This window comes from Clarias gariepinus, chromosome 24, assembly GCF_024256425.1.
Source record: "Clarias gariepinus isolate MV-2021 ecotype Netherlands chromosome 24, CGAR_prim_01v2, whole genome shotgun sequence".
Lineage (NCBI taxonomy): Eukaryota > Metazoa > Chordata > Actinopteri > Siluriformes > Clariidae > Clarias > Clarias gariepinus.
In genome coordinates this window covers 2,961,621-3,033,709 of record NC_071123.1, presented here as the reverse complement: position 1 = coordinate 3,033,709, position 72,089 = coordinate 2,961,621, and the positions used below count along the sequence as shown (strand labels likewise).

General features: G+C 37.2%; 2 protein-coding genes across 4 annotated transcripts in view; both read left to right on the top strand.

Moving 5' to 3' along the window:
* Positions 1 to 13,659: 13,659 nt before the first annotated feature.
* Positions 13,660 to 56,647, top strand: znf618 (zinc finger protein 618). 2 transcript variants are annotated; one of them, XM_053485466.1, is made up of 13 exons: positions 13,660 to 14,018; positions 24,569 to 24,673; positions 35,011 to 35,275; positions 35,360 to 35,437; positions 36,568 to 36,615; positions 36,724 to 36,813; positions 39,315 to 39,386; positions 39,488 to 39,577; positions 41,596 to 41,679; positions 44,400 to 44,444; positions 44,677 to 44,754; positions 47,679 to 47,801; positions 51,755 to 56,647. In XM_053485466.1, the coding sequence occupies exons 3-13, from the start codon at positions 35,044 to 35,046 to the stop codon at positions 53,284 to 53,286; spliced, it is 2,472 nt and encodes an 823-aa protein (XP_053341441.1). In that variant the 5' UTR covers positions 13,660 to 14,018; positions 24,569 to 24,673; positions 35,011 to 35,043; the 3' UTR covers positions 53,287 to 56,647. The 2 variants fall into 2 exon arrangements, with proteins under 2 accessions (XP_053341441.1, XP_053341442.1); XM_053485467.1 differs by lacking the exon at positions 44,677 to 44,754.
* Positions 56,648 to 71,871: 15,224 nt separating this feature from the next.
* The window catches only part of pappaa (pregnancy-associated plasma protein A, pappalysin 1a), a 93,247-nt gene continuing 93,029 nt past the window's right edge, over positions 71,872 to 72,089 (top strand). For both annotated transcript variants that reach the window (XM_053485794.1, XM_053485793.1), the window contains exon 1: positions 71,872 to 72,089. This exon is cut by the window's right edge and continues 264 nt beyond it. In XM_053485794.1, coding sequence (XP_053341769.1) covers positions 71,927 to 72,089 — 163 coding nt within the window. In that variant the 5' untranslated portion in view covers positions 71,872 to 71,926.

Genomic DNA, 72,089 nt, shown 5'->3' with positions numbered 1-72,089 from the left:
AATTAGATTCTGAAATTTACAATCGTTAAAAAACATCAAAGCTCTTATAAAACCAAACATTGTTCACCCACCTGGAATCCAATTTACCTCCAATATAGACCCACAAAATAAAATGCAAACCGCCCAATCTGGCAACACTAACTCCATGCACGCAGACAGGAGGCGGGTTCAAACCCCCGACCCTTGAAACGCAATGTGATGGTGCTTGTAATAATACAATGTGTAACAATATTCAAATTCTAATTTTATTTATCACATACTGTACATGACCTGAAATGAAAAGGATAGAAAGATTTCCCTTCAATAACAGGAAAATTGTATTATAAGAAAACAAATAAACTAAGATTGAAAATTGTAGGGATTTTAGCAATTTCGAATGGAAACTACAAATTTACTAATTTACAGATTTACATTTATGAAGTAGAATTAAAATAGAAATATATAAATTACAGAAAATATAGAAGGGTAAAAAGGTGTGGGACTTAGTGGTTAGCCCTTTGGTCTCGAACCTCCACGGTCCGGGTTCGATTTCTGCCTCAGCTCTGTATCCTCTGGGTACTCCGGTTTCCTCCCACAGGCCAAAGACATGCAGATTAAGGTTCCAAAATTTTGCCATAGTGTGTAAATGGGTTTGTGAGCGTGTGTATGTGTGTGTGCGCCATGTGATACTTGACTTGACTTGATGGGTTAGTACCGTGTCCAGGGTGTACCCGGCCTTATGCCCTATAAGTCCCCTGGGATAGACTCCAGGGTCCGGGTTCAATTCCCACCTCTGGTCTGTGTGCATGGAGTTTGCATGTTCTTCCTCCTGTGCTTGGTGGGTTTCCTCTGAGTACTGCAGTTTCCTCCCACAGTATAATGACATGTAGCTTAATCAATTTGTAAATGCCAGTTATAGTCTAACCTGCATGTCTTTGGACTGTGGGAGGAAACCAGGGTACCAGGAGGAAACCCACCAAGCACGGGGAGAAGATGCAAACCGCACGCCATTACTCCACCATTCGGCCCATAAAAGATTCAGAAACGACAATAAACAGTCTGATTTCACCTTCCAGACTTCTCTGTGGTTTTAATTAGTGAATCATGCATTGATGATGAAGTGCTAAGGAATTTTTTAGGAGTCAAGTTGACCTCAGTTACCTCAGTTTCAGTATGGTTTCCAAAAAGCAATGTATCATCTAGATAGTCTTAAAAGTAACTGTTTTCCCCAGGTGTAATCGTCAGAAACGTTCAATATTGATTAAATATGTTTTTACACTGAAAGGTTTTTTTCTAAGCTTGTTAATTAACTAAGCAAGAACGTGCTTTAAAGCCCTTAACTTCATTTTTTAAGGCTTCGTTTCCAAAACCTAATCAAATTATCGAGGAAATACGCCGATAATGACGCAAGACATGCAGGATGTGAGCGGACCGGCACGTCATGACTGACAATGATCAGGATCAGAAGTAACTAAGGAGAGGAAGAGCATGTATCAGCGTTATAGTAATGACAGTATGATAGTCATAAACCACAGACTGTTTCTTTTGTCTCGTCCTGTTTCTTACAATCGCTAGGAAAATGATCTCAAGTGTTTATATATACAGTATATATAAAATTACGGACCATATATGAGTTAAAAAAGTGTCTGTTATAGGATTATGTGTGTGTGTGTGTGTGTGTGTGTGTGTGTGTGTGTGTGTGCGTGAAATCCTGACCTGTGAAAATCCGCTCTCACCTCACACCCTGATGAAGTCTAATGCGGTTTTAACTCTCTGGCAATTGAAGGTGTTGACTAACTGCTGTTTCTGTAAAAATGGATGATGGGTGTTTTTTAGTTGTTGTTTTTTTTCCCACTCTTCAGCTGCAAAAAACTGTCAGAAATCAGTTTTTGCACCGAGAAGGATGAACCTGGAATGGAACAAGTTTCACGCCGGTGTTGATGCGAGCTCTGCTTAATTTGGAAACTTCACACCTGCTAGTTAATGGATCGTGTTGATTAGACATCAGGGATGTTTAGGATGCAGGTAGATAAATGATCTGTAAAGAAATTCCGCATTAGTGCATTTTGCACAGTTCGTCAAGTTTCCACTTGTGCGATTGAAAAATAAACAAACAAAATTGAACAGGCATGAGTGGAGATGCAAATATTGATCCAGAGAACAGAAGGAGAAAGAAGGTTTCTTTTTATAACCTTGTATTGTTTCATTCTGAAGACTTCACACAGCTGATTATGGACCAATTGTTCAGCACAGAACGTGTTTTTGGGAGAATTAATACTCAACATCATGAATAGAATGAATAAACATCCTTCTGAACCTGGAAGCTAAATTGTAATTCAAAAGAAGAATTGACACTCTCACTCCCCGTCTATACCGCTTCATCCTATATACAGGGTCGCGGAGACCTTGAGTCTATTCCAAGAGACTTAGCGCACAAGGTGGGGGGGCACACACACATCCCAGGTAATTTGGGAACACCAATTAGCCTAATCTGCAGGTCTTTGGACTGTGGGAGGAACCCACCAAGCACGAGGAGACCATGCAAACTCCATGCACACAGAGATGGGAATCGAGTCTGGCCGGGAATCGAACCCGGATCCTGAATACAATGATACTTGTTTAAATCATTTAAATGATGTGGTGAAAGAACCAGATGGGGCAAGAAAAGGTTCCCCAGCAGGAGAAACAAATGTGCACTGCCAAGCTTAGGCATAATTTATAGAGAGGATGGAGGGATGATGTCGCCAGCCACGCCCATGACCCCCCCAACCCTGCCCCGCAGAGTCTGTTGCAGACTTGGTTAATGCAGCTGTAAATGCAGGTGCGAGCAACAGCAAGCGTGTCCACAATAAAAAGAGGAAGAGTAAAAGAGCATCCAACAATTCTGAACAACTTTTGCTACGTCTATTCGTCTTAAAATGAATGTGAAACAGCCACTTTGAAAAAAAATAAATAAATAAAATAAAACAAACAAAAAAAAAACCATAGCGATAGGGGTTTGTGAGATCCCCCCAACCCCCAGCCACCCCCCGTAACTGGATGGACAGGTCCAATTATGGACATCAGTGCATAGACTTTTCATGCATTTAGAAGTTATGAATCCCGAGAAGATTTATGAGCTTTCGGATCTTAAAAATGTAGGTTACAGTTAAAAAAAAATAAAAATAAAAAATAAATAAATAAAACTTGTTTTATTGTCCAGTTTTCTCCCTGAATGGTGGTGTGACCTACTGGGTGCACAACACTGATCTACTAGGGCAGCACAGCCTTCATTTCAGTAAGGGTGTGTTCACATTTGTAGTTCGATTCTCTTGGTTGACATTTTTGAATATCCGACCAAAAGACGCGACAGAACACACACAGACTATACAGTATATGGTGCTGCCTTTGCCAGCTTAAAACTCATGAATGGTTTATCAAATGTAACGTTATACATTAATAACAACACAAGCCATCTGCTGCAATAATAAGTCGTCGTCCATGTGCCTCATGTTTTCATTTTGTGGCTAGCTTTTATCCAGACAGACGCCAGAGGTGACCGTCTCCCCACAAAATAAATAAATAAATAAATAAATAACGCAAGCAGCGATCTTTCATCCCCGCTCCTGCGTCTCTCTGCACGGTACGGCAGCACACGAGCGAGCGATAGTACAGCAAGGGCACGTTCAATAACAAGTGCTCCAAAAATACTCAACATTTCATTAAAATGTTCACAACTGTTGTTTCACAAGTACTCTTGTCAGTGAACGCAGGCCTTCTGGGCTATCACGTGAGCTCCTGCGCTCTCGTGTGTTGTCCTTAGTGAATGTCCTCGAATGCTTATTAGATTTAATTGTTTTCCTTTTTTTAAAACACGCACTAGGTGCACGTCCAAATGTCACAGATACAGAATCTGGCAGTGAAAGCCGCCGTCATCTATACAGGGCTGCTGGGAGTCTACCACCTTTCTCAGGAGACTTAAGGCATGAGGCAATAGGGCATCTTGATAGGGTGGCAATGCATCGCAGGGTGGCAATGCATCGCAGGACACATACACACACTCACACACTCATTTATATACTACGGGCAAACAGGGAACGCCAATTAGCCTGAGCTGCATGGATTGGAAACCCACCAAGCACAGGGGAGAACATGCGAACTCCATGCCAACCGACTCCGAGGTGGGAATCGAACCTGGAACCTGGAGGCCACAGTGCTAACCACTAAGCCACCTTGATGTTGCAGTGAAAGTTATGCTAACGAAAACGGCAGAGTGATCTTCACAATATGGTGCGCAAACACAACGTTGTGTGATCTAAAAATAGCACTGAAGGTTTGACGGTCCAAAAATTTGAATGGAAAAACAAAAACAAAGACGACTGGTTACGTACAGTACGCAGAATTGTAACCACTGAAATACTCATGGAACTTTAGCATGGTGTGATGTTTAGTCTCGTCTTTTGGGGGGGGGGGGGGGGTTTCGCCTTGGTAGCAGAAGGTATGAATGATGAGAAGGTTGGGATGGAAATGAGTCAAGGGCATGGAGGCATGGAGGGAGAAGTAAATATTGAGTCTTTTGAAAGAAAGGATTGAACATGATAAGCCGTCTAAACATACAAATATATGAATGTTTTCCAAGAATTGAGCTGCATGTAGTTTCAGAGAAAATAGAGAGACACGACGTACACCCAGCAGTGCTATTTTCACCTGGCATTGTGCAGCTAATACCCCGCATCCATTTATCGCTCTCTTAATTGTGTTAGGACATACACTTGATGTTCGGTTTCGAAAATAAATCCAATCATCCAGCGGTTATTGCGGTCTGATGATGGTTTGTGAGAGAATATAACTCTTGACCAGCATCAGCTTTTTGATGATTGCTCCTTCATAAAGACTTGTTGCAGTTACACACAGCTGACGATGGCACCAAATTGCAGTCATCTGTAAAGCACAGGAAGTGCTCTCGAAAGAACATAGACTGAAACATTTCTGGGAGGGTGAGGGGAGCATTGATGAAACAAAATGTTCTCATCAGAGAGGACCTTTTTTTTTTACGGTGTCAAACGTACAGGTGCATTTCTTTTGCTCGGGTTTTAAAACAATCCGTAGTCTTTTTAAAAGCTATAATTGATAGGATTTCTCAGCTAAGTTTAAAAATGTCGAATGTCAAAACGACACAGCTTCAGGCGTGTTTAAAGGGGTCATACAGGCCTACATGCACTTTTTTAAGCTGTTTGGACTGAACTGTGTGTTAGGAGAGTGCGTACACAACCACTCTACGATGATAAAGAGCCGCCCAGTGGTTTTCTTTTCATTTATAAAAAATAACATGCCCCTTCTTAAATCAGGCCAATCGCAAATGCCTGTCGATGTGACGCCACGCCACACCACAAGAGGCCGCTCCTATACTAGTTGATTGACACTGGTGTTTTAGCAAAGACCCGCCCCGAGTGAGAAGAAGCTGTCGGCCATTGTTTTTCGCCGCTGGAGCAAAATGGCGCCTAAGCGAGTGTTGTGTACAGTTGTTGGGTGTAATAGCGAACACAGCAGTCGTCATTCACTACCTAGGGTTAGTGACCTAGGGTACCTACCTAGGGTTAGGTATCTGAGCCACTGAGGAGGCAGTGGCTGAATTTAGTTTTTAAAGCTAACGTCCCCGCTGATCTACCTAAATGCGTTCATGTTTGCACTAATCATTTTTCACCAGACTGCTTTATAAATGCGGGTCAATATAAAGCAGGTTTTACTAGGAAGCTGCTCCTAAAAATGGATCTGTACTAACGCTTCGTGTTCCTGCTTCATCTTCACCAGGCTTGGTGAGTGTGATTTATTTTACTATGACTCTTTGCAGATCGCCTTTTCTAATAATCACGATGAATGCGGAGTGTAAGTTAACTTACACTCTCATAGAACATGGTTATGGCTTCTTCTCTGTGTACATCAGTCTCTATATAATCCCTGATCGCCGTTTATAATAAACAATGCATTAAGGTGATTGTCTAGTTGCAAACTGTGTGGTTAGTCGGAAAACTATATTATGCTTACCTTTGTAACGTTAGATGGTTTATAACGATGTCTGTCGAAGATTAAGAAGTCATGTAAACACATCAGTAAACACATCGCGTCCGTATCTCTCTCGGTAAGCTTCTCCGCTTTATGTTGTTGTTGCTTGCAGCAGCGTAACAGCCCGTTAATTCATGCCCATGCAGTGATGAGAAAGACGAATCGAGTCGATGCATATCCATTCTTTTAATTTCTGCGTTGTCAGGCGATATTACAAACTTCCTCGTAGGTTCCGTACTTAAATCAAACCAAAAACGACTGAAGAAAACAGGCTCAGGCTCCATATTTCAGCGTTTTCCAGTTTGGACTGCATTACCCACTGCGTTGTGGGCAATGCTTTGTGGGTAATGCAGTCCAAAGCATTGCCCGCACTGGACTACACTTCCGTGGCTATACCCCACGTGTGTTGTGAAGACACGCCCCACAGAACTGGGGGGGGGGTTAGGGTTAGGGTTGGGGGGGGGGGGGCAGGTGGCGGTATCAGCAGAGGACATGAGCATTTAAATTAGCATGTACTGAAACAGGTTGCTGAGAACAGAGCTAGTTTTTACCAGGTAAAAGTAGTGTTTTTTTTACACAATAATTTTGAATTTTTAATTAACGTATAATACAAACTTTTCATTAGGACCCTAAAGATCATATTAACATTTAATGAAAAATGGGATGTGTAGGACCTTTAAAGAAAAACTAAAAGTGTGACTGCAAAAGACAATCAGTTAAGAGATGAGAGAAGTTCATATGGTGGGAAGTGAGTGAATGAGAGACAGCTGATTTAACCTTGATGTGGAATTTGCAGCACGGCCCAGATGTTAGCTTGCTGAAAGCTGATAATGACAAGAAGGTGTTGAGGAAATCCTTCAGATTCAGGTGCGAGTTTTCTGGTGCAAACTGACACTTAAACAATATGGATTCATTGAAAAAGCAGGTGTTGGGGAAACCAACCAGAGTAGCCCGAGTACCCAGACCTCATGGAGAAAGCTTCACATACTGTACACACAACCACCACTGGAGAGACTTGAACCCCCAACCTCGGACGTGCAAGACAATGGTGCTAACCTCTGAACCATCCAGCAGTGCTGATATACAGTAAAGCAGTTCAATGTTCCTGGTAATGTTTGTTCTTCTTATGAGTTATCATGGTACTGCTTACGCAGGTTAAGGTTTAAAGTCTAAAGCATGTTTACCAAATCAATCTGTTTCAAATTGTAAAACTGTAACGCTTTTAAAACCACACCTCCAGTGAAACCCAGCCCTATAAGTACAGGAGGTGTGGTTTTAAAAAACGTTACAGTTTTTCAATTTGAAACAGATTGATTTTTAAATTTGGCTGGTGTGAAAAAAGCCACGCCTCCTTCGGTGTGACTGACATACAGAAAGGCCACGCCTCCTTCAGGGAAACTGACATGACAAAGGCCGTACCTTTATCACCGGGACCGGCAAGCACTACCACTATGCCACCTTCACATGGACTACAGGTGCAGAAACTATGGTAGAAATAATGTCTATCTCATCTACTTGTTCCGAAAACCTTCGCCATGCTGCATCACTTCCCGCTTAATTTTACTTAAGTGAGCTTGAGGTCTTGAAGACATCACCTCTCCAAACAGAGTTTAAATTAAGTTCAGAAGTGACACAAGCAGAAAGAAGTCGTGCGTAATCATACACAGAGGGTCTTAACTCTCTCTCATACACACACACACACACACACCAACACACAAACACACACTCATGCTCCCCTTCCGGAAAGTATCTTCTTATGCTTGCACACAGATGTGGGATGCTCGAAGTGACTCCTCCGCTCGATGGTTTCCAAGAACTTTTGGGGAAAACGCAAGAAAAAAAACAGGAATGAAATCCACCAACGCAATCATCGTGTGCATCTACGTAAATGTCTTACACTAATGCAGAAAAACTAAGAATCATCTGTGTTAAGTGTGTTAATGCACTATATATATATATATATATATATATATATATATATATATTTTTTTTTTTTTTTCAAGTTAATTTTTTATTATTATCAAATATCTTTAAATGCTATATTTTTTAATATCTCGAAGCTGATTAGTCACAAGGTGTTGACTCATTTTCTTTAACAGATGATTAATATTGACATGAACCACACTGCACTACTTTCAGATGAAGTTTTTTAAAATAATTAAAACACAAAACAAAAAAAACAAACAACAACTAAAAAAATAATAATAATAAAAAAAATAATATATATACAGTATATATATATATATATATATATATATATATATATATATAATTTTTCCCCCTCTAAAGAGTCTTTAGTGTCTTACGTTTTTGTCCGTGTCAACTCTGTGTGAAATGTGTGAAGTCTCGCTACTACAGAAACAATGATACATTCCAGCCAGGTTCCATTCCGTCAACCTGAAATTTTTTGTTACTGAAAATAAACTAACACCTTCTGACCATCAGATCTGTGAATTCGACAACACATATGGTTTAAATTTTAATAAGTTTGTATAGAAATGCGAACTTTTTTTTGTTTTATAAATGTCCTCATGAAGCTTACTTTAACCTACACCATCCTGTACCGTCAACGTACTGTATATCAATATCCTGTGTTAAAAAAAAATACCTGAATTTAAATTGCCTGTGTTTGTTAATTTCAAGCACTCCTTTTCTTCCAGTTCATGCCTGGGGTTCATCACGAATTTTACAGACACTGAATTTTTTTTTCTTTCTTTTTTTCCTTTCTTTCTTAAGCCGGACTCAGCAGGATTCTCTTAGATAAATGTTAATTAGAGGGATATGGCACCTTCATGATGGAATTTCATTAACCACCCAAATGTCATCTGTCATGACGTCACCCCTGTTCTCTGTTTACGCCGGCTTCCCAGATCACACCAAGACAGATTTAAAAACTTTACTGGAAGTGACAAAAAAAAAATCTAACATTTTTTAATATAATAAATGTTTTTTTTATAAGATTTTTTAGATGAGTGAATTTTAGCAATGTCTCACCTGTGAATGAATCGACTCTTTGAATCAACATTTAAATGACTCCCAAGTGACTGTTCATTTCTTTGTATACACTGTAATTAAATAATAATAATATTAACAATAATAATAATAATAATAATAATAATAATAATTAATAATAATAATAAAATTATTATTAATAATAATAATAATAATAATAATCATCATCATCATCATCATGTGTTAAGGAGTCATTTGACCCTCAGGAATTTTTCTCTGCATTGTTGCTTCTTATATACACTATGAATTGTGCAATCAAGTGTAACAACAGAACCAAACCAGTTTTCACTCTGAATGCATAATTTAATCAATAAAATTTTTAATTACTTTTTAATTAAAGTGGCTCAATAAACTTGTTACAACCGGTGCATAGTGCATACAGTATGTCAGTTACAAATGTAATTGTTTTAATTAAGATTATATGAGATAAAATATAAATAAATGATGTTATCCATTTTTGAGCATGTGAGTCATTTATACTCAATAACCACAATGCAAGAAGAAGAAAAAGACGGGGAAAAAAGAAAAATAAATAAAACACACATACACCCATGCACACGTGTGTATGGGTGTATGTACCCTTTTCCCATACACCAGTGTAATCATCCCCAACACACAGAAATATGAGTCCCGTCTCGAGTGTGTGGAGTTTGCGTGTTTTCCCAGCAGTTGGTCGGTTTCTCCAGGTACTCCGGTTCCCATCACTGAACACCATTTTATGTTACTGAAAACTGAAATAAGTGTTTCACTCGCTGCCTAATACACTTTCACTTCTCTCTCAGGTTCCACAGTAATGAGATATTGCAAGTGTAGCTACTGTCACAAGGGCAAAATTATGATGTATGATGTGATGTGATGGGTCAGAGCAACTCCAAAACTGCAGCTATGGTGGGAAGGTCCGGGGCTACAGGCGGACATACCAAAAGTGATCCAGGGAAGGGAAACCGGTGAACTGGTGATAGGGTCATGATGGATGGCCAAGACTCACTGATGAACGTTTGGAGCGAAGGCTGGCCCGTGTAGTTCGATCCAATAGAAGCACTAGTGTAGATCAAACTGATAAAAAGGTTAATGCAGGTTGTGAAGGAAAAGTGTCAGAACACACAGCGCATCAGTAATAGTGGTCATAATGTTATGGCTGATCTGTGTATATAATGTACTGTATAACTAGTTAAAAACAAACACAAACCTGTATCCCTGTCTCAGTCCTCGGTCATTTTGCTTTTTCTGATCTTCGAACATGCCCAAACTTAATTTTAATTAATGGAGGAACTAAATCTCTTTTTGTTCTCTAAGTGCTGACTAAACTCAACTCTGGTCCAGCACATTTACAGACTCAAGTCTCAGATGTTGCACCAAATTCCTAGCTAATGGAAATACTGCCACCTAGTGGTCATTTTAAAGTTTTTTCCCTCTTATTTTCTGCACAACATGATTTGTTTGTCTGTAGAGAGTATTAAGTTTAGATTGTAAAACAACACCATTGAATTCTTGATTGTAATTGTTTTTTTGCAACCACACATGAACATTCATTCATCCATTCATCTTCTTTACTGCTCATCATATACAGGGCTGCATGGGGCCTGGTGATTATTAACACACTATTGGGCCTGGTGACTGTCACAGGAGACATTGGGAGATCAAGGCAGGGTACAACCTGCACAGGGCGTTTTGGGAACGGCAATTAGTCTAACCTGCATGTCTTTGTGGGAGGAAACCGGAGTACACTGAGGAAACCCACCAAACATGCAAACTCCATGCACACAGACTCCGAGGTGCGGTGCCACCATGCAAGGGTGGCGTACATCCTCTATAATTTAATAAATGATGTAATATAACCAAAATAAAATGAACCCTAATTAAGAAATTCAGTCAACTCTCATTATGTGTTTGTTAACATTAACGATTGCATAAAATAAAAGTCTTTTTTAATTCCATTCCATTCTTTGCCATGTTTCCTCCAGTGTCTGATCCACTATTCTTTAATTTTTAAACAGATATTGATTAGTGGATCAGTGCCATCTCTAGTATATATTAATCTGCTCAATCTAATACCTTATTGTTTCTATAGCAACGGCTCATCCACAGGGACGTGTATAGCAGATGCTCCATGTAATCTAAGCCTAATGATGAAGAAAGTTTTTAAAATTGTGTTGTTTAACAAATAAATAATATTAGCATTGATGGAGACATTTATGTAACATTTATACGAGAGACATTAAAGTCAAACCAGGATCTTTGATTGTAAAGAATAACAGAACACAGTTATAAAAGTAAAAACTCACTTTATTTCTCTATATAATCTCCAGCTACACTAATGCACTTATCCCAGTGTTTCACTAGTGCTTGGACACCATCAAGGTAGAAAGTTTCCAGAATACACCAGAGCCTGATCAGACTGCTTGCCTGCTTCATCTTTAAGACACTGGCCTTCCAGGAACTCCTTTAATGTTTGCCCAAACATGTGGAAATGACTTGCAGAACTTGCAATAAAGGTTATGGGTACTGTAACTTGAATAACGAGACTTATCTCAAGAAGGGCAGAAAAGCTTCTCAGAATGCAGAACACCTTAAACATTGAGGCAGAAGAGCACATCAGGTTCCACTTCTGTCATCCAAGGACAGCCAGCCAATTTATTTATACACACTGATACACTCCAACATCAGTTCTATCAGTTTGTATGCCATAAAAAAAAAAAAGATAACACACAATGTTTTCCAGAGTGGTGTGATAAGAAGTGTATTATTTCCATGTAAAAAACAAAGTGTATTATTTCTATGTAAAAAAATAAAAGTTTAAGTGTTTTTTTTTAGAACACAGCAAACTGTTAAAAATTATTATGTTTTAAATTACAAATTAACCTCCTGAGACCCAAACTCTAATGTTATATCTTCCAAGTCAACTTAGACTCTTGAGAGTCCAAGTTCAAGATGCTCAGGAACTTTTACTCCTGCACCACAGAGAGCATCCTGACGGTAAACATCACACCCTGGTTTGGGAACAACACCATGCAGAACAGGCGAGCTCTACAGAGGGTGGTGAGATCAGCCAAGCATGTCATCTGTACCGATATTCTATACACTTAACATCTGGTACACTTCTACTTCAATTCTATTTCACTATTTCATTACTTAAACATATTGTCAATTTTACAGCTAAGATTTTCTATATTTGTATAATTTTCTCTTTTTTTCATTTATTTATGTCTTTATTTGATTACTCATTTATGTTGTTTTTAAATTCTAAGTCACGGTCTGTCATATAAGCATTTAACTGCATATCATACCGTGCCGCTCCTCACACCGCTCCAATGTTTTGGCACCCCTTCCTTTAGCCTGTTAAATACGCTGACATTGTAGATGCTCTAAACATATCTACAGTATATAATAATAATAATAATAATAATAATAACAATAAATGCATGTATGTACGTATATATATACTTATGGTTTTTATTTCATCGAATAGTTTGCACTATATAAGGTACTGTTCAACATTTTTATACTTAAAATAAAAGACAATATTTTTATAATTAAAATATCTGTCATGACAGTAAAAAGAATTCTAAATTTAATCTTAAAAATTAAAAAAAAAAAATATTAAAATTTTTTAAAATCCTATTATGTACAATATCTGCCATGACAGTAAAAAGGAATGAAATTCCTTTAAAAATGTAATCTTAAAATTGACAAAACAACAATAAAAACAATATATAAACTAATCAAAATTTCTACAAATACAAATATATACAAATTAAAATTTATTTTTCATAGTTTTATACTTTTATGTACAATATCTGCCATGACAGTAAAAAAGGAATGAAATTAATTTTAAGGTAATCTTAAAAATTATAAATAAATTTTTAAATTTATAAATTATAAATTTTTTAATATATTTTATACCTTCATGTACATTTTTGATGACACTAAAAAAGAGATAAAATTTATTTCAAATGTAGTCTTAAAAAAGAATAATAGACATTTTTTTAATACAATAAACTAATTTTCTGCCACGACAGTAAAAAAAAAAAAAAGATGAAAGTCATTAAAAAAATGTAATCTTAAAAAGGACAAATCAACATTTTTTTTTATTTTTTAAATCTGGGTTTCACAAATTTAAAATTTGCAAATGCACCTCTAGGGTGAGCCAGAACACAGTTCATGCCTAGTCTTTTTTTTAAATGAACCAATGAGGTTAAACTCTCTGTCTCTCTCTCTCTCACACACACACACAGACATTCTGATAAAAATTTAACACAATCCTGGGTTAAAAGAGAGAGAGAGAGAGAGAGAGCTAACCTCGTCTTGAGAGTCACATATACACTGTGTGGATTTTTTATTTTTATTTTTAAAGAATTGTGCATGAAACAATAAGTATACTGTGATATTGTATTAATGAAACATGCACATCAATCAATTAATACTTGTGTACGTGTGTGCAATTAAAAAGCATGATTTGAAAACGCAATTGCATTTTCTTTTCCCTCTCTCTTTTTCTTGTTCTCCCTCCCCACTGCCTGCATGATGGCGGACCTCCTCTTCGGCCGTGTTGTTGTTTTGCGCATGCGCATTCCAGCGCAAAAAAAAAAAAAAAGCGAGAGAGGAGGAGGAGGGGAATAAAAAAAAAAAAAAGGTCGATTCATTTTGAAAAATTTCTCGCATTGGAAAGAAAGAAAAAAAATTGCGCTTTCGTCATCTGGAGAAATAGAGAGAGGGAGAGAGGGGGGGAGGATCGTCCTGATCTGCGCTGCTGGGAAAATAATTCACTCTGACCCGCATCGGGTTTTTTGGGAGGTGTATATAGATATAGATAGATTATATATGTAACGAAGGCGGCGCGTACCGCTTTGCGCGCTCTCTCTCTCTCCCTCCTTTTTTTTCTTTTAAAATTTTAAATTAGATACTTTGTATCTCTTGTGCGCAGGCCGCGCGCTCCGCGCTACATTTTTGCGTTTGATCTGCTCTGATGCGCGACGGTTTCCCGGGTAAGAACAACTTCATCTCTCTCTCTCATGTGTTGCTGTGTTTTTCCCCCCTATTCTAAAATTAACTTTCTTAGGCGACATACATTATAGCGTCTGCATTAATTTTTTTAAAATCTTAATCCACTATTAAAAGTTAGTGATTTTTTTTTTTTTTTCATTTTAAGGAATGCAAAAATTTTTGCTCCCTAAGAAAAAAAAAAAATCCATGATGGTAGAGGGGGAAACCGAAAAAAAAAAACCCGTTAAAGAGCATACAGCGGCCATATTTGGCGATTTTTTCCCCTCTCTCTCTCTCGGTGAATTCTGCTTTTATTCGGCGATTAAATCAAATCCGCTGTCGAAACAGTAATCGATCAACTTGATTTCTCACACGCATGTGCGCACGTGTGTATGTGTGTGTGTCTGATCTCTTCCGAGTTGGAACGCAAATTGTTTTTTTTTTTTTTTATCAGCGCGTTTTTTTTTCCCAAACAGTCATGAATGTCGTTTTCGGTTTTGTTGCAAAATTAGCGCCCCCTGTGGTCAAATTCTCGGGAAATTAAAGAAATTACGATTAATTCTAATTGCATTTCACATCAGGATTTTTTTTTTTTTTTGCTCATGCATTTTTTTGTTTGTTTGTTTGTTTGTTTTTAATGCTGTGGGTTATTTTTCCCCCTCTTTTCCCCATGACATTGTGTGTTTTATGGTGTACGCTCAGGAAAAGTGCAATGCACAGCTCAGCTTCACTGTCCTTTTCCTGATTATTTATCGTGCCTTATTTCCTCATGCTCATTCCTCATTTTGTTTCTTTCTTTTTTTTTTTTTTTAACCCAAAAGCATTTTATCACAGTTTATGTTCTAATATAAACCAAAGCGCTGCTCGTGCCTCCTGCACCGTTTCTGTTTCTCCTCTTTCTGTATATGGTTGCATTGATTTATTATATTCCTGCACATATTATAAAAATCAATCAGACTGGTCAGCATGTTCCAAATAGATTGTGTGCGTTCTTTTCTTTTTCCTAGTGAGTTTTGTTTCATGCTCATGTGATGATAAGGATGCATTTTCATAATTTTCCAAAGAAATGAGCAGTGCAATGCAATTTTTCATGATTATTTTATCTAAAAAAAAAAATCTAGTACTGAATCTTTAACATTTAGACTCGAGTGGAGAAATATGTAGGATTCGATGTTTCTCTTCCAGTGGCATGTTTTTTGATTGTGTTTGTTTTTTTAGTACAGTGCTGCAACGTTCACCATGCATTTCCATGCAGACATCTGCCATTAAAGATACTTCAAAATTTGCTCTCTCTCTCTCTCCTTTGAATAATTTTTATCACAGCTTTATAATTCATCCACCAGGTACAAACGTCACAAACTTCCTGTCCTCAACCGAACACGGCTATATTTTCGAAGCTTACTGTTGAGATGGAATGTATTTTATTCATGATTTTACGTTGCATAAAATAATTAACGATGTGATCGATGAAACGTGCTTAGAACGCTAATGTTTAAGGAGTGTGTCTGCTGCATGGCATGATTATGAAAATGCCTGCTTACGTGTCACTTGTTTAAATCATATGCCTTTTAAAGAATAGGAGACAATTTTGCTTTTAAATTAGTGTAAAATGTAATATTTTATATATATATATATATATATATATATATATATATATATATATATATATATATATAAATAAAAATGAAAGGAATAGGAAAGTATGCATTTATTTCCCACAAAGTAATCATTTAAGTGTGTCTCTTGGTAACACGTTCAAATGCAGCCTCGTATGGTAAGCGTCTCACATGCATGAAATGAAATTGCACTTATGTGATTCTTCTTAAAGATAACGTGACGTTTATAGAACTAAAGAGGAAATATTTTTAACTGTAGAAATAACAGTTGCATGGAAGTCAGAAGTCATGTGCACATCAGCAAGGCAGCAGATGGATTAGGAAATTGAAATCTTTATAGTTTAATTCTGTGAAATATCACGAGAAATTGCCGCTTGTTAAAATAAAATGGCAGCGTTGCATTATTCGTGCATTCATGGATTCACTTTAGATGGATGTTGTTTACTGTGGCTGTATAAATGATGTGATGCTAGCTAATACGATATCACCTCTATGATACTCTACCTCATTATGATTCTAGGTTTTTGGTATTTTACCTTTTTTTTTTTTTTTTTTTTTTTTTTTTTGCACATTCATTCAATTGCTTGCGTAATTTTTTTTGCACGTGAAGCCTGGAAAACTTGTTAGTGTGGACATTTATGATTATTATTTTTTTGCTGCTTCAGGATTGACCTTTGCGTTTACACTTCCCTTTCTGCTTTTGTTTTTCGCAATTTAGTCTGAACTGAAACTGGGGGTGTATGAGAACCGTGCAGAATTTTGTAGGAAATTTGATGTTGATGGGTATGAAGGAAATGTTACAATGTTGCAATATGTTTTTTTTACTTTCTTCATTTTTTTTATGCTTTATAATATTAATATTTTTAAAAGTTGAATAATTTCCCAGTTGCTCTTGAGCTGGTCATGATTACAACAGCGTGTTACCTTGTAATAGTTCAGGTGTAGTGGACCACCATGACCATGAGACCTTCCTCCCCTTCAATGCAATATACCGTTGGCCACTGTTGATATTGATGCTAAAAAGAGGCTCATCTAGATGGGGGAAAAAAAGGTGTTTTCAGATATGATCATATAACACCATTTTTCATTACTCGTAATGGTTCTTATTTCCTGATCCATGCTTCGATATTTTTTTTTTTGGCAACATGCATACACGTTTACATTTTTCATCAGATAAAAAGAAACAAATTTGTTCTAAATACAATTTCATGCCCTTTTATATCTGTAGTGTCCGTAACTTTTTAAAATGTCACTTTACTGTTATTTAGATGAAACATGAAAAGATGTCAACCTAAAAAAGAATATTATTCTAAAATGGAAAATTGGTAAGATATTGCAACATGAATTTGACATGGTTACGGACACTACAGATTTTTTGCTTATAAGCTTTTACCATGTGCTTCTAGAAGCTTGCACCAATTTTAGTATCAATTATTGTTTGAAGTGAGACAATATAAAGCTGGGGGCACATATAAATTATTTCCAAAACGGCTGAAGTTAGCAACTTGAAATTTTAGGGAAGCAAGATCAGTAACTTCCATGTTGCATAAACTTTAGAAGTAGCTTATTTAGCCACACACAATTTCTGTATTCTATGTATAACACAAAATAATAACAGTCAGAAGTTACTGACTAAACACTAATACCAAATAACACCACATGGTGAAACTTCCTTTATGTTAAGGTAGACAACGGCTGACTGTGTGTAGAGGGGAAGAAGTGTTGATTATCTACCTCCATGAACCTGCTCTCGTCAGTAACGAGCGGCGCAGGCTGTGATCGGTTTAGTCCGCAGTTCATCTATAACTAATGAATGTAGTATCGTGGAGAACTGGCTGCTACAGTCCACGTTTAATGCGGTTAGAATAAAGCTGTTGTGGGGTGATTTATTTTTTATTTTTATTTTTTTTTTTCTCTTCCCCCATCCCATGTTTTTCGGCTCTTTAAGCTAACTAGCTATCTAATGCCAATGCTAGCTAAAGGCTAACTAGGCTTCGGCTTATCGGATCTGCCTTTAATATTCACTTAGAAAGGTTCTTGCCTCAGTATGAACAGATTGAATAGGAGTATTTAATCTAATCTCGTTTAAAATGTTACATTTTACGGCATGTTTTAATAAAGAACAGAGATAAATGCAGAAATCCTTGTTTCATTAGCATCACTGCAGAAAGAAGTTGTGCAGCCCGTCAGCCTGTGACTATAAAAACCAGTCGAGAGTCTTAAGAATAACTCGCTAAATTAATTCTAAGCGACACACATTTTGTTCTCGGTAATGCTGTTTGGTTTATGGCATACATACTGTAAGTGATTTAAAACTGGTATTGTATTTGTGTAAGTTAATAGAACACAAAAACGTCTACTGTCAGTAATCGTCATATAATGATATTATAAGTGCTGCTGAAAATACAGTTAGAGATTAAAAATGCTTGACCTCTGCAAATCAACACGGCTCTGCAGTACACTCGTAAAGCCATGCATACCGGCAGTTATTACAGTTATGAACCCTCCCATGTAGTTGTGAAAATCAATAAAACACAAACACTGGCATATTTTCAGTCATGCAGGTGCTGCTGCGGTAACAAAGGGCTCGGCTTTGTAGTGCACTCCAAAAGTCTCGTGTTATTAATCTTGAGAAATAATTAACCCAAAATTTAAGTGCATTCTTACAAAATCCCATAGTTCTTATGTTCAAGCGGAAAAAAAACAGACAATAATGTTTGTGTAAGTATGAAAACAGTATGCGCGCATGCCGTTACAGGGGAATCAATCAGCAACAAGGATGGTGCGAAGAAGCATCGTTGCCTGTATTTTCAAAGTTCTATGAGCAAATTGCTGTATTTTATTTATGTACTAAAGTAAGTATCCTTTGTTGATGGAAAAAGTTTGTAGAAGTTGGTAACTTATTACAGTTATGAAGCTATAAATAAACTGATCAGTGATATTATTATTAGTTTACTTCAGGTGTATGTTTTTTAAATTCCTTAAATTCACATGATTTTAGACGCGCCCTCAGTTTGATGCATTGCGGTTTATACTCCGACACATAACTGCTCATAACTTTTGATTTCACTTATGGTCCAGGTTAAACCTCAGGCAAATTCCTAAATACTGCAAAACTTTCATTAAATTCTGTCTAGCCAGTAATGTGTGACGTAAAGATCTCATTGAAATCTGACCAATGCACAGAGAAAACCTTTGTTTGTTGCTGTTTTTGCCTCGTTGACCTTCAATCACGACCCTGTGCTCTATTTCAAAATTGTTGGCAAAACTTTATGCTCATCTCTTGCCTTTTTTTTTTTTTTTTGCCTTTATTTTGCCCTCGTGCTCTGAACCTGCAGGTTAAATACCACTAACCTTTGACTTTCAATCTCAAAAACACATTTAAACAAGGTTAACGTTACTGTTTGTTTAAGGAAAAACAAATATTAAGCCCGGGGGATGGTTTGAATCTGTGGCAAAAATTCAGAAGGTTTAATATTTCAGGTATCATAGGCTTCCAAACTCCACGTTTACAGTTTAAACCAGGTTAACAATCAGTAATAGATTAATAATGATCAGACGCACATTTTTCCCCAGTTCTAGCCGGGGCGGCACGATGGTGTAGTGGTTAGCACTGTCGCCTTTCACCTCCAGGGCACCTGCGACCCTGAATACAGGATAAAGTGGTATAGAAAATGAGCGAGTGAGTTGTAGCGGGAAAAAAAATCAGTTTAAAAGTGTTTTAGATCCGATTGTCCGTGCAATGAACCAAATAAGGATTGATCCTTATCCAACTTCACAAAGCGCGAACAGACTTAGCAGTGTTACTTGAGGGATTACTTCTCTTCCCACATTGTGTTAAACTTCTATTAAGAAACAAAGAAGTAAAATGCTTCATAAAAAGTAAACACAATAGCATCTGAGAAGCTGGTACTGAAGTAAGGCGTGGGAGTAGGACTGTAAACGTATACACAGGCGTTTTAGAAACATCTGTTATAAATAGAGTGTAGTTGTAAAACAGAACTTAGTATAATGATGGATCGAAGGTCAAGGAGATTTTTGTTTTTGTTGCACCTAGTTTTTAAAATATATAATTGGAACAATTAAATGTGTAAAAATGTCTGTAAAGGATTATTTTAATTATTGACAAACGCTACATAGATTCCCGATTACACATATAATAGTGTTAAATTACAGACTTTTCCGATTAAATCAAAGTCCATAACTGTGCTTTCAATTTTTTATGAAATTTATTGTTTAGCATTACTTATAAAAAAAATAATTGGATGTTGGAAATTTTTTAAAATATATTTCAGTGTTTATATTTTCTGTTTAATATTATAATTGCAGGTGAATCAATTAAATATTTGGATCTTTTTTTTCTCTCATTGTGCTAACCCTTTATTTTCTAAATGAAAGCAGACTTTTGTATTTCTGGATGTTTTTGAAGGAAAATGCCCCATCCTGAAGTAGATGAAATGTTACTCCAAAGTTGATTGTGTTCCAATAACAGCATATCCCCTAGTGTTTTATGTTATTGCGCCAGAGCTATTACTTACACAACTTTAACTTGGAAACATTTACAGATGCACTGATTTATAATTTTCGGAATTCAGAAGTCTGACCTGTTGATACAGGCATTGTCTGCTTCTGATAAATTATAAAACATAAATGACAGCATACCAGATAAAAAAAATCTTTAATGAAAGAAACTGCACAAGTTTAAAGATTTGTTCACTCTAGTCTCATCTAAGTGTTTTTTTTTTTTTTCCTTTTCTTTTTCCTCTCCTAATACAATTGTTAAATGACATCTCTAAACCAGGATAAGTAAAGAGTACTGAGTGATCAATTGGTGCGTTATTTAGCGGCCACAGATCATTTCAATTCCTGTTCTTGTGCACGATATAGACCCCAGACACACGTTCCCACACCAGGTCTTTTTTTTTTTTTTTTCATTTGGGAAGTAAATGTATAAAAAAAATGCTGTTTGTCATATTAGCAAGAAAATGCAATGTGTGAATTTTTATGTTCCATGCAGAATATTCTAAAGTGCTGACACTGGAGACTCCAGCTGTAAATGTTAACTGATGATTCATATCAACACTTTTAAATCGGTTTGTATAGAACCCCACATCGAATGTAGACTAGAATTAGAATGCTTATAATTAATATAAAAAAATGTGTTGTGTAGCTGAAATTCTGTCGGAAGTGCTGTTTATAGAAAATCAATCCACACCTTCTGTCCAATCCAAACTGAGAATCCAACATGGTGAGGGGGTCGATGATAAAATCTAATATAATAATCGATATAATCTGGAGAACCACTGAGTTTTGTTCGATTGTCCTTCTGGGAGAACCCTTAAAGGTTCTTACAACAGAGTAGAATGGGTTTAAAGTAGAACCTGGTTTGTATTAACCTTTTGTGGTAAAACTAGTGATTTTCATGAAGGAAAACATTGAATGTTTCATTTTTTTAAGTTAAATGTAAATTAGTTTTTGGTTCCCATGATTATTTTATTATACATTTTTTTTTTATTCATTTATTTATTTTAAAATGGAAATGTTAAAAGTTTATCTTGTACACTTTATTAACACTGCTTAGGAGTTTATGCTAATTAAGCTGAAAAAAGTTATATGTACGATATGAACTCTACTCAACAGGAAGTCAATTATTTTGTGTTGTTTGCAAAATGCACCAAGTGGACTTTGGTATACTCCTTCTAAGGGATTTATACGATCACCACCAAACTGGGCCATTATGATCTCAAGATATTGAGGATGCAAAATTGCGAAGAAATTTCTGATCTCTCATACGGTTCAGCCGTAGCGATGCTTTAAACTTGTGCCGGAAAGTGGCTTCTTGGGTGGCATCACATCGAGTGGCATCACATTGAGTGGCATTATTTGCCGGCATTCTGGGCTTTTTGAAGGATTTGTGTGGTGCGCCCGAGCTGCGATGGCACACCTGCTTGGGCATTATTATTGTTGTTCGTTCGTTTAAAATAAAATAGCGGTATCTGTGACAAACCTGTCGAGTCGGCTAATTCAAGTTTGCTTTTCCAAGAGTAACGCCGTGCATTTACATTTTTGGGCTGGAAAAAATCAAACCCCCTTTTTTTTTTTTTTTTTTTTTTTTTCATTTAAACCACAATGAAACGTAAAAGCAATAAAATAAAAAAGGCATGCTGGGAGTGTGTCTGACTCATGCCATTTACATTCGATCGACAGGACAATGAAGGATACGCGCGCTTTGTTGCTACACTTTACAAAACTGACAAATCTTCCGGCATTTTAGAATTTTTTTTAATCCAGTGGAAATGCTTTTAATAGATAAAAATGTAAGAGCTGTGTGGTTTAATCGATTTATGCAGTTCAGTCACTCTTTAGTGGTTCATTTGAGTCATTCATAATCTATGGGTCAGTTTTCAGAATTCATTCACAATTTTAAAATGATTTAAGTGAATCGTAAAATTTCTTACAAAAATAGACAGAATTATTGAAAATATATGACAGCTTTTTAAAAAAAAAATTCACACTGCTTGCATTAACTGCAAAGTACTTGCAAAAATAGTGTTGTAAGATTATCATTGCTGCTTCTTCTTAGGGGTTGGTGCGCTTGGTGCAGGAACAGCACAATTTGCATGGCATTTCTCTTAAGTAATATAAGATGAACAGTCTTGCTGTTGTACTGAATATCAGATGTAGAAATAGGCACGAGAAATTTTGTGTACTGTAACAGGAGCAGCACGATTACTGATCGTGTTGATATCACCAAACCTTCGAGTTCTGAGGTTTATTCCCAAATACTGTTAAATAGAAAACCAGTGTGCTATGTAGGGTGTACAATCCCTTGTTCCACATACCAAGTAGTGCCCTTGATCAGAGAGGGATTTGGGTTTCCTGCCTTGTGATAGCAGCTAGTTAGCTCGTATGGGGCAGAAATAAAACAACATGATTCACCAGGAATATGATGTTTATTGGACTCTAAACAATGTTTTTTAAGATTAGCCGTGTTTGTGATGGACTGGGGCTTAATTGACACTATGGTGGTTGAGTTTGGTTACCGTGTATAATCATCTCTTTATTAACATAATTTTTTTTTTTATGCATCTCTTATTATTTTTTTATTTTTATTATTATTTTTTTTTTACCCATTCAAATTCCTCACTCGTATGGATCTCCTCGCTTTTGTGTCTGGCTGTGGCTCCATAAAAATTTCACAACCCCCTCCTCCTTCTGGACTCCCCCTAAATCACACTACAGCATGGGCTGCAGGGGTGTGACTGCACTGAAAACCCTTTGTTTAATCTGTTACTCTGGTACACACATCACATTGTTAGCTCTGCCGCCGCTTCTAGTGCGTGTTCCTAACTTGATGGCTAATTTACACGCTGCGTGTAAAGTTGATCGCCGATCGTTACTGATTTTCCTCGACATTGCTGCTCTAACTAGATCTTTATAATTTATTTGTTTTTGCCCATTTTTGTGCTGCCTTTTCACTCATCTGCTCTCAGTTTCAGACTATAACATCATAAACGCTGACGGAGTGCTTTCTAATATGCTTTCAGTTGGTTTGCAGCACACCCTGGTGCGATTTCATCTTTAACGTGATTCATTTAGTTGGGAGTTGGGAACACGGCCTTTGTACTCTATGCAGACCCAAAGGTTTATTCATTTCCATCTGAACTCTAGATTATTTCGAGTACTCAATCCAAAATCAGGAAGTAAACCAAACGTGCTTCACATCTGAAACGCCGGCCTCCCAGGAACTCCTGTAATAAGCCATGCATGTGGAAATGGCTTGGACCCAGCCGAGTTCTTGTAATGTGCAAGTGGTGTTGGTGATGCGTCGTTTTCTTCTTTCTTAAAGGATCAGACGTTCCACTCGCTGAATGTTTACGGGAACGACTGCAGTCTGCTCCGAGCCACCACGGCCGGGATTGTACGGCCTTCTATAAAAAATAAAAAAAAACGTTTGCATCGTTCAAATGTTTTACCGCGGCTAAGAGTCTCATCACTGTACCGTCAGTCATTTTTACGCCTTGATTTAGCCGCGATTTCTGAATTTTCCGGTTTAACTTGAAGGTTCCCCGTATATGTACATACATGGATGGGGGTGGGGAGGGGGACGGATTTACAAGGTTAATTTAATATCATGATGTCGTCAGTCATATTTTTTAGAATAGTTTTGGTGTATCACTATGCAAAGTGCAACAGTGATGAGATAAATATTTAATAATCTTAAGATTAATCACTGCTCGCCACCGTGCCGGAAGGAAGATATGAAATACTTGTACGTAAAAAACAACCTTCAGCCATCTCGAGATTAAACATACATTACATATATTAAACATATATATACATTCTTCTTTAATTACGGTACAAAAATCTTCTTGATTTATTTCATTACTAGTTCGGGTTCGGAGAGCTGATTTATCACGCGTTTTTAAAGATATTAACAACCTCTGATTTAGGGTAGCCGAAAAGACGATATATATATATACTTTTTTTTTTCGTGTATTTGAATTAAAGTTCTAAAATTATGACCGCTCTCTTTACTCCACTTGAGCACAAAATTACTAAACCGTGTTATTTTTTTCTTGATATTCACCAGCTTACTCTCTACTTATAGCAGCTGATTACCAAGTACAGCAACACCGCGGTGCTTTTTCTTATTTTTCCTGCACTTCCCTTTTTCTGTTTTGAATCTCTGTGCTGTTGTTCTGCCTGCTGTCGCTGACCTAAGAATAGAATTTTCATAGAAATATTCAAAACATTTCCTCCCACCAGTCTGGCTCCACTCAGCTGTATGTTTTATTTTTATTTTTAAATAAATTCTGCAATTTTTCCGTGCAGAGTTTCCCTCGAGCTGGCCTGTACTTTTCCTGTGTGTTCAAATGTCAGGAGGGAGAACGCAGGAGAACACACGGCTAATTTTGAACTCCTTTTGTTTTCAGGTCTCGCCGTTAGCCGGAGCGCTCGGGGGGAGAGGAGGGAGAAAGCGAGAGGGTGAGGAGAAGGGGACGAGCGTGACGAGAGCTCAAAGCGCTGGACCCCACGAGGTACACACTCCGTCTTTCACCGCTTGTAAACGTTCGAGTGTTGTTATGCGTTTAGAGCTATTCAGAGACGCGTCTAATAAAAACCGTCCACAGGCGTTCCTGGTTTTTGTGTGTGTGTGTGTGTTGGGGGTTTGGGCGGGGTGTTGTCATACTGATCATAAATTGCACTGATCCTGTGTGCAATTTTAATTAACACTTTTTTTTTTTCTTGCAACAGCGTTTTATGCGCTAACCATAATGCGCTAACCATTTTTTTCAAATGTACTTTTTCCATTAAATTTCTTCAAAAAAAAAATTTTTTTTTCTCCCAAAATGCAATATCGTTATCAAATATTAATATTCTGCAGTATTTTTTTTTTTCATGTAAAAATTAAATATGCTCCAGAAAAATGTGTGTTTGATCTTTATTCATTTTTTCCCCAAATGGAGTGGTTAAAACAAAAAAAGCATTTTTTTTGGTAAATTCTTCTTTATGCTTTCACATACATTTCCTTAAAATATATGTAGTAACATTGTAAAAAAATAATATTTTTCTTTTTGGAATATAGACATCAACCTGAATATAGAGATCTTCAATTTTTTTTTTTTTTTTTTTTTTATGAAATGTTAAAAAGTTATATGAAAAATAGTTATTCAATTAATGTATGGCTTATTTTATTAATTTTAGGTTATTTTAGTGTTTTGTTAGAAGTAACATTTTTTTTTTATTCGTTCTATTTTATTATTATTATTATTATTTTTAGATTTTCCTTTATTGGTAAATTTCCCCAATATATGTGTGTTTTCACAATGTAGTAACAGTCAAATATTAATAGGTTGCAGAAATGTTTACGTTAAAAATGCTTTATTAATTTTTAGTGCAAACATAAAGATGTTGATTTTTGATTTTTAAATGAAGTTTTTAGTTTAAAAATGATATATAAAAATAACATCTGAGTGTATGATTTAGTTTGGGTTATTATAGTAGATTGTAAAGAAACAAAAATTTAAAATGGAACAATAAAATGCAAGTTTTTTTTTCTTTTTTTGCTGATTTTCCTTTCTCATTAAATTTCAAATTTGCAAAATGTCTTTTTTCAAAATGCAGTAATATTTGTAAACTCCAGAAATGTTTATGTTGATGTTAGAGTGAAAATATATATATATATATATATATATATATATATATATATATATACCATTTTGTCTTTTTCTTAAGTAAATGCTCATGGCTTTACGTTCATGCCGCCATTACCATAATGTTAGTTATGTAGGTTAAAAAAGATACACTTCAGCCTGTTATATATATTCAAAAAAAAACTTCAGCGAGCAGAGAAAAAGATAAATGGTAAATCCTAACAACGTTAACCTCTGACGTGTTTAGTTACATTTTGTCAGTGCATTTAATTTGAGCCAATAAATAAACTTGCATTAATTATTGTTTTTGCCCATTTTTATCACAACACTGTGAGGCTGTAGAACTAGTCAGTGGTGGTGTTGCCATAAATGACACTGTGCATGAGTGTGAGTAAAACAAGGTCAAAGAGTTTAGAGCCAAAACTGAAAATGCTGGTAGTCACTGAAAAACAAGAACTGGCACGACAGCAGAAAGTGACAAGTGAGTCAAAAGCCCTGCTCGAGGACTTGTTCACTTCAGTTCACCAAACGTAGTACTGTCACTACAAACGGCAGTTGTTTTTATATATACACACACACACACACACACACACACACACACACACACACACATACACGATACCTCTTTTCACAGCCTATTAAAAAAAAACACACACACTTCAGAAACTTGAAGATGACAATCTCTATAGGCTTAGAAAGAACACATCAAAGTGGCTGCGGCGGAATGCACCGAGTCGAATGTTACAGATCAACTCGAACCAGCAGCTCGACCCATCGCACCCTACAGCGAAATCACCATCAAAAACAGGCAGATTAAAATCGGTCACGTTCACCCTGCTGGGGTTAATACGGGATTCTGAAATTTCAGGAAGTTGTATAGAATTTCTCAGGCTTTTTCTTGCACACTGTTCCTAGTTACAGCATAAACACATGCGCACACACACACACTTTTTTTTTTTTTCTTTCAAAAAGTAAAGTTTTCTTAAGGCTTTTTGATTCCAGATTATGAACAAGGGAATATTTAACTCAAGAAGAACTAAAAAAGAACTAAAATTCCCTTTGCATTTATTTATTTTTATTTTCTTTGCACTGGAATTTAATGTAGGTTTGTATAAATGATATTTTAAGAAACGGTATTGAATCGTCCCAGCTCTGAGATTATCAAACTCTTTAATTCATGCACAAAATCATCACAAAGGTTAAAATGAAACCACGTGTGATTTAAATATAACCTATGGCACGCATGGCTGCGATGTGTTCAGCGTTTTCATTACAGCTAAATGCGACCGTGTTTTAGTGTTGCATCATGCGTGCGCTCCGGAACGAACTGCAGTTCTGTTCAGCTATTTAATAGAGCCTGGAATTTGGAGTAATACATAATTACAGCTTCTTTGTATATTGTTAAGAGGAGGATTACAGTGAAATTGCTCGTCTCGTATCTTCCTGTCTGACTTGCAAAACTCTCATCAATCCTCAGCTGACTGTCGGCCAGGTTAGACTTCGTATTGTCGGTAATAAAGTTTAACCGTATGATGTCATCATATACTGCCGTGCTGAGTAGTATGTAAAAGGGACCGTGATACTGGTTGACGCTTTGAGACGTACCTCTGATTAGGCGACTTGGATTGTTCAGAAGTTCATATGCATTGCTCAGTCGTTTGGGGGGGAGGGGTGAAAACTGCAGATAGTACAGATAAGGCCACGCCTCCAACTTTACAGTACTGAGCAAAAGTCTTTAGGTACATGCACATAACTGCTGTAGAGTAAGTATGTCTTATTTATCAGTTCAAGCAAAAGCAATCATTGGTGTGACGATCCTTTGTTTAAAATACTGTCTGGGGTACAATTTGTGCCGTGTTTTAAAAAAAAAAAAAAAAAAAAAAATTTTTTAAAGGAATTTAGTTGCTTAAGTTTGACTAAGAATCCCGCAGAACCGGCATCAGGCCTTCTGACGACTTTGTTGCACCTGTTTTTTTTTTTTTGTTGTTGTTGTTGTTGTTTTTTCAAGAAGCCAACCAAAAAAAAGTCATGTTTATATACTATGCTGTTTTTTTCTGGCCTATAGTTTTTTTTTTCTATATGGTTCAACCTTTTTGCTAGAATACTAATGTTTGGAAATCAGAACTGTTCTCTAGTACTGACTTAATAATAAAGTCAAGAAAGAAACAGGTATAACATGAAAAAAAAAGTGCTCAAGACTTTTGCACAGTCTAGATGGAAATGACTAGAGCTGTGCGATTTAATCTTTTGTTGGTCGAGTCGATTCACACTTTCTAATTGCTCTGATAAGTTTTTGTATATTAAAAACAATAACTCAACTAAAACTTTAGCAAGAAAACCGCTGGCATCTTATGCAAAGTATCTCTGCTTCTTCTTCTGTGTTTTATAGGCAGTTGGTACAATACCGCTACCTGTGGAACGGATGATTAACAGGACAAAGTGAAGATTTTATGCGACTTTTACATATTTTAATGTTTAAATTTGTATGAAATATAAATAGAAATAAATTGGACATCAAACAAATAAAAAGTGATCAAATCAACAGCCTACACATGACTCACAGCTCTACAAAGAACGCATCATAGATTCCAAAATAAAATTCTGTTTAAATAAATAAAATTTCTTAGGAATAAAAAATTGATCACATGATCATTTGTCTGGCAGCTACCTGTAATGTTGTGTTGTTGTCCCCTACCCCCCCCCCACCCCCCACCCCTTTTTTTGAAGCTTCCTTGTAATTTAAAGCTCGCGTGTTTTAACTTGCACCCTGTAATTCCTGGAGAGACTCCCGTATCTGTTTCGGTTTGAGCTCATGATTTTTTTTATGAAATTTAAACAAAGATGCAGAAGCAGGAAGGAATCGTGTGCCGATGTCGGGGGGGAAACACCACGAGCTTCAGGATGTTTGACTGAGGATTTTTTTCCCTAGTTTTCCTCGTCAGCTTGTGTGTTATTTAAGCCTGATGTATTAACTGCTTTTTATTAGATGGAGTAAACAACTCCATAAATCTCAATGAAAGTAATGAAATTCTGTTTGTTCACAAATGAACAAATTCTGCTTAAGAAGTTTGCAGTCAGGCAGCTAAACACATTGCTTCGTGCTCGGGTACGTGACTGTAGAATTTATGATGTGTCTATGTATAGTACAGATATATAAATAACTAGAGCTGTGCAATTGAATCTTTAGTTTAATCGATTTACACTTTTGGGAATTTAGATAAACGCACAAATGTTAAATGGGCTAAAAAAGGTAAATTCATAAAAAAAAATACGGCAGAAAAAAAATGCTTGCATCTTCTGCAAATACTCGCATTTTACAGAAGTATCGCTGCTTCTTCTTTTGCGTTCATGGGAAGTACCGCCACCGGAGCAGGAATGTAGGGCTGTAGCTATTAAATATTTAAATAATCGAGTATTCTACCAAAAAATTAACCGAGTAATCGGATAAAATGTTTTTTTGCTTAATTAAACAGCAATGTAAAATATATAAGGGAAGCAAAGATTAACTGGTTTTCTTTTTAGAAAAATCTACTTTTATTTTTTAAATGTATACAGCATTTTATCAAAAATAAACATCGTCATTATTCACAATACAAGGAATAACTTAAAGTTGACGGAGATGAATTAAGTGCATTACAGAGTCATATATTCTTTTCTAAAGCCTTTTCTCAGATGCAAAAACTAAAAAAAAAAAAAGATATTTTAAATAACTTTAAGTATCAAAAAAACTAAGGCACACATCAAAATAAATTCATATATTTTTGTCGCTTTCTTCCATTTTTCAGCAAATCAATACACAGCGAACTGTTTGCGTCTCCTTCCGCTTTGTGGGTGACGTTAGCGCTACGTCTTCGCCGTTGTTTACCGCCGGCTCGCAAAACAAATAATTGCGCAAAAACGTAATGGAAGTTTTTAAAATTCATTAAAAGAAGCTTCGAGGCAGAAGATTTTGCCGTTAACCGCTCAATGCCTCCTTAAGCTCTGCGTCTTGCTTCGACTGCTTCCTCACCAGGATGTTTTCCGAACATGTCTAGGGGCGAGGTGGGAGGCTTCATTAAGGGGGACGTTATGATGCCACGTCCTCACCAGTTCCAAGTTGTACAAGTTCTTACTGCGTTCCCCCAGTTTTTTGAGGATGCCGTGGGAACGTGTCTCAGTGTGACGCCCCCTAGGGAACAAATGGTGCATGCTGGCACGAGACGCGATGTATAGATTACCATTTATATTTAGTTTTTTTTTTTTTTGTCTGTCCTCCGAGCAGATGTTTTCTACAAACCTCCCACACATGAGGAGAAATTTTACCGACTTGTTCTTACTTTAAAATCACTGACCGCAGCTTTAATTTCGGATCCGGCTAAAGATGTAAAGCTCTCCAGTCGGCCCAGACTAGGGGCTTCTTCTGTTCCGGCAAACCGCGTTTATTTACATCCTCGTTTAAGGTCTCGGTTTAATGATTCCATAAACGCCGCTGCCTCCAATTTTTCCTTGTCTACTTTGAACTCGCTTTGCAAGTTTGATTCATATCAGGAAGAAAATGTCAGCACGTCAGGAGCTTAGCAGCAGCCGCGAAGCAGGGCCGAATTTCTAATTTTAGCCCGCTCTTTCAGGATTTATTTTCATCTAATTCGAGTCTGCTTTTCAATAGCGCCTAGTTATTAAATTTTAATTCAGGGCAGCATTAGCATATAAATTGAAAGAAGGCTCTGTTGCATTGCTCATTCGTTCGGATGGAATTTTAAGACCTGACATTTGTGTGGGTTTTTTTTTTTTTTCCTCCTTCTTCCTCCTTTTTTTTCCTTTTTCTTTTTTTTCTTTCCCCCAGCCATCTCGGTTAATAGAAAAAAACGGTGGGGGGAAAAATTTCCTCCCTCCAATATATTTGTACATTATTGCTTTTTTTTTTTTTTCCTCCTCCTTTTTTTTTTTTTTAAATTGCAGGCCGTTGACATGACTGCAGTAATTGAATGCAGGACCGCAAACCATTTCTTCTGCCTGAAAATGGAGCAGCTCAACTAAATATTTCCATCCTTAGCCGTAAAAAAAAAAAAAAAATAATCAGTCTCCCTTTCTCTCTCTCGTTAAAATTTCACATTCCTGCTCATGTTTCAGTTAATATTCAGCTTGTGCTGCTTTTCTTAAGTGATGCTAAAAATGTTTTATGTAAGAGGAGAGAAAAAAAAAAAGAAGAAAAAGTTCCATCTCGCTGAGCTTGTGCGCTGCAAATTATTTTGCAAAATGGGTCAAATCACTGAAAATATCTCCTCCCTTTGAAATTTAGGCTGACAGCTCATTTACTATCTCAGCCGGGTTTTTTCTTTATGTGAGAGCACTGCAGTTTTCACCGAGGTGGCTGCAGCCAGTTTAATGTGAAATCGCAGCAGGGTGGAAATTCACAGCGCATAATTCCCTCTTTCAGGTGTTAAGAAGTGCATGCTAAATTCCTTCTGCGAGCTGTAATGCAGCTCTAATGCAGCTCGTGTGAATGACGAGTTTAGGTGTTGTTTTACTATATTATTTCATGTCTAGCTTCATTCCTCAGCGGGTTACGTGTCGATCTACAGAGAGAGAGATGCTTATGTATATGTATGGGCTTATATATATATATATATATATATATATATATATATATATATATATATATATATATATATATATAATGTGTGTGTAGTCCTGGAATATGGCGCATGCCATCGAGGAAGTAAAACTCCATAGATGTGATAACCTGGTGATTCAGTACATTCAGGTGGTCAGCTGACTTCATTTTATTGCCCCATAACGTTACCGAGTCTAGACCTGAGCGACTGATCATCCCCAGATCATAACACTGTCTCCAGAGGCTTGTACAGTGGACACTATGCATGATGGGAGCATCGCTTCACGTCCTTCCCTTCTCACCCTGACACGCCCATCACTCTGGGATAGGCTCAGTCTGGACTCATCAGGTCACATGACCTTTTTAGTCTTAGTGTGTGTATGGAAATACTTTTGTTTTTTTTTTTTATTATTTTTAAAAAAATCGTTCTAGGTTTTATAACGTTCGTAATAGGGTTCTTAACTCCAGACATTTCAAATCTCCGTAGTTGTTTTCTTAGCTTTCTGAAAAGACTTCCACATGCTTATAACTGTCTCATTAATTACTGCTTTTATTTTCTTTTAATGAGTTTTCGCAAAGTCAATAATTGACATGACGAGCCTTTGCTTAAAATATAGTCTCAGGTAGAATGTGTGCAGGTTTATAAGGAAATATCTGCTTAGTTTTACTGAACATCCTGCAGAAACACACACACACACACACACACACACGCACCGTCTTCCTGAGCACTTTGTCCCTCCTGCTCCTTTTTCTTCATGCAGCAAAACTCAAAGTTTTTTTTTCCCCTTCTTTTTTTTGTGTGTGTTTCTGAAAAGTGGCCTCTTGCATAACATGCTGCTTTCTTCTTTTCTGGCCTGCAGATATTTTCCTGTAAGATTACATTTTTTCTGCTTGAAATCAGAATTTTTTAAATAATGAAGTCATAATAAAGGTGTATCACAAAGTTTGCCCCCCCCCCCAAAAAAAAAAAACCCTCCAGCGTGTGCCTAAGACCTTTGCACAGTGCTGTAGTACGTGTGTGTGTGTGTATATAGAGAGAGATGAATAAATTTTAAACATATTGTTGACATCATTGTGTACACAGGTCTTCAATACAGTATAATCACTGTAAACTGTCATTATAAAGACTTCAAAGGATTATGTAAGGATTAAAACACAACTGGTTTTACTTCCAGTGTTGTGAAGATAAAATAAGCCACGTCTGTGTGACGTGATGCGTGACCGTTCTGATGTGGATTATTTTTGTATAACGTGAGTTGATCTACTTGACTGAAATTAATGAACGAATTAGTTGCTGACCCAGAATGCACTAGTGTATGGGCGTGTGTTAATGCTCATTGGAGTGAACAGTTGCACGATGGCAATACTGTCGCAGCCATAAACCTCACATGTGGGAGGATTTATTAATGACGGACACTTGGACATATTGAACTACAGGATTTGCGCAGTGATTTTTCACACTTTCTGGCAGATTTGCTTTATTTTCTTTACATTGGCTAGATTTTTTTATTATTATGATTATAATTATTATTAGTAGTAGTATTGACTGCACATTAACAACAGTGCCAAAGGTTCTTATCAGGATTCAGATTTGGACTTTGACCTGGCCCCTGTTTAACATTCACGTTTATGTTTTTAAACCCCTCCTGCATTGCTTTGGGACCATTGTCCTGCTGTAAGTTGAACTTTCTCCAAAGCTAATCATTTCTTTCGGTGTTCCGCTTCATCAGTTTTCTTTTAACTATAATGTAAAGAACATGGCTCTGAGAATGAAGAGAATATGTGCACAGCTTGATGATGCTGCCACCACCATGTTTCGCTGTAGGTGTTCGTTGTTAATAGAGGTAGGCTCTGCGTTAGGATTGTGCAACACTTACTGCGCACCAAAACAAATAAAAGTAATTGTGTGTGTGTGTATGTATATATATATATATATATATATATATATAAGGCCGTACATCTGGGAATGACGCTCTCAGCACTTTTTGTAAACCTCATGGACTCGGCTTTAATTTCTGTGCTGTTTTATGAATTTCGTTCAGATGTTTCAGTGACTGTTCAGGCAATAATTCTTTCCTGCCTTCTGCTTCAAAAAAAAAAACATTTTAAATGGAAATACAGTTGGGGTTTATAAATAGGGTTTAAAAATGACCCGAGTACTGTAGATTCATGAAAAACTACCAGTAACAATAGGTTTCATATGAAACCGCGAGCGTTGTGTTGCGTAACTAAATTTAACAGCGTGACTCAGAACTTGCAGTTGTGTTTAGCGGGAAGAAGAGGGGAAAAAACAAAAAACGCCCTGCTTTGCATCTGGGCGATTCTCTGCATGGCACGTAAGGGGTACTGATGCTTTTCTAAAACGTTCCATGGTAGCGCTAGTGGAGGTGCTAATCAGATTTTATTTTTTTTACTCTTAATTTGAGTGATGTGTTTTTTTGTTTTTATTAAAATTTTATCTCTCTCTCTCTCTCTCTCTCTCTATATATATATATATATATATATATATATATATATAATATATATATATATTTATTTATATATATATATATATATTTATATATATATATATATATATATATATATATATATATATATTTATTTATATATATATATATATATATATATATTTATTTATATATATATATTTATTTATGTGTATATATATATATATATTATTATTTTTTTTTTGTTAATTATTATTGCCGACTGTAACCTGAAACGCAGACGGTTATTTTCGGATTTCATCGCTCCACCGATTGGACGACGGCCAAACCCGTCCCGCGTGGATGAAACACTTGAGTAAAAGCTCTGGTCTCTCTCCTGACCGTTCATCAGCAGGTCGTCTCCTCACCCCCGTTATTCTTAAGTGCGATTAAAAATAGGTCGCGGTTGCCGTCTGTCGACAGAGAGGCCGAGTCGTACCGCCTAAAAGTGCCATCTTTAATTTCTCGTGATTTGTTTATTTGGCAGGTTTTCCGATGAACTCCGGAGAGATCTCTTACACTTAACAGACTTGGCCTGCCTCCACACTCATTATCCATCAATTAGTTACCATAAAGCATTCGACTAATTAGGATTTTTTTAATTAAAGATGTGATTGATTAGCTTAGTATGAGCATTCTTGGCTCTCTTTTTTTTTTTTTTTATTATTATTATGATTATATAACGGATATTACGTGCAGTTTATCATTTAATTATGTTGCGTTTTTTGCATTTATAATTAGCCCGGTCATCTTATTTGCCATATGTTAGATACAGATAATATAGATACATAGATGAAAACAAGCACTTTATTATATTAACTCTTTTATGTTTGTTTTTGTTACAGATGTTTTAGATTTAAATTTGAAAAAAAACTCAGGGTCGCACGCTGGGAGTGAGGCAGGATTGTGGTGGTGGTGTTTGGATGCTCAAATGTTAGACGATTATTTAGATGTAAATATAGAATGCCGTATTTTTTAATACCCCACCCCCACCCCCACCCCCGCTGTGTGAGCATGATGTCTCTCTTTCTTTCTTTTTTCCCCACATTTTTACATAAGTTTCGTTTTCGTCTCTTGATCCAGATTTAGATCTGGGAGTTTTCCCGTTCCCCATAACGTCATGTTTTCGCTTCCTCCCGCAGCCCGTGTAGCCGTGGCTGACCCCCAGCGTGGCCATGAGCACTCAGGAGGGCCCGAACGCCAGCGTGAAGAAGGGCGACACGCCCAGCGAGCCGCTTTCCCCCCAGACCGCCACGGCCGCCTCGCAGAAGACCGCCGGCCATCAGGTGAAGTCCGAGCCTCGCCGCACGTCCACCACCTCCACCAGCAACGGCAAGGAGAGCGATGGGAACCTTCCTGCCGAGATCTGCGTGGTCATCGGGAGTCCTCGCAATTCCCAAACGCAGGGTGAGCATCTGCGCCGCTCCACGCGCTAAATGACGTTACGACACGTTTCGAGAAGGTCTAACGATGTGTTTTGTGTTCACGCAGGCTCCTACGTCTGCCGAGTGTGTGGGAAGAAGTACAAGTACTACAACTGCTTTCAGACGCACGTCCGTGCTCACAGAGGTACGGCGTGAACTTCCACAGAAAACGCCGTTCCAACCAACTGCTGGTGTTTTAGTGTTGCACGTCGCGCCCTCGGGGTCCGCTTCAGTAAAACACAGTGTGTTCTGTTTTATAACAACGGAGAAGCTTGTGGTGTCGAACATTCAGTCTCGCCTGCGCTTACAGATAAACACTTCTGAATATTTCAACTGACCAGGTCATAAAGAGGAAAAACAGTCTTCAGATGTGTGCGTGCGTGCGTGTGCGTGCGTGTGTGTGTGTGTGTGTACTCCAGAACAGAATGAAATTGTAGCAACAAGAAACTTGTAGCAATTGTAGCAACAAGAAACAAAGATTTTCTTTTTAAAAAAATCTAATAAAAAGTAATACATAAAAAAATTAATAATAATACTTAAATAAAATTTTAATAATTTGGGACTCTTCTTTAAAAAAAAATCCAAAACATTGACCATTTAAAAATCGAAAAAAAAAACATTCTGTGCATTTATAATATTTCTAATCTCCATTTAATTTGCTCACTTATAATAAAATTTATAGAGTGAGCGTATTTTACTAAATAAAATATATCATTTGTTTTATATATAATTTATATAAAAAATATACACAACAATAAGAATTTTAGTAATAAATCAGTATTATCAATATAATAAGTTATCTATGTTTATAGCATAGAAATAGCTGTAGATAAAAAAAAAATCCTGTTGGATTTTTTCCATGTTTAAGGTTTTATTCTTTATTTATTTTTAATTAACCAAAAAAAATGTAATTAATTTATAAAATTAATTGGTTTCAATTAAAAGTTTAAAGTTCAATTATTTAGTTTTAACACCACTGTTTTTTTTCCTTTCTAAAATAGACTTAAATATTAACACAAAGGTTCCTGATTTCGCCCAGATTTTTATTTCTTTTTTGCTTTCTCCTGACCAAGCAAACAAACCCCCTTCCATTAAAAGAACACACTTTCTGCTGATCCTGTATAAACTGCAGAACTTTATTCTGAGGCCAGACTCCGGATCGCCGTGATGTTGAGCATGGCTCTGTTTATTTTATTGTTTTACTGCTGTATGTTAGAGATGGTGTTTTATGCTATAAAATAAATAAATGCTGGACTTTTTCCTTCTCTCGTGCAGAGTCGGAGAGCGCGGTGCCTGCGGAAGCGGCGCCTCACGGCCCGAACAGTGAGTCCTCTCCTCTGGAATTAGAACGTTTCGGTTTGTCTGTTTGATGACGATATTTAGTTCAGAAGACTTTGTGGGATGTGACTTGATGTCTGTGTTTAAATGCAGATGCTTTCCGTTACACGTGTGACATTTGTGGGAAGAAGTATAAATACTACAGCTGTTTCCAGGAACACCGGGAGCTGCACGCAGTCGATGGTAAGTTCATTTATTATTATTAGTAGCAGTAGGGATTTTGTTATTGTTATTTATTTCTTCTTTTTGAAGAAATGTTGATGTATTGCAATTTTTTTCAGAAATTTCTATTTTTGTACATTTCGCGAATGCTGGTGGTTTCCTTATGTCATGTAAAAAAAAAAATTCTATGTGCACCTGCTTTCTTTCTTTCTTTTTTTGTATTATTTTTAGTTTAGTTTTTTTACTTTTAGAATTTAATTATACATCAAAAGCAACCAGACATGTGTCGTGTGATTTTTTTTAGGAAAAACTGTAGAAATCCGTCAACTTTGTTTCTTTTTAAGAGAACATAAAAAATGCGGATTGTTTATCTTTTATCAGTAAAAAAAACAAAAACAAACAAAAATTGTTAAACAATGTAGAAACAGGTTTGTTTATCTATGTTAAAAATCTCAACACATAAAACCTCATTAAGTATTAACAAATTCCTTAAAATTATGTTTTAATGAAGTGAAATGCTTTCAGGGGGGGAAACTTGCAAGGTTGCAGTCTGTAAAGAGCAAAATAATCAGAAAGTTATTCATTTTAGCTGATTCTCAAGGTTTAAAATCAACATTCCTTTCATCTGTATCTGGTAATGGATGTTTTTCCTCGAAAAAAAAAAAAGACCAAAATCTTTCTAAGAAAACTGTGGGCGTGTCCAGTTCTTGTTAGAGAAGAGGAAGCAAGCCTTTTTCTTTCTATCTATCTATCTATCTATCTATCTATCTATCTATCTATCTATCTATCCACACTATCTGGCCACTTTATTAGGTACACCTGTTCAACTCTCCCTGGCATCTCATCAGCCAATCACATAGCAGCAACTCCACATTTAGGCATATAGACATGATCAAGACGATCTGCTGAATTTCAAACCGAGCCTCAGAATGGGGAAGTAAGGTGACTTTTAGTGACTCTCTAATGTGGCGTGTTTGTTGGGCCTGAGTGTTTCTGAAACTGCTGATCTACCGGGATTTTCACACACGGCCATTTCTAGGATTTACAAAGAACGGTGTGAAAAACACAAAGTATCTAGGTCTCAAAGGTCAGAGGAGAACAACCAGACGATAGAAAGGCAACAGTAACTCGAATAACATCTCGATACAGCCGAGGTATGCTAAGGAGCATCTCTGAACACACGACGCACAATACCATGAGGCAGATGTTCTACAGCAGCAGAAAACCACACCGGGTCTTCTTGGCACACTTAGGGCCCCTTGGTACCAACTGTGCATGGTTTAAATCTCACAGACTACCCGAGTATTATTGCTGACCGTCTCCGTTCACAATATGACGCCCCATGTCACAAAGTTAAAATAATTTCAAACAAGTTTCTTGACCAATGAGGTCAGTGCACTGGCATGCACTCACATGGACACCTTTGGATGCAGTGGAACGGGAGATTCACATCATGAACGTGCAGCCGACAAATCTGCAGCGATTTCGTGACGCTCTCGGGTCAATATAGAGCAAAATCTCTAAGGAATGTCTCCAGCACCTTGTTAAATCGACGCCATAAAAAATTAAGGTCTGAAGGTAAAATCTGTCCGAACCAGTGTTGGTGTACCTAATGAAGTGGCCTGTGTGTGTTTAATTCAACCTCCTGAGACCTGACTGCTGTGCATGTTAAAAATCTCTCCTTGTTGGTTTATTAGCATCTGATTAACTATGAACTTTGTAAATGTCATTAAAAAAGGAAAGATTAGGGACGAGAATGTAGGTAGACGATAGGATGTGGTTGGGAGAAAATGGCGTCCCCTCTGACAATATGAGGACAATAGTGTCTCAAGAAGGTCAAATATAGTGTAGTTGTAGATATAACTGTCAGACAGGGGACAAGGATTCTTTCTATTAACTGACTCTTATATAAAATCTTATATAAATGGAATTGTTTTTAACCTTTTTATCCTGTTAAATGACGTCTTACTTATTTTTTTTACTTTTTTAAAAAAAAAGAAAGAAATAAAGCCTGAACCAGATGATTGACTGATTTATAAAACATGAATCGTTGTAATTTTTTATTTAAAAATTGTAGTAAATAGTTTAAAAGTATGTTACATTTGTTTATTTACATTTACTTAGTATTTATTTTAGTATCATTCTGTGTTTATTTACTTATTGAAATTAATGTTTTTTGTTTGTTTTTTCCTCTACTTCTATTCATAGGGAAGAAAAACTTTTTCAAAGGAGATTTATGCTTTAATTTAATCTCCTTTTAGGAAATTACAATTTTTTTATATTACGGGATTCTTCAAAACTGACATAGTTTTTCATTGTTCATAAACTTGGTTTCATATCACAGGATTTACAATAAAGCAAAAACATTTTATCCCCCCCCCATGTTATTGTCCACTTTACTTAATTCTACTGTTGCCTGATGAATGTTGTATCCTTCGGTCATTATATCTGTCATTATCCTGCTTAAAGAATTTAACCTGTGTTAATAAGAAATTTCCTTTTTCTTTGTTTCCCATCCCCAGATCCCTATGATCACGTGATTCCGGTGGAGGAACCGAAGGAGGAGATCGAGCACTATCAGAAAATCGGACCAAGTAAGACATTAACCTCATCGCGCCAGTGCATTTTAGATGATTTTTTTTTTTTTTTTATTGTCTTGTTGGATCTTGATGTTCGCTGTTGATGCTTTCCACAGAAACCGGGAGCTACACGTGTGAATTCTGTGGAAAACAATATAAATATTTCAACCCCTATCAGGAGCACGTGGCCCTTCACACGCCAATGAGTAAGATCTACTTCTTTAACTTCAGTGCCAGGCTGTAATTTCTAGAATTCGACTTTCAGCTTTCGACTATGAATTAAGTCAACATGTAAATACACCCCCCCCCCCCGCCCCCCTTTTTTAATAATAATAATAAAAAAACGATCCTTTCTTTAAGGAATAAACGTCGCTTCGGCGTGTTCAGCCCTGAATGCACATCAGTCTCCGTTCTCTCCCGAGCTCCACCGCTGCAGAATGTGTTCAGGGAGTTTTGACATGGGGAGCTATTTAAAGCGCGGCATATTCATAAAAAATGGGTTAGCGAGATTGGATTGATGCTCTGACTCAGATTTTTAAATATGCAGGCTTGAGATCGCTTTCAGCTTCCTTGTTGTAACGTGCTACCAAGCTAGCGCGAACCGGCAGCGTTGCATTTAAAAGTCAAAGAAGTTGCAACAAAATCTGATTTGTGAAACAATCTTCAGTGTGGCATCATTAGAGCCGTAAACCCACGGGAGCTTCTCAGCCTGAAAAAAAGTCGTCTGTGCATTTTAAGCTCCTTTCACGCGGCGTAGCCCCGTACCTCCTTTTTTTTCCTTTAGAAATGAAAAGAATACATATTGAAGCCATAAATTTTGTATGTGTTGCAGCATGTTTAAAAAAAATAAAATAAAATAATGAAACCGTGTTTTCACATCTCATTTTAATCACCGTCTGTTTTAATAAAAAACTGGTGAGAGATTTTGGGCTTAGACCCCCCTATGGGTTTAACTGTATTATACATGTTTATTTTATTATTAAGTCAGTACAAAAAAAAAATCTGATTTTCCTACATTTGTACGTAAGCAAAAGGTTAGGATCTTCCAGGAAAATATCAGTAGGCTAGAAAACAATGCAGCAGATTATGTAAAAGACAAAAAGGAAAAAAGAAAAAAACCTGTTGGGTTTTGCTGCAGGAGCAGGTGAGACAAAGTCGCCATGAGCCGAAGGTCCTTTCGTGGTTGTAAAACTGGTCAACATTCACACACGCATTCTCAGTCTACGTGCAATTCAATAAAGCCACGTCTTTGGACTGTGGGAGGAAACCAGAGTCCCCGGAGGAAACCCACCAAGCACGGGGAGAACATGCAGACTCCATGCACACAGACCTTAAAGTCTAAATCGAACCCAGACCCTGGAGGTGCGAGGCCACAGTGCTAAACACTATGCCGACTTGTTGCCGTTGCAATTCAGCCTAAACATACCATATTATTTTTGGTTCGTATCCCTCACCTATAGTTCTACAACACTGAGGTGTTTGTGTTGTTTTGTCGTCTCACTAATGAGTTTAATTCCTCCATCTTCTGGCATTGCGTCGTTACATTGTGAATCGAGATATTGTTGAAATCCAAGTGCATGCTGCTCGATTTCGGCTCAGTTCCACAGTTGCTGTGTGTTTCTGCAATCACACAGCTTTTGTACGTTTCAAGCACTTTTTATGATGATGGTGTACGGAGAGGGAAATCAGCCAGTGAGAGTGTGATAGGAAATCTAAGTCCTCATGAGCAGATCGCTGAAAACAGATTACGATCTATGGATATGTCTGGGCGGAGGAAATATGGATTTATATAAATAATAATAGTAATAATAACCGCTTATATAAGAAGTCGAACCCAAATGGTTGTCAGAGACTTGTCTGGCACACAGTATGAAAATAGCTTTTTTTTCCCCTGTATATACTGCTAGCATGTCTCCCTAACCATTGTTTCCTGAACAGTTGTATTACTTTATGTTGGTTTTCAGGTTCAGTCTGTCTGTCTAGCCGTGCACTGTCTGAGTCCTTTGTTAGCGCGCTAATTTAATAGCGAGCGCTTGACCGTTTGCGCGATTAGTGCTGAACCATTATTTAACCCAGCACATAATTTGACTAGCTTTCAGAATCGGGATCAAGGTCACCGCAAGGTCAAATGTCCTAAATAGTGTTTCTTCAATAGCTCATGACTAATGTACTTTAATGCTTAGCTAAAATCTTGTTTTTGTATTTTCTTTGCTATTTCTCTCAGAAAGCTCTTTCGCTCTGAAAATTGACGGAAAAACCTCAGTGCAGCCGAGCCGCGGAGACGCCAACAGCTCCCAGAGCTCGAGCGGTAAGTCACCCTGCATGTTGTGAAACGTCTGCGATATCAGGAATTTCAGACACGCCGCAATCTCGGTTGTGTTGAGAAACAAAAGCGCTGGAGGACACAAGCTGAGTGCGTGTTGTGCTTTAGTGTTTTCCTCTCGTAGTGATGGTAAAGTCAGCACGCTCACAGGTGTGGACATTTCTCACTTCTCATTCAGTGTAGGAAGCTTTATTATTGTAGTAATAATAATAATAATAATAATAATAGTCATTTAAAATATATTTAATTTACCTGTTTAAATATCTGGTTTAAATACCTTTTAAACAGGTTTTAATATTTTAAAATATTATTTAATATTTAATTTTTAGGGTTTTTTTTGTCCAAGATTGTAATCTAATTAAAACTAAAAACATACAATCAAAATTTATCGATGTATTTGTTTGTTTGTTTTTTCATTAAAAGAAACAATTTTAATTTGAAATGCCTTTTTTTGTTTAACTGCAAAATTTTAATATAAATATCTTATATTTTGTCATATTTATTTTGCTTTCTTATTGACAAAATAAAACATCATATAATTTTTATATGGTATTTATTTAGCATTTTTTCCTCACAATAAAAATGAAATTACTTGCATAAATTCAAGTAAAAAAAAAAAAAAGTTCTTTTTTTTTTTTTTTTCTTTAAGCATAATATTTTATTAATATATTTTTATAAGAGGAAAAAACATAACTATCATAGAAATGTCTTCATTTACAATGCATAATTCTTGTTTTATTTTTCCATGGCAGTTTAATTTCATAGTAAAAAAAAAAAAAAACACATTACAGCATGTGCATGTTTTTGTTTAATGCTTTTTTTGTGTGATTTATATTGTTTTTGTATAATGGGAAATCTTCATTTGCATCTTAGTAACAGAAAACAGAGGCCATCAATACATTTTGAATGCCATGGATTTTTTTTTTTTCATGACAAATTATATTCATCATAAATCTTCATTAAAAAAATGCTCAACAATTAAAAAAAATTAAGTCAAAACATGGCTTGTCTGACATTCTTTTTTTAAATTATTTATTTTATGATGATTCAAATGAATTCCATTTTTCAAAACCGTAATCCACCTCGTCGTATAAGTTATGCCGTGTTTGTGAACGCCGCTGTGTGGAGCCTCGCCAGCATGTTTAAAACAACCACAATGCCTTTTTTATTCATTTTCCTCTACTCCTGTCTAAGCAGAACTGCAGCTGTGAGTCAGTTCGAATGAATCAGAGTCAGCATTTGTCTCCCTCGGGACTGTTCACGTTACATGATGGTTAAAAAAAATGACTGTAATGCTGACAGATCTCCGAATTCTGGTTATGTAATTTTTTTTTTTTACCTGGAAGGTGGGATAAAGTTGAACCTACACAGCAGGTTTTAATGAACTGAAGTCAGCATTTTCCCCAGAGAGCCTCATGCTGGTTGAAAAAAATTCATGCTGGTTGCATTTTGAGTTTGTGGTTGAAGCTAGATTATTTTTTTTTCCTTAATAAAATCAAAAGCATATATAAAGATAAAAAAAATAATAAAATACTCTCGAAAAAAAAAAACTTCCTTCTGTACTTGCTGCATTAAAGGTTCCGTATTGTGCTAGATTTGTAATAAGGTTTTAATGCGTTCATCTTTAATAGCATGGGTCTCAGAGCTCCGCTCAAGTGTGTTTGTTAAAGTAGATCTACAATACAGAACTTTTTAATTGTGTTTAGACATCCAGATGGTTCTTCAGTGTTCGTGTACAAAAAGTAAAAACAACCCTTGCTTTTTCTTCTTTTTTTTTTTTTTTTGTATCAGCTGGGGTTTAAACAAGATTTTAACCCAAATGTGACTTTATATAAGAAGAGTCCCTCCCCCGGCTTTTTGCCCTATTTAGCTCCAGTTTTCTGGATGGGCGTGGCTCAGCTGTAGTTCATTTACATAGACACTGAAATGGTGCATTTGAAGGAGGAGTGAAACAGAGGGAATTTGTAGTATGGAAAAAAATGCATCATCTGTGCATTTTCTAAAAAAAAAAAAATAAATAAATTTATCATAATATAAATCATGAATCCACCCAAAATGTAGTAATAAATCTGTGAACCTGATTGCATAAGAGGGAGGACATTTATTTGCTGATAAACTATAAATTTGCGTAATCTATAAAAGGTTTATGTACCAATTTTATTATTTTTTATTAAATATTTAATTGAATTGCATTTTTGTAAATTCAACTCAAAATTCAAATCCACGTATTTCATTTACATTTGCCATTAGTTGTAATACCATTTCAGCTGGAGCGTTAACACACACTTTAGTAAAAGGTGAAATATGGGACCTTTAATGCTTCACCTGACAAGTAATTTTTTATTTGTTTTTTCTGTTTTTTGTTTTTTAACTTCAAAAATGCTGTTTCGCGGTCTGTGTAAATGTGCTATTCATGTGCCACGCCCCCTAAAGAGACGCAGAGGTGAGCAGCAAACTAAGGGCGGGGCTCTTCCTATGAGGTCACTAAAAAGGTCAAAAAGCAGGGCCTTTTTTTAATTTTATTTTTACGTCTCTTCTTTTCCTTTATTATTATTATTTTTTGGTACCCGCATATATGAATGTTTAAACATGACTACAAATTGAGTTTTGCGTAATAGGTCCCCTTTACGAAGCAGTAAGTTTGATGATTTATTTACTCTGTGGAACTTTAAATATTTACATTTTTTCTCTCTTTTTCCCTGCAGATGCCACGAGCCCGATGGTGGCCAGCTCCTTCCCTACATCTCAGAGTAAGTGTGCACTATGGCTAATTATTTATTTATTTTTCTTCGTTCATCTCCAGCATGTTGATAATTACGTCCTCATTACATCATTAATCCCGTCTCTTATCCATGGACGACTCATTGCATGGCTGAAACCCATCTTTATCCTGACACAAAGCAGCCTGGTAGTGACCTACATCTGTGTTAGCATTAGCATCATTATGTTCTAAGAGCGACACGGTGGACCTTGTGTTTTTAGAGGCCTACACGTGCGGATCCTGCGGCATTCAGTTCCAGTTCTACAGCAACCTCATGGAGCACATGCAGTCGCACGCCGGTGAGTCTCCGCCCCCCGCCCCGCCCTCACCACCACCACCACCTCCACCTTGTCAAGCGCCTCGGCGTGCTGGTACACGATCGCCACCGTAGCGTGTGTCTTTCATGGAGTTCTCTAATTATTTAAGTTAAAATGGCTCCTTTTGCATGTGTTTTTATTACCTAATGAGTGACATGACACTAATAGGGCATGTTGTGACTAGATCGCATCGCCTAGAGGAATTTCTTTCAATGCATGGCATATCACAGCTGGTGCAAACTCATCATTTTTCACCTGTGGTCATTTCTCTAGGGTATTTATTTTATTTATATTTATTTACATTAGTTTTTTTTCCCCCAGTTCCAGGAATTCATACGTCCTTTTTACACAGTCATTAATTCTCAGCATGACATGCTTCCCTTTCGTTTTAGTTTTCCGATGAAATTCCTGGTCTTACTGTCTTACTAGCATCACCCTTTCACATTTTTCCCCATTTCCCAACTCTCGGCTTATCTGAATCAACTTGCATAAGTATACCCCCCTTTCCCCCCCCTCCACTTTCCACTCGAACTGTTCTTCATTTTATAGTTTTACAACCTGGAACTGAAATGCACGTTGAGAGATTGCATTAGTGATGGCCTAGAAACCAAAAACCTGTAGGCATTTTTATCATACATGATACGCGAATGCTCCGTTTAATGTGTTTGTATATCATGATATATAGGTATAGGTTCAAAGTCCAAGCCGGCAGAACTGAAGTGCTGTGTTTAAAAATGAATAAATAAATAAACATAAATTATCACCATATACATTATGAATCTACCCAAAATGGAGGAATTAATCTGTATAATTTGCGACAAAACTAGAAAAGTCGTGAATGCATATGAGTGCGCCCCTAATAGAGCGGAAATATACTTGCTGTTCAACCATGCATTTGCATAACCTATATGTTTGGTTTTTTTTAATCAAAATTAACATTTAATATGAAAAATTTATTTAAAAGGTCACATACACAGTCGTACACAATCTGCAGTGAAATGTTTTAACGACTGCCCATGAGCTCAAAAAAAAAAAAAAAAAAGAGTATTCAAATGAATATAAAATAAGAATATAATAAATATAGAAAATATAGAAAACTTTTGGTTGTAAAATTTACATTAAGTACAAGTAATAAAAATAGAATTGAAATAGAATGTCCAATCAATTTATGATTCTGTAATGCAACTTGTAAGTGCAACTTACACAAATATTTGGATGGTTCCCATGTGCCTTTGTTAAAATTAAAATGTATTCTACTAATTGAACAATTCTGTTGCTTTTGGTTTTGCAATTATGGTGTCAAAATCATGATTAAAATGTTATTCCTCATATATGTATCTGTACATACTAGCATGCATTTTCATTTGAATTATTAAACTCACCACCTGATGGCAAAATGTAAAAGAGGGAAAACAGCGCCACCTTGCTTTGCAATGAAATACTCATGTCAGAATTGGCTTGTAAAAAAAATACGTCTTTTTGAAAAAAAATTTTTTTCAAAGCATTTCAAAGGCTGGTTTTTCCCAGATACATGGCAATGGAATTTGAATTTTGAGCTTAGAGCTAAATTGCATGTACAAGTTGAAGGTGTACATTCAAATTTATCATTGCATTGCCTTCCTCTATATTGCATTTTACTTACAATTTTGAGCCAGTAAAACCTTGTGTGCATGTACAAGAAATCTTTCATGTTATATTTTATTAATAATTGTGACACAAGAAATGTCCATAGTAGACCTGCAACATCATGAGCGTATTTATTCACGTACTAGCGTATATACTACGCGTGGTTACGGAGGATTCCAGTAGGGGGCACACTGGAGAGACGAACGAGAGGAGTTTAGTGTTGGTCTCGATATTTAGGATAGTCTTTACTGTATCTCCCTGTAACTTTAAGGACATTTTTTTTAGCTGTTGCACAACTTCTCCTCAGAACTTTCCGCCGGTTTTGCCATGCCTGCTGACTGCACCACCCCTACTGTTTACGTGTGTACAGTAATGCATATTGTAGGCATGTATGGGCACATCACGTTCATTTCTGAGAAAATTTATGTGTACGCTTGTTAAAAACAAGTATACAGTATTTCTCTCCCTAAATCCGTTCCTCAGAAAAACTTGAGGTAGTTTTTTTTTTTTTAGAAGACTTGACCTGATGAAGAACCAGACAGTGATCAGTCACCTTACTGGTTTAAGGGTTCTTGGACTATCAGGTTATTTGATGTTTGTGCTGAAATGGGAAGCTCTCGTGTGTGTGTGTGTGTGTGTGTTGACTAGCAGAAGCAATCCGTTGCAGGTTTATGTTAAATTTTACGTTTTTGTCTATTTGTTTAAGAACCTATCAAATTAATAAATCAGATTAATATATCTAAACCAGTTAAAGTGAAATATGTCCTGGTTTAAAATAACAAGCATTTTTGGGCTGAGATTATTTTAAACACTTTGGATATTTGGATGAGACTGCGAGCTAACACATAGCGCTGGAATAAAGTGATTATTCAACTTATTTATAGGGGATACTAAAATGCCTTTTCAGAAATTTTGTCTTTACTGTATAAATAATAATCATGAATTGCATAGAATTAATTGAAATTAGGAATAATGAGTATTAATAATATTGGAGTTTTGTAAAGCTTAAGACAAGTCATAAAATACAGTATGTGATTCTTATTCAGGTGTAATTCCAACGTAATTGTTTTGAATGGATGTTCTTTGTGGTACAGTATTAAACATTATTCTCATGGCAAATGCTCAAGATGGGAAAAGAGTCAAATTTGCCCATGGGGTTAATCTGTGTATTCTGTTAATTTGCTCACTCTTGTTTGACATAAACGTCATGTCGCTATTCACAACCATTCGTCTCCATCAAGCCGTGCAATTCCTAACGTATAGTATTTGTGATGTTGCAGCCGATAACGAGAATCACACTAAAGAAGACTCGGCTAAAGCATGCCCAGCCCCAACACCTTCTCAGGAGCAGACATGGAAATCGCCTCAGCCTGCCCAGAGGAACCACATCCCGTCTGCATACCGTAAGTACTGTACAAATCCTCTCTTACTGCCTCGTCTAGCTCTAGTGATGACCAACAGTGTGTTTATTACTTTGTTTAAGCCTTGTTTTTAAATTCCTGCATGTACAGCGAAGTAACTTTCACACCCAGGTTCCTTATTCGTTAAATTACATGACGGTTAAATCGTGCTGAGGCTTTTTTAAGGGAAATTTTAGTTCAAAAAAACAGATTTTCTGCCGATGTATTACCTGCCAGACTTCAAAGGACACCTCAGTTTGTTTGTTTTTTAATTTGTTCTAAACAGTCTTTTGTAGAAGAAGGTTTCCATATTTTGTTTAGTTTTGTTTGTTTATTTTATTTTCGTTTTTGGAAATTCTAAATTTAAAGTGATTAATGTTTATTAACACATCAGAAGTTTTTTTTTTTTTTTTTATTAAGATTTTTAGTACACTGCCTGTAGAAACAATTATAAAATAACTTTTATTACACAGAAGCCGAAAAAAGTCTAACAAACATACAGTAGTGTAAAACGTTCAATTACAACAATAATTTTACAAAGCCATCTAAAGAAACTTGTTTAAAATGACAGTACTCAGAATCTCGTTTTGAACCTCATACACCTCGAGGGAAATTGTGATCGAAACCATTATAATGAATTTTTAAGCTAATCGTGTCCACCAGTATAGTGCGCTGGGCCGGATGTAAAAAAAACAGTCAAAGGTTTGGACACCCTTTTAAACTCCATAATCTTTCCTGATTTAAATTTATAAATATATAAATATTCATTTCCACATTGTAAAAAAATGCTGAAGGCACCCAAAATGTGCAATAATCTCCTTTGAACAGATGATATTGAGATGTATATCTGCTACATCTGTTCTGTAAATCCTTCGTAACGGCTCTAATCTGAGGTGCTGGTTGTTAATTGGTGATTTCTGAGGCTGGTGCTGTAATCTAAATGAACTTTTCTTCTGTAGCAGAGGTAAGTTTTGGTCTCGCTTTTCTGGGAAGGTCTTCAGGAGAGACGGTTTCATCATGATGGGTTTTGCAAATGCACTCGACACAATACTGTTCTTGCAAGATTTGTTCCAGAAAGGCTGACCTCCGTGTCTTAAAATAACAACCGACTGCTTCTGCTGCTGTTGTGACTTGATTATGTAATTCTTTGTGTTATTTTATAGTTTTGAAATCTCCAGTATTGTTCTAGAATGTAGAAAATAAATCACTAAACAAAAAACATTGAATTAGAAGGTGCGTCCAAACTTTTGACTGGTACTGTAAAAGCTGTTATTAGTCCTTGCATTGCATTCATTTTTCCATGTTATTAGATTGTTTTGCAATTTTACCGTTTGCTTTCTTTTTTTTTTTTTTGTGGTACAATTCAATCCACTTATAACCCTAAATCCCATCAGCTAAGCTACAGTAAGCCCTAAACTATCTACGCTGCCAAAAACCGTTCAGGCTGAACTTTTATGCGAGTCTTGGGATATTTCATAACGGAGTGTGTTATTTCACTCGACTCTGTCCTACAGCTGTTGAGGCAGTGAATGCTGAAGGATGTTTTCAAGAGCAAACCACAGACCGAAATCCCCCACTTTTTGATAAGTGAGAGAAAAATCTGTTCCGAATCCCAAAACTAATAGCCGATAAACTTTAAAAAAAAATGCAAAACCTCTGGCATACCACTGTGCACACCAGGCTGTCAAACCCGCATTTGTGTTTTTGTACTTTGCTTTGGATGATTTCTCACCAGTTCTGGTGATTGAGCGCACTGAATTGGGATCATAAACTAGTGGTGATTCTTCCATCAAGCGAATCTTCAGCATAGAACAGAAAGAAAAACAAACGCAACAAATACAAAAAAGAAAAGAAATGCAAATAGTGCAAGCAAACAAAACACACTCAAAAGGAAGCCTGCACTGCATCTCATCTTTCAACCACTCAAAATGTTTAAGCTGTAGCTAGCAAGAATAGGCAGAGATGCTTCAAACTGATTTTTAATGCTAGGAAAAGTGTATTTTGAAAAATGTACAACGCCATCTGTTGAATTTTGGAATGAAATAAATATTTTACATCTTCTCGTGAAGTGTAAAATTGCCTTTATTAAGTAGATTTCAATTACACACTCATAAGTGCATATTAAAAATGTACAGTGCCATTTATTGAATTTTTAAATGAACCAGTGATTTTTTTTTTTCAAGGTTGATTTTTATATTTTATTTTACTAATAATTTTTTTTTTATAATAAAAGGCCGTTTTCCATTTAAATTTTAAAGTTGCACATTTTCACTTCCTGTGGGCCGCTTGCGATGAAACAAAGCCTCAAGCTTGGCCAACTACACCCGCAAATAAACACCCCATTAAAATCCATTCAGTAGTTTTTAGTGATGCATGCGCAAACAGACCGAACACATCAGGATGGTTTTAGAATTTTTGTCTATTTCATCATTTTATCTACCCCCAAATTATTTTCCACAAATATCCTCAACCTACAGTACAGACATGCTTTCCTATGCTAGTGTCCATGCTAACTTTTAATTTTTAGCATGGAAACTAGCATTGGAAAGCATGTCTGTCGGTTGAGGATGTTTGTGAAAAATAATGGATGGATGGATGATACAGTAGGGCATTGATGGCTCAGTCGTAGGTTTATGTCCTACCAAGCGGAAGACCAGTGTTCGATTCCCGCCCGGTGCCCAAACCTCAGCCAGTGGATACAGTGCCCGTTCCAAGCCCTGTTAAAATGGAAGAGTTACATTAGGAAGGGCATCTGACGTAAAAAAAAAAAAAAAAAAACTTGTGCCAAGTTGAGTGTAGATCGGATGGCCCGCTGTGGTGACCCCTCGATGGAAGCAGCCGAAAGACCAACAACGTTGAACAAGATACAAGAAACATTGTAAGCAGGATAATAATGCCTCAGTCACCTTCAAAGTAGGCACCTTGGGACCTCACACACTTATTGAACCACTGTTTAAACCACCGTTTTCTTTGTTTGTTGTCCTTTGTTTGTTGGATTCAACATCGGCTGTCTCATTGTACAGAATCTTGTTGATGGCATGAAATCTCTTTTCTTTCAAAGATGATTTTAGTTTTGGGAAATCGCCAGAAGTCACTAAATCTGCGCTAAGTCACCTGAGTGATTTATTTATCAAAAAAAAAAACCAAAGCATCCTGAATAATCTGAATCGTTTCGCAAGTAATTGTTTAAGCTTAACACACAACTTGATGCAGATTCTTTGCTCTACTTAAAGGTGAGGGCCACACAGTACACATGCCCACTCAACGGTGTCTAGCGCTCCACTGTCTAGTACAGTAAAGTTGTCATTGATCATGTTTCCACATTCTAGTCCTCTCCTTGGCTGCCAGATTACATCGATGTCGCACAAATCGTTCTGAATTGTACATACAGACAGCATATCTTGTACCTTTGTGTTCGTCTAGACTTCAAATTATGTATCTTTCATAAAGAATATTGCACTTGAACACACCACAGTCGAACCTGGATAGTGATTTGTGGCCTAAAACAACTATTCTAGGCTTCAAAAAACAAGTCAGTCAATTTGATTTGTCATTCCAGTCTAAACATCATCTCATATTCCAAAAGTAATAGCATTATGGCAGCGTCTCCACATGCACTAATTTTGTCCTACTGTTTTACTTTCCCATTTCCCTCAAAGCTAGGAATAATACCATGTAACTCCAGACAGTTATAAACTGATATAACGAGTGCGTTCGAGCATAAAATGTGTGCTAGGACATGACGCGATTCTTTGCTGAAACGATGGTGTGAATACAAGAATGCGAGCCAGAAAAACAAACGGAAAAGATCAGATATCATCATGGCCATACATAACCAGTTTTTTTTTTGTTTTTTTCCCCTTCATGGAAAAAGAAGCATTGGGTGTTGTGTTAGCATTGGTTTGTCCAAGCAGAACCTTTTTATAAACTTGTTGTTTCCTTTGCTTTTATTTCAGAGAACAGATTACTTCCGGAGAAGGAGCGGCAGCAGGTGGCTGAGCGCTTGTTGCGCATGATGTGTAATGATTTGGGTCTGCTCGGTGTACTCAGCAGCAAGGACTTCCTCAAGCTAGCCCAAACTCTAGTGGACACCGGCTCCCGCCATGGCGCCTATTCCATCCGCGATGCCCTTGGAGACATGAGCACTTTAGCCATGAAGCAGCTTCCCCGCATGTACAACCAGGTCAAAGTGAAGGTGACCTGTGCACTAGGGTCAAACTCCTCCTTAGGTATTGCTGTGACCTGCCATTCTCAGACTGTTGGGCCTGATTCCTGCTATGTGTTAACAGCGTATCAGGTCGAAGGGGTCCGGCTTCGACGTTACGTGCTAGGAATTAAAGAGGCTTCTATAAGGGAGGGACCAGAGCATGTCCATCACTGGGTCCAGAATGTTCTTTCAGAGTTTGTCATGTCAGAAATTCGCACAGTCTACGTGACAGAGCCACGTTTGTCACTGTTACCTAGTTGCGGCAGGTCCAGCCTTAGCTTGCGGTGTGCTGGATGCTGCCTGTCAGCCACTATTCAGGCAGTCCTTGGGCGTCGCAGCCTTCAGGCCCGGGGCCTACATGAACTTGGAGAACTTCTGGCAACATGCCGTGACATCGCTGGAAGTAGTAGCTTTAATCGAGACGGCAAGGCCACAGAGGAGTCTTCGCCGCCACCTTGCTGGGATTTGACAGCTGAGGCACTGCTCAAGGTCCATGAAAATTTTGAGGCCATATGCGAAGTTTACGGCCGCTGCAAAAGCACAGCACCACTTCTGCAAGGCCTTAACAAGCACCTTCTCAGCACACTAGCCTCCCTGCTGGCACCATTGCGCCAGGCAGCACAGGAGCTGGGGGGTGATCGTTGGCCCACCCTTCAGCAGGTGCTGCCTTCTTATCTTCGCTTGGAGAAGCTTTTTACCTCGAAAGCCGGAGAGGCAGGTGCTGGCAGCAAACTCTGCCACTACTTTCTAGAAGCATTAAAAGAAAACTTCAAGGTTGAGCGAGTCCACCAAGTGGCTATGATTCTGGACCCACAGCTCAAACTCCGACCAGTCCCTGGATACCAGCATGAGGAAATTATCTCCAGGGTGTGCGACATGGCTGTCAGTATGAAGGAACCAGCGAGCGGAGGCCCGTCTGGTATCTCAGGAGATGAGAGGGATACCGACGGGCCAGCCGCTCCCAAGCGAGGGCGCATGGACTGTGGCATAGAAAGGCCATCTTGTGCTGCTGAGGATCCACAGGTTCGGAAGGAATTGTTCCAGTACCTGGGTGAACCACTCTTCCAAGCCACAGGGGATCTCTTCCAATACTGGAGCTCCGTTATGGACAGATATCCCAAGTTGTCTCGGTTGGCTTTGTGGCTCCTGGCAGTACCCGCCATGGGAGTCCGCAGTGAATGTGTCAGCATCTGCGAGCAGACCTTCGCTCTCAAGAGGAAGCGGGAGGTCACAGCTGAGGAAATGAACAAACTTGTCTTCCTCAAGTGCAATTTTGCCTGAGGTGGAGCAAGGCTACCAGCCAGCACTACTGACTTTTTGTGAAAGACACACTAAGGTATTTAGTATCTAGGCGCTGGTCTATGTTTACTTTGTAGCTTCTTTACATCATTGGTTGGAACTCTTAATTCTGGAGCAAAAACCTATTTCTGGATCAACGTCTACGAGCGACGTGCAGTTAAGGAGTTCTTTTTTTTGCGGACGACTGCTGTGGAGCAATACGTAATCGAGCAGATATCACCTACACACACACCTCAAACCTCAACTTTCTACTGCCCTTGTTAACCTAGCAGCGAAAAAAAAAAAATCGATAAGCCCGGAAAACGTGGATATAAACTTTTGTTGTCAATGCTTGAATCATCTAAACCAAAACATGGACACACTGTATGCATCATTTTATGTCCTTTTTTAATTAGTTTCTTTCTCTGTTTTTTATTTTTATTTTTATTTTGTTTGTTAGACTGCTAGACTGTTCCTCTTATCCTTTACTTTTCCTGCTTGAATTGTCCATTTTTTTTTCACCTGCGCTGCCAAAAGATCATTTAACCTACTTTGCTTCTATCGCTGTGCAAATGACCTCCTAGTTATCAGGTCTTGAAAATGATTTCAGGTATAACCCCGTGTCTATTTCTTATTTAAGTGTTTTTAATCGAGAGTTCTTCACTGGGTGCTCACTTTCACCTGTTTGACTAAATAATTAGGTGTTTTTAATATATGCTTCGTAAAATCTGTATTTTTAATGGTCCGTGCTGATAGAAGACACCGCGTATTGCACAGTTTCGAATCTACATATGCATGAGGAATCAAATATTAAAATTTTATTCTAAATGCGTCACTCTTGTCGCAGTCGGTGCATTCAACCCCCTTCCGAGCACAGCAGGGTCTACAACCTATAGAGCCTACAACCTGCTCTGAAGATCACGTACATGAATTCATCATCACAATCTACATGAGGATGATTATCTTGGCTGTGAGATTGCGTCGATGGACACGGAATAGTTTATATTCTGAAACAGATGTACCGTGTAATCATTTTCGCAGCCCTGGCTCAGGCGGCTGCGGTATGTAAACGAGCCGTCTACGCAATTCCAAAATGGTTTTTCTTGTACAGAATTTCCTTCCTGATCTCGTACAGTCCAAACTGGAGATTCTGTGTGTTTTTTAGAGTAATGGCGCATGAACGATTGGGGGGAGGAAAAGAAAAGAAAAAAAACAGAAAATGCCAGGCCTGCTAACCATCGGAAGCTAATATTTACATAGAGATCGCTTGAGATATATATTCGAACATTTTTAAAGAGTTCTTCAGGTTTGTTATTTGTTGTTTTGTTTTTTCTTTGGGAGAAACACATTTAGGGTTCTAGGTTCTACGTACGTAAAACCATTAAACATAGGATCCAAGTAGAAGCGTTTTGGAAAACTTACCTTTATACATCCAAAAAAAAACATTTTTAAACCTAAGCAACTCTATGTTAAAGAGTGTCATATCGTAGATCATGGAAAAAAAGTTGGACCTTTTGAGCAAGAGCTTTAACCCTGATACTACTGTACTGGATACTGCTTTAGATTAATACACTACATTTAACAATAACTCTTTTGAACTGTTGTCCTGACTTTGTGTGGTGGTCTGGAAAACACTGCATAGGATCAAATTCTCATGTTTTTTCACAAGAAATAACAGATTTTTGTTTGTTTTGCATGTATGCATTTAATCACCAAAAGTGAAAAGGAAGAAATTTGCTTTTAAAGATTTAATTCCAACTCTGGCACATTATGGATGTTTTAACAGCTTGTATCTGATTCCAATCTAAACTGTTTAAGCATGTGTCTGGGTTAGTGTGGCACGCGTCTGACCAACAACTTCATCAAAGAGTAAAATTTAGCAGTGTTTTAAAAACGCTAAACAAACACGATCGTTGCAGGCGGACACAAAGGCAAGTAGACTAAATAATAATTTTAAAAAAAAGTTAGTTTGAATTCAATTTGTTTTCTTAAAGGTATCAAAGCAAGCGGAACAAAAACAATTTGTTCAAACATAAAAGGAATTCTCAGCCACGACAACAAGAGCAAAGTGGTTTTCCCAGACCGCCATGCAAATACAAACGGCATTAACACGTGAACTGGCGCTGTTTAGTAAAAACATGGCTGTCAAGAGTGTTTAAACATCTTTTTTTTTATAGTTCCGAATTTAAATTTCAAAATCTTTATTATGAGAGGACGTTCTTGACTAAGAAAGGTTTGACTATATATACTGTATCAACACTCTCATGCGTATTAAGAGGGAGGGATTATTATTATTATATGTAATATTTTATTTTTTATTTTTTTTCGTTGGCATTTACGTTCTTAGACTTTGCGTTCTGTGTTAAAATGCCAAACAGTTAACGCAAGAAGACTTGTTTCAGTTCTGAACGAGTGGATGGTTTAACTAGAGGGCAGCTGCGTTAGTTCTGGGCGGAACCGCCATGTTTTACAAAACTTTCATTGTTCTGTCTTTAATGCACTGGATTACTAAAAACCAAATAGAAAAATATTATAAGTAGTTTCTTTGATAATTAAGAATGGATTGGAGAGCTTATTGAACACCTTCCCAAGTGAATATCATGACCGCGCTTGATCGTTTCCCTTCGGTCTCGTACTTCCTTGTAAACTCCAGAGCTGTTCTGAAGATGTACGGACATCATGGATGTTTCCTTCTCTCGGTGTATGTATGTATGTTTTGCTTGGACAAAGTTTCTCCAATCTCTTCGAGCTTGAGTCGAGCTGGATGAGGTTTATTCCTGTTCTTGTTGTGTTTTCCTCTCTCTCTCTCTTTCTAGCCACAAGATGGTGCCGTTAAGCTCCTGCTTTTTGGTGGGCGTGGCCAAGCTCCTTACCTCTTTTTGTATACACGACTTTGATAACAGAGTTCATCAGAATTCAGAGATCAGTACTGTTTTATTTTCTGCCTTTATGCATCCAGGGGAGAACGTATTTGTTGAGACTGCCAAGGAAGTATCAGATTGTTCTCATCAGCATACTCACATTTGCAATATTTAAATTTATTAAATATAAAAATACAAAAAAAATGTACTCTTATTTTAGGAACCCACTATTTTTTTTTTCCTTCATGCTACGTGCAAAAAGAAACAGATGGTTGCTTTTTAGTTCTTTATTTTATTTTAGTAGTTTTTTTATGATTGTGTATGATCTGTTTGAACAGTAGGTCTAATTTATACTTTTTTAGCAGCACTATTTTTATATCTATATATATGGTTAACGATAGAACTTTAACTCCTTACTGATTCTCAGTAGTACACCAAGCGCTGTGCAGCATCCTCAGAATCTATCATGTACTGTGTGAAAATAAAACGTACTGAAGCAGAAATTGTGCCTCACTGTGTTTTTATTTTTTTTGTCTTGTTGTGCAAAAATACCAAATCCTGGGTGTTCATAGTGAGAATTTTAGTGTGTCATGCCTAGGACATTTAAATTTACATTATTCATTATATAATTAATTAGTTATTAATGTTTATTATAAAAGGTCATTACAAAGTATTATTACAGTCCATACTGAAATATTTTTTGTAAGACTTGTCTCCAACTCTCAAACTGGTGGTCTTCAACAGGGCAGGATTTGTTATAACTGTATAAACTGAATACAAGAACATTAAGCATTTATTAATTGATGAGACCTGATATTTCATGCGGATGTGATTTCCTCCTTTAGTGCTTTAGTTTGTTCTAGGCTCATCATGAAAGATTAAAAGGGAACAAAGTCGAATGGTGGTACGACTGGTTCTGATCGATCTTCTATTGTTGGGTCTAAATCATCTGAAATGAAAAAATATATAAAATTCCGTATCAAAAAGAAAAAAATGCTTATTGATCTAAAATTATGGGCCAATTAGTTTTTGCCAATTTCCTTCTCAATAGTTATAATCAAATTTCTGCATTATTATTTTTTTCCCTACTCCATTCTGATTGGTCTGTGGGTCTCGATAGATTTTTGTAGAACAACAAACAACACACCTATAGACTTATAATGTATGGTGAATAAATAACGGTGGAGCCATTTTCTGTTGTTTTATGGAACTAATTATTTTATCTCGATAAGTTGCATCCTCTACAATTACAAAAGCACACAATGTGGTGTCCAGTTCATGTGTGAAAAATGATTCCTCATCCTGTCCTGGAATATGGCGCGTCCCATCAAAGAAAAAAAACTCCTGGTCATTCAGTACATTTAGGACGTCAGCTGACTTCATTTCATCGCCCTTTAACTTTGATGAGCCTAGACCTGAGCAACTAAAGCAACCCCAGATCATAACACTGCCTTTAGAGGGTTCCTTCTTACCCTGACGCGCCCATCGTTCTGGAACAGCCTAAGTCTGAATCTTTTTTACTATGCAACTTCACCAAGCGGTTAAGTGATCTCCTTCCAAGTGTTGATAATGCATTGAAGGGGTCATAACCCTGTTCCAATCATTTCAAATTTCTTTATTTGTTTTCATTGCTTGATGCAGCACAATAATTTGACCCTTCAAATTATTAAAATGTTGTTTTAACACTTTTATACATGGAAAAATATATCTAATATTGCTTTTATCTAAATTTACCCCATTTTAAAAATGTTTGTTGTAAGAGGCACTTGGAGTTAGTCACATCACAAAATAATATTTAGTTTTTGCTAATGTGGTGTTTTCTTGTTTAAACCTTTTATTTATTTTTAGGGCAACTGTAACATCTGAGTACTGTGTTCATTTGCCAAAGAACAATTATATATATATATATATATATATATATATATATATATATATATATATACTGTATATTATTTATATATTTACACACTACCGTTTAAAAGTTTGGGGTCACTTGCAAATTTCTTTTTTTTTGTTTTGTTTAGTGATTTATTTTCTACATTCTACAACAATACTGGGGATTTCAAAACTATAAAATAACACATATGGAATTAGGTAATTACGTAACAACAACAAAAACAACAGTTAGTTGTTATTTTAAGACACAGAGGTCAGCCTTTCTGTTATAGTTCTTGCAAGAACAGTATTGTCAAGTGCATTTGCAAAATCCGTCAAGCACCATAATGAAACTGGCTCTCATGAAGGCCATCCCAGGAGGGCGAGACCAAAACCTACCTCTGCCACAGACGAGAAGTTCATTTAGAGTTATCAGCCTGAAAAATGACCAATTAACAGCACCTCAGATTAGAGGCGTTATGAAGTCTTTACAGAGCAGAAGTAGCAGAAACATCTCACCATTAACTGTTCAAAGGAGATTAATGCATTTTTTGGACGCCTTCAGCATTCCTTTACAATGTAGAAAGAAATAAAAATCAGGAACCATCATGGAGTTAGAAAGTGAACCCAAACGTTTAAACGGTAGTGTGTGTATATATATATATATATATATATATATATATATATATATATATATATAAAGCAGTAACTTGGATACTTTGCTAGAGACTATCAGATGTTTTCCCTTTATAAAGCATTTGGTTTTTAGTTGTGTTTTATTTAATTTATTGGTTCATTAATCCATTTCAGTCTGGCCAAGTTAAATGCAGCTTCATGTTCCGGCCACTTTTTTTATTTGGCTGATATTGGCTTTATAATAAACAGATAGTATTTAGTGGCACATGTGGTTTAACAGTTAAAGCACTAAGATTAGAAAGTTGGGGTTCAAGCTTCAGCACCACTGAGCTGTTTCTGTCTCCCTTTGTGTAAGACTCTCAACCAGAAGTGCTGTATCATGTCTGACCCTTTGCTTAGACTCCATAACTTCCTAACAAGCTGGGATATAAAAAAAACTAAACAGATTCTGTGTACTGTATATGTAAAATAAAATAAAATGAAAATATCTTCTTTTTGAGAACTGCACTATGAGAAGCTCATCATTATTGCTCCAGTATGGACACTTGGGGGCAGCACAAGACAGCATCTATATTTTAAGGAAAGGTTTTATGTAGGAGCTCACAAAAGTCAGACTGTCAACCATAAGCATATTTCATGCAAAATGTTTAATATTACACTATTAGACTCATTCAACTATTTTGCTATTTTTTAAACACTTTTTATGACTTATTAAGATCTGTTGTTGCGAATAATTTTTCCAATCATATTTAATATAATTGTTACATAATGCACAGAACATGAGCAGATTATATCAAAGTGCTGTTGCTAAATAAAGTAATAATAATAATAATAATAATAATAATAATAATAATAACAATGTATTCTTCTAACCACAAGTCCAAAGTGTTTTATTTCTCTTCAATCACAGCAATTTATATATAAAAATGCATTTTATTTTGTAATGTATAATAATAATGTATATTTTCAGTAACTTTTGATGATGTAGAATGTTGTGAAGATAGTTCCTGTTATTACAGCTACAAAGTTTGTAAAATTGGAAGAGAAAAAAAAACTTTCTTGAAGGCTTCCCCATGTTATAAAATATAATTGACACTGGAGACTCATTCAGAAAGCTTCACATCAGTAAACAACCCATACAAGTCTTTATTAAGATAGGATGATTTCATTAAAACAAGCTCATATTAATATAAACCTGCGATTCGAACCAAAGCCACAACAGAGCACTCCGAGATGCTGTTATAGAAACATGAATCGACACAAACTCTCAATTCTGATTGGTCAGATTTGATCATTTATATTGTATAAATACCTTTAATAATCTTTCAGCTGATGTTTTTTATTGCCTTCCATTTTCTATACTCTTTTTAACTGTGATCCCTGAGCAATGACATCATGCCTGCAAGAGGCAGCCAAAAATCTCTCAGCGTGATCTCTTTAACACACTGAGAGAAAGAGAAAGAGAAGAGGGACGCCGCTGTCCAACCGCTTTCAGGCAGCTCGCGAGCTCAAAAGCAGGAGCGCTGCGAAAGTTATCTCAATTATTCCCCCATCGCAGGTCGGAGAGGAAATGATTTTGTCAAAGATCGAACGGTTTATGGCCCTGGGCAATAATGTGGGAATGTAATCCACATTGCGACGTCCTTGGTTTTTGGCCCACGGTTTGCGGAGACAGTGCTGGTCTGGAGTTATTGGCCCATAAATAACTTGTCAATTATGTTTTTTTGTAATAATTCACAAGCCCATCGCTGAAGCAGTAAATCAGGAGCCGGGCGTCTGCATTTATAATGAACGCACCGTAAAAATCTATTTATGACATACTAATGAAGCCCGGATAAGGAAGTAACAAAGCTGATGTTAATTAAAGTTTCCTGATTTACAGTGTGGTTTGATTTTTTATTATTTTTTTTGCAGTCTTTATGACTTCTCAGTTTAAGGTAGGAAGTGCATGTGTGTGTCTGTGTGTGTGTGTGAGAGAGAGAGAGAGACTGTCTGAATGAAAACTTTGGGACATTTTTGGCACTTTGTCATGTGGTGTAATGTTTCCATTTCCCTTTAGAGCAATTTATCTTATAATTAAGATATATTTACATAGCATTTTATATGCATCTTATTTTTGTTTATACCGCAACGTTGCTCAAATCTTAAATCAGAAGGTGTTGATTAATTATATAAAACTGCAGGAACTAGTTCTAGCTGGAATTCCAATTCAGAACAAGTAGAACACCAGATCCTTGAAAATCAAAGGATGACTTGCCTCCAACAAGATACGCATCTGTCTGTAGGAACCACACACACGATTATTCACCAACACCACTTGCACGTTATACGGAAACTCGGCTGGGAGTTATCGCCACATCCCCTCGCTCCAAGCCATTTGCACATTAAGGGAGTTCCTGGGAGGCCTCGTCCAGGGTGTACCCTGCCTCGTACCATGAGTCCCCTGGGATAGGCTCCAGGTCACCTCTGACCTTGTACAGGATAAGCGCTATTAGTAGTTGAGTGAATGAATGAGAGAATAAGAGTACAATATGTTTCGAATGCATGACATTTGACTATGAAGGCGATTTCAGATCAAAATGAATGTGAAAGACGTTTCCACTGTACTCAGTCTTTCAATAAGCAATAAGTACAGTATAATAAGCATAAATTCATTAAAAGTTATTTTCACGGTGACTTAAACACTTTACTATTCTTCTTCACCTCTTATGTTGAATTTATTGCATTGCTCTTATTGCAGTACACGATGATGGAGATGACAAATGATGCTGGGATGCTGAATCGCTTTGAGCTCATCAGAAGGTTGTTGGTTCAAATACTACTGTGGTGCTCTCAGAGAGCCAATACATTCGTGAACGGTTTTAGTAAAAACAAAAAAAAAGGGGAAAGAAAACAAGCACATTGTGTTTTCATCAGCTAATGCTGTTCATAATGTTTAATTATTCTGCAGCTCTAGACCTCATTAGTCTGATGCAAATGAAGAATTTTTTATGCTATTTCTATGAACACAGGTTTGATGGCGCAGTGGGTGCGAAAGTAAGTGCCTGATGATTACATTTACATGTATTAATCTGCTACGTTCATTGAAAGCGACTTCCAGCTGAGGCGGAAATCTGATCCATGCGAGACGAGGACGAGGAGTTTCCGCCGAATGACCAAAAAACATGGTCGTGGTGGTGCGTGTTGCCGCAGTAAAAGACTACAGTATGTAGAGAGAACTACAGTACAACGAGCAAATCATCGAACGCAGTGCAGAGACCATGCGGCAGGGTATGAGATCAAGGTCATGACTATTTCACCTAGCTTTGGGATTCAAGGTGGTGAGTCACAGAAGTTGCATATGCAGACTGAACATGCTTTAATTGGACTTAACTAAGAGTTTTATTGGTTTAAACATGTGATGTCTGGGTCTTTTTTATTGGCCTCTTTCTCACACTCGCACATCATATTCAGCCTCAATCCAAACAAAGCTTTAAATTTGTCCCTACACTCTCCGCTTTCAGTGTTTATTATTCACGACGTTTATCGTTCATCAATTATTATTACTATGGTTAGGTTAGAGGGTTAGACACGTAACCGCGGTTCAGTCATGGTTCTGGTGTCTCAGCATTGCTAACTTGTCAGCAAGTCTATGTTTTTATGGCGGCACGTCATTTGTGACAGTACTCAACATGAGTCGACTAATGAGACCACTAATCACCTCCATATGCACGTGCCAAGAATCAATTAAAACCAGCTTTTAACTGCGTCTATTGTGGTACTAATTGCTGCTTTTATTGCTTAGTTCCATGACACCTTTATAATTATATGATATAATAAGGTTTGGTATAAACATCTGGGTCAGGGTCAAATAAAAGCTGTTTTATTTATTACATCAGCTACTGAAAACCAAGTTTTGTTAAACTGTATTTTCTCTTAAAAATCTAAACGTAAAAATCTCAAATCTAAAAAATCACAATACCTGATATTTACTGGTGTATTGCCATACTATAATATGCCTGTAAATAACAGGTATTATTTTTTACATTGGAATAAAACAATGTGTAATTGTAAAAAAAAAAAAAAAAAAAGTATTAGGAGTTGACAACATAAACACACCCGACATCAAACGTCTCGCATTAAATTTTAGCAAATAAGCATTATTTATTTCAATGTAATAATGTTTTCACGGTTTATTTAGGTAGAATCATCATGTTGACTTGTCTTAGGATTTGCATGTTTTTACTTGGGGCTTCTCGAGGGACGTGTCTGTCTTGAATTGGGATTGTTGTTGTAGGAATTGTCTGTCCATACCTGAGACATGTCTTGGGTTATATCGATATGGATCTTGATCTGACCTGATGCATGTCTCTGGACTTTTTGTTTTAAACTTATGATGTTCTTTTTTTTTGTTTTGGAAGTTGTCTGTCTTAGGTCTAGTCTGTCTTTCACTGACATGTGTCTGGAGACTTGTCTGTCGTTCCTTAGAATATGTCTGGGAACTTTTTCTGTCTTTATTTGGTACTTGTCTTGGGAATTGCCTGTCTTTTGATGGCACTTCCCTTCTGCAATCGAGGTTCCTTTCTGTCCTTATTTGGGATTTAAAATAGGACTCACTTTTTTCATGTACTTATAATTTGTCTTAAGGCTTGTATGTCTGTACCTGGGACATGTCTCGTTGTGAGAAAAGAGATAATTTCTATAGTTTTGTCTGACTAATTCAGACTTGGATTTTGGATCTATGTCTCTGGAATTGCCAGTCTTCACTGAGGACATGTCTCTGACCTTGTATACTGTATCTTTACTGGGGACTTGTCTGCGACTTTGTATGTCTTTAGTTAGGACTCTTTTTGGGTGCTTATTTGTCCTACTTAATCTTGGGATTTGACTTGACTTGATACTTTTTTTTGTCTTTACTTAAGCCATGATCATCTAGTTGTCTCAAAACTTGTCCCCTTCTCTCAGGACTTGTCTCTTCTTCTCTTGGGACTTTTCTAATGCATTGTCTTTCTTTTATTGGGGCTTGTCTCAAGACTAACTTCTCTTTGGACTTGGCTTAGGATTTGTCTCTTGTCCTTTGTGACCTGATACTTTTTTGTGTTTAATTAAGCAATGATCATCCACTTGTTTCTCTTCTTTTGGGATTTTTCCCAAGACTTGCCTCTCTTCTCTCGAGGCTTGACTAAAGACTCATCTTTTGTTTTCCTAGGGCTTGTTCCAGGACTTGTCTTTCTTCTCTTGGGATTTGTTTCAGGACTTGCCTCTTTTCTAACTTGTCTTTCTTCTCTTGGAGTTTGGCTCAGGATTTGTCTCTCATCTCTTGGAACTTGTCTAGGCCCTTATCTGCCCTTCACTGTGGCTTGCCTCAGGACTTGTCTCACGTTTCTTGGGATCTGCCATGGAAATAGTCTATCTTTAAATGGTATTTACCTCCAGAATTTTTTTCTTGGGAATTGTCCCGGGACTCTTTTAATGGTTTAGTTGGACAACAAACCATCTTGCTAATTGGCTACATTAGATGCAAGGAAAGAATTTTTAATTATATTCAAACCACTCACATAAAGGGCACATTCTAGTAAGGAAAACTGTCCAGGATTTACAGATTTTTACACGCAGAGCTTACTGTTCACAGGGATTATCCTTTTGGTGTAACTTCATGGGATGATCTATGATCCCGGAGTCGAAGAGCGTAAAACACATAAGAACATATATAATCCATTAATCCATCAAGTTAATCTGTCACTCTAGAGCAGATGAAATGTAAAAGCCGTCATGGTTTTTTGAAGAAGATCTTTCTGTGGGAAAACAACCCAGAAAGAATGAGAGGGAAAAAAAGAAGAAAGGAAGAAAAACAAGACCACATGGTAAATGTGTAAACAGGGAAGGAGTTGACACACAGTGGTGCTGTTGAACATATACGCTTAAGCCGCGGTCGCTGTAGATGAGTGACAGACGGCGTGACCACACACAGCATTCCTTGCATGTTCAACACTCTTCGGGCCAACAGACAATGAGCAAATGTTGTAAAAACAAACATGTGGAATGACCATTAGGGCTCTGGAGAATATAATCCCAATCAAGCATGTCCAAACAAATACACTGGGGTGAAAAACTTTCAGATAATTACCGCATTCTTTTAGGTTGATGAAAAGTGGCGAGAAGGAAGTTATCTTTCATTAAACAAACAAGCAAAAACATTCTACTCGATCTTATGAAACCTGATTTTGAAAGTATCTCTCTCACTAGTTTGCGTTTTAGATTAATTTTCCATAATTTGTTGTGCTCTTCGCTTGTCATTGTTATCATACATTAGAACTTTATAAGATTTATTTCCTGCTGGTTTAGTATGTTTACTCTTTATATAAGCAACAGAAGCTGCGATTTGCATTACGTTAGCTAGCTAATCCCTATTGCAAAACAATTTATTTTTAAAATGATCATAACTGTTAATAGACACAATTAGTTTGAGAGCAGACTGTTTGCTCCGCTGTTATTTGTTGCCGTTCATGTCAAACCGGGACTTGATGAAATGAAAATTTCTGGTGGACAAAAGCGTACTACCGATTGGCTTTTAAAGAAGACTTCAAGCACAGTACCTTTAGCTGCAGTAAAACCTTTGAATGGTGTGAACGTTTTAAAGAAGGCGGTACATCCATGAATGACGATCCCTGCTGAGGTGGCTCGTTCGCATGAACGTTCAGCAGCTGAGTGGATCATTTTCAGGTCAAAGAAAAAACTTAAAAAAACCCTTATAGTTTATTGACATTCTTAGTTTAAGAGTAGCTAGTTTCGTCCAGAATGTATGAATCTACAGTACAGTACAAATTAGAATTTGTAGAAAAATGAACCGACAAACCTGTAGCTTAAGAAAAACATATGATAATTATACAATGCTAATCTGAAATCCATAAGCGGCCTTGACTTCTTGCAATGTTAGCTTAAGCTTAAGTTCTAGTACAAACCAAGATGTTAATTATTTTTCATTTTCAGTTTGGATAATGTTTTAGCCCTCATCATGCTCATAAAGCGTTCCTCATAATCTCATAAAGTAAAAAAAAACTGTGATAAATAATGTGTTTTGGATAAAAAAAAAACAGTTGGATTACATTCCATTACATTGGAAGTGTAATGCCTATTAAACTGATTACTATGCATTCTTGTTGTTTGAAGTAGCAGAGGTTTATTTAGAGTTGTAGAAAAAACCTTGAAAGCTTTTAGACATAATGATAGAACTAAAGAATAAACTTGAACAATTATATAATAATGAGCCAAAGGCAAAGCTTTTGATGTAGTGCGCTTGACCTCAGTGTTTTACGATATTTTGAATTATGTTTTTTTTTTAGAAAAGGAAAACTTGTACATTAATAATAACCCTTGCTGCTGGAGTAGCCACAACTGTTGTCTGGCCCTCACAGGAAATGTAACACTGACGCCCACCACAGAGTGCAATTTGGCATCAAGAAACAGCTTCATCAGCGCTGGCGTAATTACACCATTAGAGATGTAAAGACCAGAATTTATCAAGCACAGTTTGGCATCTGACCAAACGCATATTTGCTCTGCAGGTCTTTTGAGTTTGAAGATATGGTTGGGTGAAAATTTTAATTTGCAAAACCGCCCTGAGTGTTGTCAAACAGCCAAAATGTTTAGTGTCTGTGATTTGCTTAATCGTGTTTTACACCAGAGCTACATCGCTAATGTTGCTAATGAGCATCTATCTTATCTAGAAGATGGCAAGCTGTTTTTTTTCTACTCTGGTTCTTCCTTATGTCATTTCAGCCATTTCTTTCTCTAATAATGGCTAATAGCTAATGGTTATTTTTTTTCCCTTCCAGTAATTCTGGTTGTTTAACTCCTCTTTCCTTTGGGAAATCTCATAAGCATGTTGTGTTGAACCTGAAAATGAGTACTTGCAACAGGCAGACTTCCGAGTAGAACCTATTTCCATCCATCCGTCTAGGAACTTCTGTAGTCCAACTTAGGGACCATAGAGGCCAATGGTGATTACCGTGGTATTTATTCCCGAATTACAACCGTGGTGGGACCTCCGGTCAACAATCATACGCACATTTATGCACTACAGCCAATTTGGGAACGCCAATTAGCTTAATCTACATGTCTTTGGACTCTGGGAGGAAACCGAAGTACCTGGATGAAACAAGACAAGGGGGAGAACAGGCAAAATCCATGCACACAGGCGGGAATCGAACCCAGACCCTGGAGCTAAGCACTAAGCCACCGTGCTTCCAGAAATCATTTAGAAGGGTAAATACCTTTATCTATCTAATGAAGCCTTAATGAACCCATTTCCCAATAGTTTACAAAGTAAAGTATGTACCATTGAATAACCCTTTTTTTTCTCTCCCAAGAATGTACTGTACCTAATACCAAGATCGCTAAATATTTACCTCCTGGCAGGTTCTAGAGATCAAGATGAAAAAAACTTACCAATAATTTGGAGTTAGTTCTGCACACCTACCCTGTAAATATGTATTGTAGAAATAGGTTGTTGCAGGGTGGTTTGTAGAAATCACTGGAATATTAGGAATTCATAACTTCTAAACCAAATGGTTCTACATGAAGCACTTTCTTTATGGTACCTAGTACCAGGACAGGGCATTTAAAACAACCAAGCTTTTAGATTTTTTTATTGGGTTCTTGTTTTAAATCATTGTATTTGGACTCTTTTTGGAAGGATTGATCCTTGATACTGTAACTAATTTGCCGCTTGCTTTGAGAGTTACCAGCCTTATTTAGAGCCTTATACTGTACCTTAACCGACTTTAACTTAAAACCCAGGCGGCACAGATCGATGCCGGCACCACTGCACATATGGAAGCCTTGCCGGTGGGTGTTAACAGCGAGGCTTCAAGACTTCAAACATTGTGTATTTGGGTTTTCAGATATGTCATTATATGTTTACATACATTTTGTAGCATGCGTTTTTACCTCCACTGGTTTATGGGAATGACATGGTAAATATGTAGAATCTATAAAAAAAAATTTGCATATTATTATTATTTTTTGGTCATAGAGACAAAAAAAAAAAAACATCAAAACATGTGATCTTTTGTACTGTGCTATTTCTTAGCATATGAGACCCTTTTTTTCAAGTTATGTTTGACTAAAATTAAAAATTCAGTTCATCATATTGTCTATTTTGTACTGAACAAAAGGAATACATCACTCTATACTGCACAATCCTGAACCCTAAAGTATATATGTTTACTGCTAAATAAATAATGGCTGAAATGCTCTGGGTTTTAAGGGCTACGATAATGTGTCCTTTGTGTCAAGGTAAATGATGAGGATAACTACTACGTTCTACCGCACAAGCTATGGGTTTGTCCTTCTTAAACTGAAAAGCATAAAATGAGTTTCACATTGTCCTGGTAGTAAATAAACTCCATCAACAGAGCTTTTAGTTCTTTCTAATGTGCATCCCTTTTGGTCCTGACATTATAGAGACTTTCTGTCTGCTGCCACAATTCAAACTGGCTTCGTCTGTGTTTGTAGCTGTCCCGTTAATTTCATGCGATCCAACGGCGAGTGTCGTAGCAGTGCTTACACCGCAGAGCTCAACTCATAACCAGAAATTATACTTTACGATGTGTGGTTTTGTCTGCGACAGTAAAATCAACCCAAATATTACACAGTATAAATCAGGATTTTCAGTCATTTACTTCATTTATAGCTTGAATGGGGGGGAAATTTGCTCATTCTTTATGTGGACACTAGGTCAAGTCATATTTGTTCGTTTTTTGTTTGTTAGTTTGTTTATGCTGGAAATACAATATATATAGTGGTGGTGGCTCAGGCAGTTAGATTAGATTAGATTAGATTAGATTAGATTAGATTAGATTAGATTAGACCTTATTGCCACTGCACATGTATGGTACTTGGCTCTGCGTTGGTGATTGGAGGGTTGAGGATTTGTGCCCAGCCACTGTTGAGTCCTTGGGCAAGGAAGGTCCTTAACCCTATTCCAATACATAATGCCCAGACACAGAGATGCAGAGAATCCTTAGCACCAGTTCCAAGCCTGGAGAAATGGGTGGGTTGCAGTAGAAAGGGTCGTCATCATCATCACTCACTCACTCATTGTCTATACCACTTTATACTGTATATAGTGTCTTGTGGGGGTCTGGAGACATATGGCACAAGGCGGGGTAGACCCTGGATGGGGTGTCAATCCATACTATGGGCAATTTAGGAACACCAATTAACCAAATCTGCAAGAGGAAGGGAATAAGCCCAAGAAAATAAGAGAAATGTAAAGTTTTGGGATTTTGTTTGGTGGATTTGACATAAAACTTTGATGTGCACCATATATACTCTGTCTCATTTGTTAAAAGGTAAAAAAATAAAGAGACAAAACTATATATTTTTTTCATATCAAAGAAACATTTCCCATCAGAAACCAAACCTGTTCTTTATGCTGCGCCCACATGTTCAAAACGACATCCGCAAATCCAAGGAATGAAGCACAACAGGAAAAAGAAAGAAAAAAAAAACGTGGACTCGCTAGTGCGACATGAAAAAAGCTGACCCCGGAACAAAACAAATATTTAACAGGGAGGTTTTATGACAAGTGACAATCCTCTGCTGTTCGTTTACACCAAACAAAAAGAAAGAAAAGAAAAGATGCTGCCACATTCCTCACGTTAGCTCCCTCTCCCTCCATATGGAGCACACGAGACCGGCCCTGCAGAGCAGACACGGCTCCGGGTGCAGAGGAAGTGAAGCTTTTTCATCAGCAAGGGTCAGTAAATTCCTTTTTTTATTGCACTTCACTGTTATAGACGTGGTGCGCAGGTAAGGGATGGATTTCCTGCATTCCTCATGCCGGCTCTTATACCATTTCTCAGATTAAAATATAATTCGGGTAAGAATTATGATGGGAGTTCCAGTGATGGGGCATGATTTCCTGAAACCTGTTGAAGATTTATTAAAGTTTCAAAATGAAACGTTGTGCAGGCCAGCATTCTTATGGGATGATTGCTTCATTGTTTTTACACATGTAATTTTTAGAATATATCATTAATTTATTTATTTTCGCCTGTGATTTTTACATGTGATTATAACAAATTCTTTATTTTTTCACACTTTTAAAATAATTTATTTTCAGGAGTATTTTTTGTTCAATTTCTTTTTTTTCTTGTACAAATAGCAAATAACATATTAACATAATAACAAATTCTTTTTTATGTGTTTCTTTCTTTCTTTCTTTTTTTTTTTTTTTTTACCCATATGTGAATGTTTTAAACTTATACTTAAATTGTTTGTTTGTTTCTGGGCATAGTGGTTAACAATGGTGGTTTAATTCGTGCCTTGGGTCTGTACAGTATGTGTAGAGTTTGCATGTTCCCTCTGTGCATGTTCGGTTTCCTCCAGGTACTCCGGTTTCCTCCCACAGTGGGCTCATTGGTGTTTCCGAATCAACAATAAATGTGTTTGTGTTCATGCCTAGGATTAGTTGGTACATGATCCTGTGTATGTTTGTTTTTATTTGTAGTCTCTAAGCAAAATGATGATAAAAATATTGTTTAGAGTCATACACCATATGCACAAAAATATTTGATTTAATTATTGAATTCCTTCGAATTCCCAGTGAAGGTCAATCTTAATGCTTCAGAATACCAAAATATTGTTTACAATGTTGTGCTTCCAACTTTGTGCCAACAGTTTGGTGAAGGGCCTTTTCTATTCCAACATGACTGAGCCTCAGTGCACAAAGCAAGGAGTATAAAGACATGGTTTGATGAGTTTGTTGTGGAAGAACTTGACCGGCCCAAACACAGAGCCCCGACCTCAAACGTCCATTGAGCGCCTTTGGGATGAACTGGAACGGAGATTGCGAGCCAGGCCTTCTCTTTGTCCGAAAATCAGTGTCTGACCTCATAAACACTCTACACAATGAATGGGCACAAATTCTTCTGCATAGGCTTCCAAGAAGGGTGGAAGCTGTTACAGTACAGCTGTAACTCCATATTGTATTTATCATGTATTTGGGTACAATGTCGTTGCCCAAATACTTTAAAAAAAAAAAGTAATCCGTCCATCTGTTAATAAAGTTTAAACTTTACTAGTAAACATTCTCAGCCTCGGCGGCTTAGATGACTTGTTTTTGGTTTATTTGCAGTCTCGCTCCGGCCCTGATGTTCCCATGCGCACCAGAAGCGCAGATAGTGACATATGCAAATAGTAGCCACTAGAGGGATACACACGCATACACACTTCCCCCCTGAGCGCTTCTGGAGGCAGGGGAAAGTTCTCTAGCCTTGCCTGCTTTTTACCTGTGTGAGTCGACTCCCCTCCACCACCCTCCATTCCTCCACCTCCCTCCAGCACACCAGAGGAGGAAGGACTAAAAAGCAGAAACTCCTGAGTCTTCAAAGCAAAGCATCGCGCACTTCGCATCGCAGCGCAGCGCAACGCAACGCAACCTGCCCTTCCTTCTTTTCCTTCCTGCATGTCCGTCTGTCATTCAGTCACTCAGCCTCTCTCTCTCTCTCTCTCTCTCTGTCTGCACCCATGTGAGGATCCCGCGATGCCTGGCTCCAGCGCGCCCTGACTCCATCCAGCAACTTTCGAGCCCAAATGCAACTTTCGCTACTTTTATTCCCAATACTGCAAGCTCTCGAGTTTCTACACGCGTGTGCCGTTTCTGACATCGTGTTGCGAGTGGGATTTAAAGAACAACAACAACAAAAAAAGAAAAACGCGCACAGGCTCACCACAGACTACTGGAGATCCATTCTGTAAGAGATGAGATGAGATGAGATGAGGGGGGCTTGATTCTGATTCCGATCTCAACTCTGATTGATTACTTATTAGTCAGTCACCCCCCCCCCCCCCATACACACACACACACACCCACAGACACACCACCACCACCTCCACCTCCTCCCTCTCTTTGGATCCCCAGATCCTTTCAAAAGGCAACGTGGAGCGCAGAAATGAACGCACTGCCGAGCGCACTGGCGAGCTCCGGTCCGAGCAGCTGAAGACTCACTTTGGTAAGCATGAGGAGCAGCGCGGTGGCGGCGCGTGCTTTATAGAGACTAATATTAAATAAGAGCGCCGGTGCTTCGGGGGTGTTTGTTGATCTTCGGCTTGACAGCTGCGTACAGGGGGTGGGGAGGGGGGAGCTCTTTTTTTCTCTAGAACTTGATTGCGCCTTTGCGCGTTTCCAAATTCCCTTTAAAATAAATAAAATAAAAATATTTCTACGCATATATATTTATATAAATATATAAATATAAAAAAAAAAGCAAACTAACAACAGCAAAATGAAAGTGTGGACTTTCCTGCCGTGGCTCCCGTGCCTCGTTATCCTGATCCTGTGTGTCGGGTCGGAGTGCGGCCCCGTGTGGAGGAAAGGTCGATCCAAGCGCGAGCTCGTGAAGCTCCGGGAGGCTCGGGCGAGCGTGCCGGGCGCGTGCGCCACCCGCC

Bases quoted from the DNA above. Each gene is read 5' to 3' on its own strand.
- znf618 (XM_053485466.1), top strand. From the start codon at position 35,044: ATGAGCACTCAGGAGGGCCCGAACGCCAGCGTGAAGAAGGGCGACACG. The intron at 35,438-36,567 runs GTACGGCGTGAA...TCTCTCGTGCAG, and splicing joins GCACGTCCGTGCTCACAGAG to AGTCGGAGAGCGCGGTGCCT. The intron at 44,445-44,676 runs GTAAGTGTGCAC...TTGTGTTTTTAG, and splicing joins CTCCTTCCCTACATCTCAGA to AGGCCTACACGTGCGGATCC.